General features: G+C 51.5%; 4 protein-coding genes across 7 annotated transcripts; all 4 read left to right on the forward strand.

Annotated features, from left to right (window-relative positions):
- The first annotated feature begins 14,384 nt into the window (after positions 1–14,384).
- LOC142860046 (keratin, type I cytoskeletal 42) lies at positions 14,385–21,587 on the forward strand. The gene is made up of 8 exons (XM_075990765.1): positions 14,385–15,084; positions 17,046–17,128; positions 17,237–17,393; positions 18,730–18,891; positions 19,432–19,557; positions 19,777–19,997; positions 21,143–21,192; positions 21,310–21,587. Exons 1-8 carry the CDS (start codon positions 14,623–14,625, stop codon positions 21,405–21,407), a joined length of 1,359 nt encoding a protein of 452 aa, XP_075846880.1. The 5' UTR covers positions 14,385–14,622; the 3' UTR covers positions 21,408–21,587.
- A 1,782-nt stretch (positions 21,588–23,369) lies between these two features.
- LOC142860047 (keratin, type I cytoskeletal 17) lies at positions 23,370–28,409 on the forward strand. The gene is made up of 8 exons (XM_075990766.1): positions 23,370–23,885; positions 24,867–24,949; positions 25,310–25,466; positions 26,078–26,239; positions 26,789–26,914; positions 27,029–27,249; positions 27,340–27,362; positions 28,173–28,409. Exons 1-8 carry the CDS (start codon positions 23,454–23,456, stop codon positions 28,265–28,267), a joined length of 1,299 nt encoding a protein of 432 aa, XP_075846881.1. The 5' UTR covers positions 23,370–23,453; the 3' UTR covers positions 28,268–28,409.
- Positions 28,410–35,408: 6,999 nt separating this feature from the next.
- On the forward strand, positions 35,409–38,104 carry LOC142860048 (keratin, type I cytoskeletal 16). 2 transcript variants are annotated; one of them, XM_075990768.1, is made up of 8 exons: positions 35,409–35,927; positions 36,386–36,468; positions 36,571–36,727; positions 36,814–36,975; positions 37,065–37,190; positions 37,483–37,703; positions 37,793–37,872; positions 38,013–38,104. In XM_075990768.1, exons 1-8 carry the CDS (start codon positions 35,409–35,411, stop codon positions 38,102–38,104), a joined length of 1,440 nt encoding a protein of 479 aa, XP_075846883.1. The 2 variants fall into 2 exon arrangements, with proteins under 2 accessions (XP_075846883.1, XP_075846882.1); XM_075990767.1 differs by having other exon boundaries at positions 37,796–37,872.
- Positions 38,105–58,472: 20,368 nt separating this feature from the next.
- Positions 58,473–62,651, forward strand: LOC142831795 (keratin, type I cytoskeletal 14). 3 transcript variants are annotated; one of them, XM_075942194.1, is made up of 9 exons: positions 58,473–58,641; positions 58,732–59,006; positions 60,206–60,288; positions 60,802–60,958; positions 61,115–61,276; positions 61,360–61,485; positions 61,581–61,801; positions 61,892–61,959; positions 62,448–62,651. In XM_075942194.1, exons 1-9 carry the CDS (start codon positions 58,476–58,478, stop codon positions 62,543–62,545), a joined length of 1,356 nt encoding a protein of 451 aa, XP_075798309.1. In that variant the 5' UTR covers positions 58,473–58,475; the 3' UTR covers positions 62,546–62,651. The 3 variants fall into 3 exon arrangements, with proteins under 3 accessions (XP_075798309.1, XP_075798307.1, XP_075798308.1); XM_075942192.1 differs by having other exon boundaries at positions 58,476–59,006; XM_075942193.1 differs by lacking the exon at positions 61,115–61,276 and having other exon boundaries at positions 58,476–59,006; positions 61,381–61,485.
- Positions 62,652–68,179: the final 5,528 nt, after the last annotated feature.

The raw sequence follows: 68,179 nt of genomic DNA on the forward strand, positions 1-68,179 counted from the left end.
TTGGAGGTTTCCTCGGAGGCCTGGAGACTTGTATATGCCATCAACACTTCTGGTCCGGATCCTGCCTGCTCTAGTCTGGCGGCGGCGGTGGTGGTGGTGATGGTGTGGGGGGGTGTTCTTCCTGGGAAGATTCTAGAGGCCTCTCCTGGAATCATGGACGATTCAGACTTGTTCAGGGGTAGCTGGCCATCACAACTTTGTGTGAGCATGCATGAATAAGTGTGCAACGTGAGAACAAGTGAGAGAGGCTATGGGACTGAAAGCATGGGCAGGCATCCCGTGCAAAAGTGTGCACAGGCGAGCCTAGTGGGAATGAGTGTTAGTGTGAGGCTGGGCGTGCGTGTACGGTTGTGCGTGACTGTATGAGTCCATGTCTGTAAGCCGCGAGTGTGACCGTGTGGACCCGAGGGGGTGTGACGGTGTGAGGGGTGTGTCTGTGTGTGAAGATGTGCATATAAATTTATGAGTACGTGCTAGTGCAAGGGCATGTGATTATATCTGGGAGAAGCTGAACGCATGAGCCCAAATGTAAGTGAGCCGTGAGCAAATGTGTGTGTGAGCTGTGCAAGTGTGTGGACATATGTAATCTGAATGCGTGAGCTGTGTGTACACTATGAGTGTGTAAGCTGAGTTTGTGAACAGGAGCTGTGTGAGCCAGCTGCTAACCTTGCAGAAGTGCTGAACCTGGACCCCCTCCTCCCTTCCAAGGTCACAGTCAACTTGAGTGAAACCCGGAGCCTTTCCATGAATTCTGGGGGATTTCTGGGAGCTGCAGGCTCAGTTCTGCTCCAGGGGAGTTTCCACAGTCTAGAGAGAGCTTGGAGGCCTTTCTTTCTTTCTTTCTTTCTTTCTTTCTTTCTTTCTTTCTTTCTTTTCTTTTCTTTTTTTTTTTTTAAAAAGCAATATGGAATAGAGCCAAAATAGCACTGACAAAATATGTGTAGGATTTAGGAATGAAGACATAGAATCTGCTATGTGACATTAGACACTCAACTTCAAAAATTAATATAACTTGAAATCACACGAATATGTGTGCGTGTGTCTATGTGGGGATGTGCAAATGGGGACAAGTACCCACAAGAGGATAGGGGAACTGGACCTCCAGGTGATTGTGAGCTGCCTAACGAGGGTTCTGGGAACTGAACTCGGCTCCTCCGGAAAGAAGACATACTATTAACTGCTGAGTCATCTCTGCGGGACCTTAGACTTGCATCTTTTGACATGAACCCGTCCCAAGCCTCTCAACCCTGGTGTCACCACAGCTCAGAGAGCAGAAGCCATTCCCAGGCCCAGGTGAAACAACTGGATGCCTGCCCAGGTCTCCCAGAGCAGCTCAGTGCTGCCATCTGCAGGCGCAGGGCCTGGACGTCCCGCCTCTCAGCCCCAGCCTGGGTGAGAAAGCCCACCTGGTTCCCTAGGTGAGATCCTCAGGAAAGCGGACTCCCTTGCCGTTCACCAACACAAGCGGGACATGCTTGGATTTTCAAATAGGATATCCTATGCGCACATAGGATATACAGGGGTGCACATGGCCTGTCGTTGGTCTGGATTGGGTCCCCAGTTGGGAGTTAAACCCTGTGTGGGATGCACACCACTAGCAGCTGCTGTTACTAAAGAGTTCTCAGCAGGAAGGGGTTGCTTCCCATGAAGAACAGTGATGAACTCAGGGACTCCCAAACTCAGGGCAGCAGGGAAGAAGCTGGTTTTGGGGTCAGCAGTTTCGTTGAGGAACCTAAAGGGTAGGTAAGGAGAAAGGAAATGTATGGGAGGCAGGGAAAGACTTTTTGGAGGTGATCAACTGGAGGCAGAGGTACAGGCGACCAGTCTTAGTGCACAGTCCAGTTTGGGAAGAAAATGTCCCACTATGGCCTGGAGGCAGGACAAAGGACACAGTGGCCTAGCTGGGCTTGGTGCAGTGGAAGAGTGGGGGACTCAGACAAGGAGGAATTTACTGAGCGAGGTGAGCTGATCCAGGCTCCAGGAGAAGGGGTGTGAAGGGGCAGTTGGCAGATGGGGTTCCAGCGTCCCCCTGAATTCCCTTCTCTTTCAGGCAGCTCTTCTCCCGTGTGCGCAGAGGTGCAGGGCCCAATGTGACCAGCAGAGGGTGCTATAGCCACAGGATTGAAAGCCGAGATTGACCCTTGTGGGTTCTTTGCATTCTTGGAAAGATGTTGGAGCCTAGACCTCATACAGGAATGCCAAATGGCTTCCTTCTGAGACAAGAGGACCTTGGGAGAAGAGGACCTCACTGAGGTGTGGTGTGACCCCATAAAGTTCCTTTTGTTTCCTGGTCAGGCTCCTGCCTGTTCACTTTTCATTCTTTGGTCTCCTGGTGACTTTGGAACGATCCCCAGGAATGTGAAGACCCCTTTGGCTACCCTGGAGGCTTTCCTCAGGGCTCCAGGGTCTGTGGAGAGTCAGTCAGTCTTTTCAGGAAGCTCTGGGGGCTAATGTCCAGGGCTCCTCCTGCACCTCTTGCTTCCCTGAACGGCCTGCAGGGGGAGGGCGGCCTTGTTCGCGTGTGTTCAGCCTAAAGCCTGACTTCTCAGCACCAGACTCAGCTCTTGCCTTCTGCCACAAAGGGCTTGACTTCCACAGGGCTGGCTGGTGGGCACAGCTCTCTTGCCAACTGAGCTTGGGGCTTGGGGGCTGTCTAGCCACTGCTGGCGGGCTCTTCGGTTGTGAATGCTTCCTTCCGCGCCTGCAGGAAGTGACTCCTCCAACTCTGGTGATTTTTCATTCATCCGATCATTTATTTGGCAGAGCATTGTTTGGTGTGACCATTTCTGGGGACAGAGAAGGAGGTGGTAGGGTGCCCTTGCTGGGCTGGTGAAGGCCGTGAACAAGTGAAGACACACAGGTGGTACGTGCTGTAAGAGGTGTCATGGCCCTTATGCCTGGAACCTGGAGCCACCACCATCATGGCTGTCCACCTGCTCAACCCAGAATGTCATCCCATTGCTTCCCGCCTGTCCAGGCCTGTGCCTCCACTAGCCACCCAGCTCCGTTTCCGTCTTCATGTCTGTCTCCTAGGTTGTCACTTTACCCTGGGTGGGTTCTGGCCTCTTCCTGGTGTTCCATTCCCACTAAGGGAAGCCTCTTTATCAAACTCCTGGGGTGGCACAGAAGAAACAATGAATAAATATGACCCAGAGGGACTGTCCACATGGAAAAGATCCACGGACAACCTGGGGAAACCGTTCACACAGTGTGTGTGCCGAGGCAGAGAGGAGTCTGTGAAATGCTCCACCCATTGGCAAGGGGAAAACGGCAAAGAGCAGGGAAGGCCAGCTCCCAAGGGGCAAATAGGAATCCAAAAAGAGATCTCGAAGGGCAAGTGTGCTGGCTGTTTTATGTCGGCTTTGCCCAAGCTGGAGTTATCTGAAAGGAGGAACCCTCAGCTGAGAAAATGCCTCCATAAGATCTGGCTATAGGCAAGCCCGTAAGACATTTTCTTAATTAGTGATCACCGAGAGAGGAAACAGCCCATTGTGGGTGAGGCCATCCCTGGGCTGGTGGTCCTGAGTTCTATAAGAAAGCAGGCTAGGGAAGTCCCGAGGAGCAAGTCAGTAAGCAGCACCCCTCCATGGCCTCTGCATCAGTTCCCGCCCTGTTTGAGTTCCTGTCCTGACTTTCTTCAGTGATGAACAGTGATATGGAAATGTTAGGCAAATAAACCCTTTCCTCCCAAGCTGCTGTGGTCATGGTGTTTCATCACAGCAATAGAAACCCTGACAAGCTCAGAACAGATGCTCTTTGTCACCCATAAGTTAGGGGGGAAAGCTGAGGTAACCGCGGAGCTTCTTTTTTTTTTTTTTGGATTTTTCGAGACAGGGTTTCTCCGTAGCTTTTTGGTTCCTGTCCTGGAACTAGCTCTTGTAGACCAGGCTGGCCTCGAACTCACAGAGATCCGCCTGCCTCTGCCTCCCGAGTGCTGGGATTAAAGGCGTGCACCACCACCGCCCGGCCTTTTTAACCATAGAGCCTGCAGCTGTGGGAATGGCTAGGTCTCACTGGTTTCCAGGGCTGGGAGAAGTTAGTGGGGGGCGCTCATTCTCATTTATAGTTGCGGGGAGGGTAGAGCCAGGGAAATCAGAAGTTCAAAGTCATCTTCCAGTATATAGCAAGTTTGAGGCCAGCCTGGGCTACAGTAGACCCTTTCCTTTCCTTTCCTTCCTTCCTTCCTTCCTTCCTTCCTTCCTTCCTTCCTTCCTTCCTTCCTTCCTTCCCTCCTTCTTTCTCTTCCCCCTTTCTCTCCCTCCCTCCCTCCCTCTCTCCTTTTCTCCCTCTCTTCCTTTCTTCTTTCCTTTTTTTCAAGACAGGGTTTCTCTGTGTAGCCTTGACTGTCCTCGAACTCACTCTGTAGACCAGGCTGGCCTCGAACTTGTAGAGATCCGCCTGCCTCTGCCTCCTGAGTGCTGGAATTAAAGGTGTGTGCCACCACCACCTGGGCTTCTGTCTTAAAGAATAAAAAAAAGTCACTGGGTATGGTGGCAGGTGCCTTTAATTCTAGCACTCCAGGCAGAGGCAGGAGGATCTCTGTGAGTTCCAGGACATTCTGGTATACACAGTGAGTTCCAGGATAGTACAGTGAGACTCTGTCTTAAAATAAAAATAAAAAAGAAAAAGTCTAGTGGGCTGGAGAGATGGCTCAGCAGTTAAGAGCACTCATTGCGCCTCGGGAGGACCTGGGCTTGCTCCCAACACTCACACTGGATGACTTACAACCTGTAACTCCAGCTCAAGAGCATCTGACACCCTCTGGTTTCTGTGGGCACATGCACACACACATATACACTCACATAAATACACTCACACAAGTGCATAAGTAAAATAACAATAAATAAAAAATGAAAAAAAAAGACAAAATGGATTTGCCAGTCATGTAAATGTCTATACTTCTTGGAGGCAGGTGGAACACATCAGGCATTCAAGGCTACCCTTGGCAGGACACTGACTCAACCAAAAAAAAATATTACCCTTTAACCCAGTAATCCTACTGCTAAAATGTCCCCTACGATTGTATTTGCAAAAGTTCATAATACAATATGTTCAGGGATGTAGATTATACCATTTTGTGCAAACAAAAAGCATTGGAGTCCAGGGACAGAATGGCTGGAAAGAATCCACTCCTTCAGAGGTAGTGCTGCCTGAGAGACAGGCCTGAGAGATGGACGGTGTTTCCTTCCATGGAATTAAAACCTGTAAGACCTGCAGATGTAGTAGAGTGCTTATTTAGCATAGATGAAACTCTGGCTTTGATTCCCAGCATTATATAAACCAGCGCTTGTAATCCCAGCACAGGGGAGGCAGGAGGATCAGAAGTTCAAGGCTGTTCTTCTATACACAGGAAGCTTGAAGCCCATCTGGGTTCTAGGTTTACCTGCCTTTAATAAACTGTCAATGCAATAGACATATTAAAAATAAGAAAAGACTGGGAACATGGCTAAGTAGGGGAACACAGACTTAGTATGTACCAGGCCCTGGGTTTGGTTCCCAACATTGCAAGTAAGGAACAGTGAGCAAGCAAGCGTGTGAACAAATGAATGAACAAACCCAAACACAGCAATGCCTTTTTTTTTTTTTTGGTTTTTTGAGACAGGGTTTCTCTGTGGCTTTGGAGCCTGTCCTGGAAGTAGCTCTGTAGACCAGGCTGGTCTCGAACTCCAGAGATCCGCCTGCCTCTGCCTCCCAAGTGCTGGGATTAAAGGCATGCGCCACCATCGCCTGGCTCACAGCAATGCCTTAAAGTAAAATCTAAGCATCCCTTCTTTGTGGGCTCCTTCTCAGCCCTTGTTCCAGCCGCTTCTCACATGCTCTGTGGGCCCAGAGATTCCCTAAAGGACTCCAGGAAGCTCTCCCTCCACAAAGCCTGTGTCCAAGTGAGCCTGGGAAGCTCTTCTTGACGTAGAGTCTCGTATACCTTCACATCTGTGGGAAGAGGAGCTGAAGTTGTCGGGAGATTCTGCTTTGCTTGGCCTAGCAGACTGTGGTTCTCAGACCTGACCCCTGCAAAGGCACCACCCTGCAAGGCCTAGGCCAGTGGCTCTCAACCTGTGGGTCCTGACCCCTTTAGGGCCTGCAAACCAGATATTGTGCATATCAGATATTCACATGACGATTCACAACAGTAGCAATTACAGTTAGGACGTAGCAACAAAAATAATTTTGTGGCTGGGGGTCACCACAACATGAGGAACTGTGTTAGAGGGATGCAGCATTAGGAAGGCTGAGAAGCATTGCTCTAGGGCACCAGGGACTCCAGCCTCTGGCTGGTGGCTCAACCTGACTTTCCCCTACTTCTTCCTCTCTGAAGAGGTGTCCAGCCCAAGGGCCTTTGCATCTGGAATGTTCTCCCCTGTGCATAACTGGCTTCTTCCTCAGGCCCCCTTAGCCGTGGAAGAGAGCTTCCTCGGCCTTGGAGAACACAATTTCTGGTTTGTTGATTGCCCAACCTTTCCACCAGACTGATTGCTCCATCAGGGCAGAGAAGCCGTCTTTTACGTCATGACTGTTTTCCCAGCATCAGGGAGAGAACGCAGCACAGAGCATGTGCTCAGCCAATAGAAGACAAGCTGCATCTCCTAATAAAGCTCAGTCCCCCAGCACTCTGGTTGCATCATTCTGAGATGCTGATCCAGCTTCCGGCCTTCAGGTATTCCCCAAACACAACGGGCATGTCCCCACCTCTGCCTGGATCATCGTTTCTGCCCGGGCTTTGAAACCTAGCCTCCCAGGCCCTCCCTCAGAAACTGCTCAGTGCCTCAGCATGAGTGACTGGCTCCTTCCTCATCCCGCCAAGGTGCTTGTTCACACAAACCTTTGTGAGGGCACAGTGCTATTGTGCTCAGATGAAACGCGAGTCTGTTTCTCGCTCCCTGCTGGCTCTTGCGCAGGGCAGGGCTGGGTTGACTCACGCTTGCTTTCTGAGCACCCAGCCCTTTGTCTGCCGCACAATGAGTGCGCTGAATGGGTGCTGACTGAAGTCTAACTTTGGGCTCTCACTGCCTGTATCCGTTCAGCTCCCAGGTCGGCACCAACTGGGCACTTAACCACGTGCAGAGTGCCGAGTTAGGTGGTGGGACCAGAAGCCGTGTTTTGGTTGTAACAGATTTCCAGCGTAGCAGAGGAACAGACCTCCTTAACAAATCTAGTGCCAGTGAGAACGGTTAGCCCCCAAGGACTAGAATGGGTTTGAGGAGTGTATTAGTTTCCTTTTGCTGTAAGTCAAGTAATCACCTCAGGGACTTAGAGACACGCAATTACTCCCTTTTGGAACTGGAAGATAGAAGCCCAAATCAAGGTGTCACAATGGCTGTCTTTCTCTGGGGGCCCTGGAAGAATCTGGTCCTTGTCTTTTCCAGCTTTAGTGGGCTGCTGGGGTCCTCCACTCAAGTCCCTGAATCACTGACATCTGCTTCTAGATTTGTGTTGCCTGACTCAACCTCCCAGGTCCTCCAGGACCCTAGTGATGACAGGGGAATCCCATTTGCAGAGTTCCTTTTGCTGGGTAATGTATAGACCCCCAGGTTCTGTTTGGGGTTCACAGACAAGGAGGCTTTCCTTCCACAGCTCCTGAGCCACAGAAACCTCATCCCTGCAATGTGCCTACTACCCCTTGCATGCCCATCACTCCCTGTGGTTAAAGGTCAGACCAGCCTGGCCTTCTTGTTCTGCACAGGAAGGGGACCGAGGTGAAGTGTGACTTGCCTGAGGCCACGCCGAGTCCAGCTTGGACATCAGGTTCTCAGACTTGGCCTTCAGAGCCCATTTCATACATAATACAGTCAGGATTATAGATCAGGAGATGTCTGGTCTGGGGCACGTGAGGATGGTGAGGGAACGGCTGGCTGTTCCTCAGAGCCTTGCTAGAGAAAGCACAGACCTGTGGCGCTGATGACAAGACCCGGAGCTTTGAACTGAAGAACTGGGGAAGGCAGCTGAGCTTCAGGCTTTGAGGGGTAGGAGTTGGGGGAGACAGAGGCAGTGTGTTACATGAGCCTCAGACGCTGCAGAAGGCTGTCTTGTCCTCACCAAAGTCTTAAAAGACTGGTTGAGGCAGTGGCCTGTGGCGCCAGGGCCAGGCAACTCTGAGCGCTAGCCTGGAAAGGTATAACTTCCCCCTTTCCTCTTTTTCTATCGCTCTCTTTTGGAGAGATACTGGCCAAAGCCCAAGTATGTTTATTTTTCTGGCACTTTGCGTTCTCTCATTGTTTCTCAGAAGTGACCCTGCTTTTGGCATATGGCTGCCTGCTCACCTCCGTTGTTGAACACAGCAGCCGAAGTCAAACAGGATGGCTTTCTTCCCTCCTCAGCTCCGTACCCCTCACTCCAGCACTGCCAAGATTTACGTCTTGCCTGTCCCCGGTCTTCCTGACTCATCTTCCCTGGTTCTCATCCTCTGTCTCCTGTCCCCAGGTCTTCCCTCAGAGTCCTCCTTAGGTCCTTGGGGTCATTCCAGCCTTCCCTGCCTGCTTTCCCTGTCAAGAAAGTTGGGGAGTCAGCAGTGGGTTGATGGCTACTACCCTGAGCTAGCCTCTACCTGGGGGTAGAAGCATCTGATACATCAGCCCTGGACAAAACCAAATCATGAGATCCCAGGAGCTGGCAACAGCGAAGAAACTCATCCATCAGCAAGGAAACTTCTCTTTGCAACAAATGAAGGTTGTTACAGAAACAACCAAGTAAAATGCCAAGTAAAATGCAGATCTATGGAGTTCAGTCCCAATGAATACATCTGCCATGTAAGTCCCGCACCTACGACTCAGGGAACATTGGGGAAGAGGGGGCAGAAAAACCCGTAGGAGCCAGAGGAACAGGGAGTTTGCCTGCGACTGTGTTTCCTAGGAATGTCAGAAGCTACACCCAGAAAGTCTCACTAACATTGCGGCCTAAACACGAACTGGAAAAGGATAACAATAAACACGCTAATACTTCTGGGGGCCTGGGGAGTCTAGGGAGGGGGGCCATGAAACCTTGGTCAGGGAGGGGGCGCCATGAAACCTCGGTCAGGGAGGGGGGCCTTGAAACCTCGGTCAGGGAAGGGAGGCCATGAAACCTCGGTCAGGGAGGGGGGCCATGAAACCTCGGTCAGGGAGGGGGGCCATGAAACCTCGGTCAGGGAGGGGGGCCATGAAACCTCGGTCAGGGAGGGGGGCCATGAAACCTCGGTCAGGGAGGGGGGCCTTGAAACCTCGGTCAGGGAAGGGAGGCCATGAAACCTCGGTCAGGGAGGGGGGCCATGAAACCTCGGTCAGGGAGGGGGGCCATGAAACCTCGGTCAGGGAGGGGGGCCATGAAACCTCGGTCAGGGAGGGGGGCCATGAAACCTCGGTCAGGGAGGGGGGCCTTGAAACCTCGGTCAGGGAAGGGAGGCCGTGAAGCCTCGGTCAGGGAGGGGGGGCCATGAAACCTCGGTCAGAGAGGGGGACCCATGAAACCTCGGTCCTACATGAAGAACTAGTTACAGGCAACTAATGAAGGTCGAGAGTGAGTGAAATAGTTTTCCCCAGGGACAAGCACACCAACTGGCTATCCAATACCTAATGGTCGGCCCTGAAGACATGCATACAAGTACCATACACAGACCAAGCAGGTAGTACTTAGATATTGAGGAGTATCCGTAAATACACATAAACATATATGCATGTAGCAACAGTTAATAAAAAGTAGAGGCTATGAATTTGAAAGAAACAAGAGGTAAATGGGAGGATTTGGAGGGAAGAAAGGGGAAGGGGGAAATGATGATGTAATGATAACCTCCAAAAATAAAAGTCCTATAGGTGTCCCTGGCGTCTGTGTCCTTTTGGGTCATCCAACATAATTCCTGGAAACTAGCTAGAGGGAGGTGGTGGCAGGGTGGGGCAGTGGGGAAGAGGTGGCATCGCCCCCCCCCCCCCCGGATCCCCCAGGGACTCTGGAGTGTTCAGAGGCACTAGGGGACCCAATATCCCTGCCTCTCCAAACTGGGAGGAGCCACATGGTGCATGGCGTGTTGTGGGCCCTAAGGAGGGTGGAGGGTGTGGTTGCCTCTGGAGCAGGAGACAAATCATTAGTAGGTGGACCTGGGTGGGGCTGGGCCTCAGTACCGAGCCTGGAAACAGAAGGGAGGAAGAAGAGGATTCCACTTGAGGGCGGGGCTGGCAGGTGCGGTTGCTGGCTGGAAGGATGTATTCTGAGGGGTGCCTGGCCAGGGGTGGGCGAGGGTGGGGAGCCTGTGAGTGCCTGGATGGCCCAGCCCTTCCAACACCTGGCAAGGTATCTCCAGGTGAGACCAGGGTCTCAGTGTCTGCGTTGGAAGGGGCAGGTGGACCCTAGTGAAGTGGTAACTTCTGGGTCATTTTCTCATCTTCCAAGCCATGGTTCCAGTAGGAGACAAACTAGATGGAACCTTTCTCACTCCCAACTACTGATCTGAACCTTTATCCTTGGTCAGGGGAGGTTCCTTCCACCCCATCCATGCCAACAATTCTCCAAGCTCTTATTATATACAAATCTTGATCTAATATAAGATGGACCTCATCCTAGGGGTTGATCTTGGGGCGGGGGGCTACAGGAGCCAAGGTCAGCTGGGCAGATGTGGCATGACCTCTGCCGACATCGATAGCCTTTGTTAAATGTCGAGTGTATCCAGAGCCTGCCATTGGTGGAGTGAAGGTGAGCAGGCCAGTGGAAGGAGTCAGCCTTGTCCTGACTCCTGCGCTGAAGACTGAGACAGGGCCTGCCACAGTTCTCTCTGGAGCCTGCTGGCCTTTCAGCTTGGGGTCGACTCGCAGGGTTCTGGGGAACATCCAGTGGTCTCCCATTTTCCCCAGGATATTCCTCTTGCCTCTGTCTCCACCTGAACTTGGCTTCAGCTACCCCAGTCTGGTGTGAAGGAACCCCTTGGATCTCATCCTCATTCCTGTTCAGCTTCAGTGTGGGCCCAGCTGTTGACAGCTGCGGGGGCAGCAGGGGCCTCTCCCTGCTGGGGCGGAAGGCAGGCCCAGGCAGGAGACTTGCTGGGCCACGGGACTTCTATGGTCTTTAGATGCCTGGACGGGCCTCCTCTCCTAGGAGGGAGGGTGGGAGATGCGGATGTTATGGCTAGGTTGATCCAACCTAGCCTCTCTGCTACCTCCGTGTTCTCTTAGTGTTTTTGTGAGGATCTGAGGAAGAAGTTCCAGGTTTTCTCACCTCTGGCCAGGGATGGCCTTGCCTTGCAGTGGGTTGTAGAGAACTCTCTGGGACCCACAGCCATCTTGTGCTGTGTTTATTTTTCCTTCTGTGGATCGGACCTAGGGCCTTATACATGGCAGACAAATATTCTTCTGAGCCACATCCCAAGCCCCTTTGGCATTTATTTTTAAGCTTTAGATTTAAAAAAATTTTTTATATACATGAATGCCTTCCCTGTCTGTATGTCTATGTGCCACGTATGTGGCTGGTCCTTTGGAGGTCAGAAGAGGGATCGAATCTCTGGAACTAGAGTTGCAGATGGCTGTGAGCCACTATGTAGGTCCTGGGGGTTGAACTCAGGCCCTCTGCAAAAGTAACAAGTTCTCTAAACTGCGGAGTCATCTCTCCAGCTCCTTATTTTATTTCTTAAAACCTAATCTAGGCCATGTGTGGTGGCACATTCCTTTACATGCGAGAACTTGAGAGGCAGAGACATGTGGATCTCTGTGAGTTTGAGGCCAGTCTGGTCTACAGAATGAGTTCCAGGACAGCCAGGACTATATAGAGAGACCCTGTCTCAAAAAAACAAAACAAATAAACAACTCAAAATAAAAATCTAAAAATAAACAATCATCACCAAAAACCCAAAATAAACCAAATAATCCATTTACTTTGTGTGTGTGTGTGTGTATGTGAGTGTGTGAGTGTGTATGTATGTGTATGTGAGTGTGTGTGTGTGTGTATGTGAGTGTATGTAAGTGTGTGTGAGAGGTTCAAGCCTACCCCAGTGCTTGGAGGTCAGAGGAAGGCCTGCAGGAGTTGGCGTTCTTCTACCTTGTAGGTCCTTGGAACTGAACTCAGGCCGTCTTGCTTGGTGATAAAGGCTTTGACCCAATGAGTCATCTTTCTAGCTTCCCAGTTTTTATTTTTTATTGTTAGATAGTCTCACTGAGTTGCCCAGACGGACCATGCTCACTCTGGAACCTAGGGGAGACCACACATTTGCTGTTCTTCTGCCCCTGCTTCTCAAGCAGCTCAAACAACAGGCCAGTGCTCCACATCTGGCCCGTGCTCCACACCTGGCCAGTGCTGTCTTGATTTTGCCCATTAGCTGGGTAGGACTGGCTAGCTAGCCTGTCCTTCAGTGTGTGAAGCCTCTCTGCACTGTGAAATTAGAACAAAAACCAAGAAACAGATGTGGCCTAGAAAAGAGTGGCCTGAAACCCGCTATTAGGGACAAGCGATGCAACGGGCCCAGTTGGTGTGGTGGTGGTGGTGGGTTTAAGTTGGGGCTTTTGAAGAGAAACAGAGGTCTAGCCGACAATGTTTCTCCAACTAGACCCTTGAAGCTGAGGTCTGGGGTCATCGGAGGTAGAAACTGGGGATCCTTCTTTCCTCCTAAGATCTTTGAAGGAATGTGGAGAGATGGTTTTAGCCAGGATTTGAGAAAGCTGAAGGCTGGGTGGGCTTGGGGCTGGAGTCCAGGTTGGAGGGACAGGGTGACCTCTCACCCACTGCCCGGCAGCTGAGAGAAAGCAGAGGAGCAGAAAGCCTGGGGAGGGGCTGCAGGGAGAGGTCTGACGGGCAAGGTCATCTGCAACTTGGCAGGCCAGTCCCCAGAGTAACCCAGAGAGTGGCCAGAACAGGGAAGTCAGACAGCCCATATTGGAAAGGGGGTTCTTGGGAGAGTGGTTCTGGCAGGGATGAGGGCGGGCCCCTACTGCAGGCCTTTCCCTGGGAGGGTGGTGGAAGTAGAACCTGTTTCTGGCCCACTCAGGTGAGTGTGGGTTTTGTGGGGTTCCTTTCCAAGACAGTCTAGATTGCCAGGAAGTCCTTCTTGATGTCTAACCTCGTGGCCACCTGACATTCCGCTCTAGTCTCGGTTCTGTGCCTCCCCTACCAATAGCTTCACAGGCCAGGCAGCGACAGGATGAAGCCAGTGCCCTAGCCCTCCCTCCCAGGGAGCTTTTACAGCTCTTCTCCTGGTGTCTCAGGGGAGGGGCATCTTCCCATGAGAGCCCACCACTTTAAAGCAAGCTAGCCTCTTCCCAAGGGTTCTGGGCCATATGGGAAACTCAGCCCCCTCCCTGTCCCTGAGTGTGGGCAGGGAGCCCAGGCCACCCGTGGGCCTCCCATCTCTGCCTCTGAGCCCGGGGCCTTGGCCACCCCTGGAGGCTCCACATTCAGACAGGCTCTGCACAGACGCCAGTGTCCTGGCAGCGCCTAAATCATTAGCGCCGGTGAGATTAGGCCGCTAATCTCCCTGTCGGGTGGAGTGGGTGCCAGGCTGTGGGACTGTACCACTCCCCTACAGGGGTGGCTGCTGACTCCCAGGACTGGGATGTGGCTCTTCCTTGGGGCATGACTCCCACTCAGGGTCACCCTGGCAACAGGCCTTCTTTTCTGTGGCTTACCCTCCCCTGGTGCTATCTCTGGGAACCCTCTGGGTCGGCATTCCTTAGTTGTGGGGACAAATGGGTGGGGGTGACACCTTCTCTCCAGTCTCAGGCTGTCTCCATCCACGATACCTACTTTCTATTTTGCCACGGCTTTGCCAATGCCAAAAGGCCTCTGGAGGTAGAGATGATGATGATGAATTATTACTGTGTGTGTGCACATGCCATGGTGGGCATGTAGAGGTCAGAGGGCAACTTTGTGGAGTCGGTTCTTCCTGCCTCGATGTGGGTTCTGGGGATTTGAACTCAGGTCATCAAGTACAGCAAGTGCCTGTATCCACGGAGCCATCTCATTGACCCTGATTCCCTTCTATAGATGAGGAAGCAGAGAAGCTTTTATTTGCGTCCAGGAAATCTGGGGTCTAAAGCTCCCCTTGGCCAGTGGCCATGTCTCTTCTTTCTTAGTCAGGGGTCCCCAAAAGTTTGAGGTTGTATCTTACTTTGAATAGTTTCAAGAAAGCTGGGGCTCCCTCCACTTAGAATGAGGGGCCCCACTAAGACTATCATGTACCGGGAGTGAATATCTACGTCTTTCTCCCTAAGATCCTGGAATGCCAGGTAGGGGGCCAGATCAGCTTCCTGGATCCTGGGCCTGTGGAGCCTTGTTTGAGGCCCTTCCCTGCTCCTGGGCTAGATTCTTTGGACTCCCCCCGCCCCCAAGAGTGAGCTCAGCTGCCTAATTGAGGCTGAGGATGGAGGATCACCCTGCCCCGGGGCTGCAGCTCGAATACCATCTTTGTTCTGAAACAGAACAATGGACCGCTAAGAGGTCACTGATGCCCAGGCTGGACAGACACAGGAGGGAGCCTCAGGATACGGGGTTGTGTTACACAGGTCAAGACCAAGCCTCAGGCCCTGGGTGGCTGACTAGGACAGAGACAAATTACAAGGCTGGGGTTTTGGCTTGGACTTCAAGGGCCAGGGGCTCAGTCTTCCTTCATCCTGGCTATAAAGAGTAGCCCACGGTCTCCATCCACTCCAGAACCCTGTTACCTGACCTGCAGATACCATGGCTACCACTACCAGCATCCGCCAATTTTCAACCTCCAGCTCCATTAAGGGCCTTTGTGCTCCTGGCGGGGGATTCTCCCGGATGTCCTCTGTCCGTGTTGGGGGCGCTTGCCGGGCTCCCAGCCTCTTGGGAGGTGGCAGCTGTGGCAATATGTCAATCACATCCTCCCGCTTCTCAGCAGGCTTGGGAAGCAGCTATGGTGGCGGCTACACCTGCAGCTTGGGTGGGGGCTTTGGCTCCAGCTTTGGTGTGTCGGATGCCCTTCTAGGGGGCGGTGAGAAGGAGACCATGCAGAACCTCAACGACCGCCTGGCCACCTACTTGGACCGGGTGCATGCCCTGGAGGAGGCCAACACTGACCTGGAGGTAAAGATTCGTGACTGGTACAAGAAGCAGGGCCCTGGACCTGCTCGTGACTACAGCTCCTACTTCAAGACCATAGAGGACCTACGGAACAAGGTGGGACCCCTACTTACCTTCTGCTCTCTACCCGAAGTCCTGACCAGACTCACTCCATCCCCATAGCGGAAGACACCGTCTCCGTCACAGACTTCCATCTGTTTCTCCCTCTCTCCCTCTCTCCCACCTCTGGTACTAACCCTGAGCCTGTGGGATGTCCTGGACTGTGTATCCTTTGGGAACTCTCCAAGGGGATGGAGGAGAACTATTCTCTTCCCAGGGATTTTGTCTGGAGTGGGTGATGGAGGAAGGATAGGGCAGCATCAGGACACTGAAGGCAGCTGAGGACATTACAGCTAGAGAGAATAGCCTGATAAAGGGTCTGGGAGGTGGGTGGCATCTGACATGGATGCTGAGACACGAGGCTAGGTATTATCTTTCCTCTGGAGCTCCTTTCTTGCCACCTCACCCTTCTCCAGGTAGCCCTCCCTGACGAATGACTTTCTTCTATCTCAGAATCTTGGTGTTCAGTCTATGCCCTGATTCTTAGGCTGACTTCAGAGTCTGGGTGTTCTCAAGGCTGTGTTAGTTGTAGGTCTCCTTCCCACTCTCTGCTGGCTACTTTGGGTTCTGTTTTTCCACTCAGACTGGAAGCTAACCTGACTGAAGAAGATCTCCTCTCTTCCCCTTACATTCTTTTTTTCTTGATCTCTAAGAAAATAACTTTGGCATTCTGCAAATGTGGCTGCTCAGGTCTTAATACAAACATGTTCTGGGAGGGTCTGGGTACCGAACCTTCGTGGAAGGCAGGGAACTGAGGGTTACCGAGAGTCAGGCTGGCCCCAGTCTGGTCCCAGGCAGCTGTGAGGCCAAGCCAGGCTCTGGGGTAGAAAACCAGCCCTACAGCAGCCCACTGAGGGGCTTTGTCTGCTCCTGCCCGGGTCCTCCACCTGGCAGGGGATTCTTGTAATCTCCCTTGGAAGCAGAGCTCCTGGCTGTGCCAGATCAGATACCAGGCTTTGTTGGGGCAGCGGGGAACCCAGGGGAGTCCTGGTGAGTCAGTGCTCTGCACTTTGGGGCTAGCTGGCATTCCATCACTATTCTCATAACAGAAGCCCCCTCCCTTGGGTTTCCTACCACACTCTCAGTGTTGTGGTTAGGCTCCTGGGTACACAGGTGGGACCAGGCCTCCGCAGGCGACAGGTGGTGAGGCAGGAGGATGGAAGAGACCTGACCTTTAGACTCAGCCCAGGTCTCTGCATGGAACTTTGAGCCTGGAGTGAGGTCTTGGAGGAGGCTGAGGTGGCCCTAGACATAGGATGGTTCTGGTGGGACATCTTCCTCCTAGGTCAGCCTTAAACCAGGACAATTTCCCCCTAGCTCCTGCCACCAGACGAGTTTTCCTTTGTACTCCTCTCTTCCTGCAACTCCATGACCCTTCCTTGGGACCAGCCTTGGGCATTTCCAGCAATACCCACGGCAGCAGTAATAACAAGAAATGAACTTCCTGTATCTTCTCAGGCTCTGCCCTGGCTTTGAGGAGGGGCTGGTCATAACCTCATCAGTCAATTAATTAGTCACATAATTAATTAGACAAATATACCCTGGGGGCTTACTCTGGGCCAGGCACCGTGCCCGGGTCTGGGGAGTCCAAAGAGAACCAGACAGGTATGGCCTTGTTCCCAGGCTGATCTGAGTCCGGTCAGGAGAATCTAATCAAGAATATAGTGGAAACTCGGATAAGGTTGTCTCAGAGATGGAGAAGTGCTGGGAGAGAGATGGGGGAGGGGAGATGGCCGGGCTGAGCCTGGAGGTGAAGGCATCTTAGACCCCATGATGGCAGATGAATGCCTGTTTCTCTATGTCATGGTGTCATGTCCCATCATTTGGGTGTCCAGAGAAGGAGGCCACAGGGACCCTTATTGTCCCTCCTATGCAAGACTGCATGCAGGTGGGGTACAGCAGAGCCTTCTGGGGCTCTGTGGTAGGTTCTTGCTCATGGGGCTCACCATCACTTCCAGATCCTGGCAGCCACAATTGACAACGCCAGCATCGTGCTGCAGATCGACAATGCTCGCCTGGCGGCCGATGACTTCCGCACCAAGTGAGTCTGTGCCCACTGGTTGTCCCCAGGGAGCTGGTGCTGGGTTCCTGCTCTGCACAGAGCACAGACAGGGTGTGTGGACCATGCCCCCTACCTTCAACCCTGCAGGTACGAGACAGAGCTGAACCTGCGCATGAGTGTGGAGGCCGATATCAACGGCCTGCGCCGGGTGCTGGACGAGCTGACCCTGGCCAGAGCCGACCTGGAGATGCAGATTGAAAGCCTCAAGGAGGAGCTGGCCTACCTGAGGAAGAACCATGAGGAGGTGAGGCCGGCTTTGGAGACATTAGAGAAGCCCGCTGTGGAGCTGGGGCCACAGAACTGCGATGGCTGGGTCTGTGAACTGGGTCCAGTCTTCATCATCAGTGTCCTTACCAGAGGTTCCTAGCCTGGTGCTGGCTCAATGAGTCTCCCTCCCAGGAGCCTTCCACTCATCCCTGCAGGCTTGGCTGACTGTGGGGGACAGTTAATTCACTAATGAGTGAATCAGGCTAACACATTGTGCTAATTATTATAATTAATTATAACAAGGTACATTTACCCAGCATTAAAAACTGAGCCACTGCAGTGACTGACAACATGGCTGGGAGACAGAGGCGCTTTGCCCTCCTCTTTTGGCAGCACGGAAGTGGAGGCCCAGAGAGGGTTAGAGACGTGCCCAGCTCTGCACAGTGTCCGGATTGTGTGTCTGTCTGATTTGTATCCATCTACCTGTAGGTTCGACCCCCACATCTCCGCTACTCCCCACACCCTGATTCCTTTTTCTCCAGACTTCTGAGCTTTATGTCCCCAGAGTGCAGTTCAAGAAAGGAAACCAAAGACCCCACTTGGGCTCAAGCAACCGACTGGTCCTGCCTTTGTGGTTTTCTTCCCAGTTCCACACTGCCGGTTCTGGATGGTGAGAGCCTGATTCCCAAGTGCAGGACACTCAGAAAGGACACCCTTAACTTTGGGGCCAAGTGCAAAATTGCTTTTTTTCATCAGACCAACATTGCTTAGCAGGGTCTGGCTTGGACTGATGCCACCGTAGGGTGGCTAACCCCTTGCTTATGTCATAGGTTTCATAGCTAAGGGACAAAGCCAGGGGCCAGGGAGTAGGACAAGGTTGCCTTCTCTTCCCTTCCCCCTCACTGGAGAAATACATTTCTCTCTCTCTCTTCTCTCTCTCTCTCTCTTTCTCTTTTAAAAAAAAGATTTATTTATTTATTATGTATACAATATTCTGCCTCCATGTATGCCCACACGCCAGAAAAGGGCGCCAGATCTCATTACAGATGGCTGTGAGCCACCATGTGGTTGCTGGGAATTGAACTCAGCACCTCTGGAAGAGCAGCCAGTGCTCTTAACCACTGAGCCATCTCTCCAGCCCCGAAATACATTTCTTTTATTTCACACAAACTGGAAAGCAGGTGCTAGGCACCCTTGTGTCATTGTGTGTGGTGGGAGACTGATGGAAGCCACAGCCCCCTGAGTACGAGGCAAGTTGTCTGTCTGTATCTTTATGTGGGAGCTGCTGGCCTGGCTATCTGCTTGTTTCCCTGAGGACCAGGGACTCTTCCCAGAATGGCCTTGGGTGACCCCCTGCTGTCCTCTCTGCCCAGGAAATGAATGCCCTTCGTGGCCAGGTGGGCGGGGACGTCAGCGTGGAGATGGACGCGGCACCCGGTGTGGACCTGAGCCGCATCCTGAATGAGATGCGTGACCAGTATGAGAAGATGGCGGAGAAGAACCGCAAGGATGCCGAGGACTGGTTCTTCACCAAGGTGGGTTGCTGTGTGGGGCAGGTGTGCTCATGTGTGGCTGCACACGTGACCTGCTGACATGGGCTGGGTCACTTCAGACTCTTTGGAAACCACTTGGACCAATGTTCAGGTTTCTAGGTAAACGTGAGTCCTGGAGAAGCTCAGACCCACAAGGTGCTCCCCTGTGGCTCCGGCTGTTGCCTGGGGGAACTGATCCAGGCCACCCAACCTGGCTCAGGCTCCACCCACCACAGGTGTTTGCTGCATGTGTGTTCTTGGATATGTAGGTCATGCCTTGGCTAAATACTGAATGAACATCTGTGGGTTCTGGGGACAGTCACTAGCACACCAATAATCTCCAGTGCCTGCTTTGGGGTATTGTGGTTCAGCAGGGTCCCTGGCAGGTGCTAGGTCCACAGCACGTGTCCCTTGTGGGCACAAAGGGGCTCTGGTCTGAGGCCAGGGAGGGGTGGTTCTGGGAGGATAAGATTTAGGAACAATTCCTATCCTCTGTCCCCTCTGAAAACCTTCTTTAGTCCCTATGCTCACCCTGCTTTCCAGACGGAGGAGCTGAACCGTGAGGTGGCCACTAACACGGAGGCCCTGCAGAGCAGCCGGACGGAGATCACAGAGCTCCGCCGCTCTGTGCAGAACCTGGAGATTGAGCTGCAGTCCCAGCTCAGCATGGTGGGCCACCATCCCTGTCCTGCCTGGTCCTTGTCACTTCTGTTGAGCCTTGCCACATAGAACACCCACTGGGAGAACCAGAAACAACCTGTTCAGTCCATCCCATGGGACCCTCTGCCCTAGTTACTGCATAACTGTCCTGGAAACACCTCGGGTGGGACCCCTCTCTAAGTGTCTTCTGAAGGGAAGGGTTCAGCTCTTGTCTCATTGGGGCCGCAGAAAGCATCACTGGAGAACAGCCTGGCAGAGACAGAGGCACGCTATGGAGCCCAGCTGGCGCAGCTGCAGGGCCTCATCAGCAGCGTGGAGCAGCAGCTGTGTGAGCTGCGCTGTGACATGGAGCGGCAGAACCACGAGTACCAGCAGCTGCTGGATGTGAAGACCCGGCTGGAGCAGGAGATCGCCACTTACCGCCGCCTACTGGAAGGAGAGGACACCCAGTGAGTGGGGCTCTAGGAGCCTACCAGGCTGGGCTGGACACGGCTTTGTCCAAGGGATGTCAACAGTTAGATGCGAATGTGGAGGTGTGCAGGGGTGAAATGGAAGGGACGTGGTTCTGACCGTGAGGGCTATTATCAGATACCTACAGTCAACGTATAGGCTAGGTCTTGTGGGCCATGGGGAGCCACGGAGTGACACTGAGCAGAACAATGGCCACCTAGATCTTTGGGAATATTTGCTTTGGCTGTAGAGGGAGACATGGGCCAGAGTGGAGGAGGAGCGACGTCAGGAGCCCGGGACAGGGAGTCTGGCCAGCTGACAGTCTTGAGAGCTAGGGGTGGGGGTTGTACAGATGGAAGAGAGGTCTCCTTCAAAACAGCATTATGGGATGCCCAAGTGTGTGTGAGCTCACAGTTTTTATCCAGTAAACGCTAAGGGAGTGTGTGGAAGAGTGGGAAGCTTTGACCCTGGGTTTCTGGTTTGGATGACTGGTCTGGTGTGGTTGGTGATGTCATTAGCCACGTCAAGGTGAGGTGCAGGGCAAGTGACACTTTGATTTAGAGTTGGGAATGCTGATCAAAGTCTCCGTGGGAAGCCAAGCACATCCTGGGGTCTCCGGGCTTAGTACACATCCTAGCTTTTCTTTCCCAATGATGGTGAATTTTGTCTACTGTCTAATCAGTCTCTCTTGCTGTAAATGGAGTCTTTGGAACCTGTCCTGGAACTAGCTCTTATAGACCAGGCTGGCCTCGAACTCACAGAGATCCGCCTGCCTCTGCCTCCCGAGTGCTGGGATTAAAGGCATGAGCCACCACGGCCCAGGTTTAAATGGAGTCTTATTGGGCCCTTCAGGATATGGAAAATCCAGTGGTTCAGCGTCTCCTTGTAAATCCTGGTTTAGTGGCCACAATATAGCCACAAAGTGCCCTTGGCTACTTCTTTTCTCCTTCCTGTTTTGAAGAACCTGTGGCATTTGGTCCTTGGTTTGTGCTGCTCTCTGTGAACATCTAGCTATGCTTTCTCAATTTGTGGGATACCTCTCACCCTCCTGGGGCCTCCCCAACTACTGATGCCTCCCAGCAGTGCTCCCAGAGCCCTTCTGGCTTGTGGCACCTCCAGACTCACAGGTTTTTTCTCCTTGCAGCTTGGCTACTCAGTACTCCTCATCCATGGCCTCGCAGCCCTCCCGAGAAGGTAAAAGTCCTGTGTATGGGACACTGGGGGAGATTAAGGGTGTTACAGGCCAGGAGGCAGGTTTGGTATGGGGGTCTTGCCTGAGGCTCCCTATGCCCCCTCTTCTGCCATCTGTAGGCATGGTGACCAGCCGCCAGGTACGCACTATTGTGGAAGAAGTCCAGGATGGCAAGGTGGTCTCCTCCCGCGAGCAGGTGCACCGCTCGACCCACTGAGGAGCCTTTCTGCATGTGACAGCCCGGCCTCAGGGGCGGAGGCTGCAGCTCCTTGCATCTACTGCCTTGCCTGAGCTCCCACGAGCTAGATGTTGCCCTCTGTGTTTACTTTGTGCTCCCCTTACAGAGGGGCCCCGGGGTTAACCCCAGGAACCGCTAATAAAGCTTTGAAGAAGCCTGATCCTAGAACTCGTCACTTGTCTCGTCACTGGCTCAGGCAGTGTGGGCTGAGGGGCTGAGGCAGGTTCACTAAGCGTCTGGTATTGCTTATCCTCTGCCTACTTTGCTATGCCCACTTCATCCAGGCCTGGGGTGCCTTGGAAGTCAAGAAGGGAGGAGGTGGGAGGATTGGGGGTGGAGGTATGGAACATCCTGTTTCTAAGAATCTGCCTCTAGGGCTGTTTCCTGCTGCCGGTCCCTTGGAGGGCCTACAGACTTTCTGGGTACCACACCTGTTAGAGGACACCTGCATCAAAACAAAGGGGACAGGGTCTGGGTGGGAAAGGTGACTTTCCCAGAGTGGTCGAGGGCCTTGATGGATGAGGGGGTGGCCAGTCTGGCAGTCTCAAAGCCAGCCCAAGAAGCCAGACCGGCTCTACCTGGCTCCCTGGGGGTGTGTGTGGGGTGGGGCAGTCGAGTTGTGTGAGTGTGGGGGGCATCTTGTTTGCTTTGGTGGCTTGGCAGCTTCTGGGCTATTGGGGAAATCCCTCCCAGCTGCTGATGGGGGCTGTCTAGACCTGTCTGGGAGGAGGGACCCATTGGCAGCCTGAAACAAGACCACGTTCCGCCCAGCAGGCCTCCCAGGACCCTGGGACCTAGGGCTGGGCTTAGGATGGTAGGTGGGGCTAGGTGGAGCCTTGGGTGGGTCCTGTGGCCCACCCTGGGGAATCATGTTATGGTCTTTATTGTTGGGGACCTGCCTAGGGTGGGGTGGGATAAGAGCATTGAGTAGGGATATCGTTTAGTTTTTCTCCTGTCTGGGACCTCAGTTGTCCCATCCTCCTAGACCTCTCAGGAGACAGGAAGGTAAGGAATATGAAAGGAGACAACCCCTTCATGGTTCCACAGACTCCCTTTAATAAGGTCCCATCCCCACACATAGCTCTGTTTTCTCCTGAACTCTTTAGCAGAGATCTCTTCTGCCCACCTGGTCCTGGAAGTTGTCCTGTAGGAAGGAAGTGGGGAAAGGTTCAGAAGAGAGGTCTGGGCTTTCTAGGGGACCCAGGGATGGGGACCATTTCAGAAAACTAGTCAGGGGAGGCCTCATCCCAGGATGTGTCCCTGGGTGTTGGGGCTGCTTAGAGGCGTAGTTTGGGTTGGGGGTGCTGGAGCTGAATGAAGAGCAAGGAAGCCAGCCCACTGCTTGAATGAGCTGGGCCTGTTTGGACACTGCATTCCTTGCTAAGCTCCAGTTTCCTGCCTGGCTTGGCTACTAGAGTCTTGAAGTTGTTTGTGTGTTGTGTGGTCGGCCTGGTGGGCTTAGATCTCGAGTCAGGAGGGGTAACCGGTCTTTCTGACTCTCCAGTTCCTGGACCCAGGCATTTCACATATGTGGGGTGGCACGTTGAGAAGGGAAGCCACCTTCGGTGTGTGTGTGTGGGGGTGCCAACTCCCCACCTCATTTTCCCATCAAGCTGGGGTGGCAGCTGCCTGGGAGGGCTGAGGGGAGGTGACGTCGTCAGCTCCTCTTGTCCGTATTAGGTCATGGGAAAGCGTAGCTGGAGGGCCTGCCTGAATCACAGGTGACAGGCCCGAGACCAGAGACAGATACACACGCATGGGATCACGACAACCCAGCACAGGGTTTGGTGAAATGAGGCAGAGCCCCAGTGGTGGGAGGGGAGGGGGCCCGTAGCCACCTGGGAGCTGGCGGGTGGCCAGTGGTGATGAAAGCCCAGGGGAATGGAAACAGCAGAGAGCCTGTTGTAATCGCTACGCCCACTGGCTGCCCTATAAAGGAAGCGGGCGAGCCCCAGCGCAGCACGCACCTTGGCGCCTCTCTTCCTCCCAAGCCCTCCAGCTCCACATCCGTTGCCTGCTGCCACCATGACCACCACCATCCGCCAGTTCACCTCCTCCAGTTCCATCAAGGGCTCCTCTGGCCTGGGTGGCGGCTCATCCCGCGCCTCCTGCCGATTGTCTGGCAGCCTGGGTGCAGGCTCCTGCAGGCTGGGGTCAGCTAGTGGCCTGGCCAGTGCCCTTGGGAGCAACAGTTACTCCAGCTGCTACAGCTTCGGCACTGGCAGTGGCTATGGGGGCAGCTTTGGGGGTGTCGACGGGCTGCTTGCTGGAGGGGAGAAGGCCACCATGCAGAACCTCAACGACAGGCTGGCCTCTTACCTGGACAAGGTGCGCGCCCTGGAGGAGGCCAACACGGAGCTGGAGGTGAAGATCCGCGACTGGTACCAGAAGCAGGCCCCAGGGCCAGCCCGCGACTACAGCTCCTATTACCACACTATCGAGGATCTGAAGAACAAGGTAGGGTTGCAGGCAGAAGGGGCATAAACCACCCGCCTCCTGCCCTCATTAAGGCCTGGAGTCCATAAGGGCTGCCATAGGGCCGCTAGACTCTGGTTTGGCATCTAGGAGCTTGTGTGACCGACGTCCTCCCTTGTGGGGACAGTTGACTGGGCCAGGAGCAAGCTGGCTCATGGGTTTCTTTTGGGGTGTCTGTTTCCTCCTCGGGCAGTCCTGAGGCCTCGTGTCAGTGATGTCTAGGCCACGAGGGCATAGGGGGAGGGCTGGTTCCATAGAGTGGAGCTGGATTTGTGAGTGTCCCCGTGACTAGGGGTTTGGATGTGGGGGCGGTCTGAGAATGTGCTCCACAGCAATCCTAAGGGAGGAAGCAGGAGGGGGCGGGGCACGAGACTCTCATGGGAAATGTTTCAGGGGATTTTTCTTTGCTGGCGTCCTTGGCTTTCCTTTGTCCTTTTGTCCCTCAAGATGATGGCTCAGCAATTTCTAAAGTGGGGCTGAGAACCTGAGCTCAGATTTACCAGGGTTAGTGATTTCTGGTGGGGGTTCCTGCTGGCTAGGGAGGGCTAGCTCCTCTAGCCACCTTTTTAGGGACGCTCCCAGTGATGCTTTCTGGGGTGCAGAAAAAATAGGGGGTTCCTTACAGTCACACCATGCTTTCTGGAGTTCAGGGACAGCTTTTGCCCTGAGGCTGTTCCAACACTCTTCAGCTCTGTTCACCTCCAGCCTGAGGCCTCTTCAGGTGTCAGGCTGGGATAGAGGAGGGTCTGCATGCGCGGGCAAGCGCTAGGGTCAGGTTTCATGTTTCAGCTCACTGGACTCCCTGCCAACAAGGGCAAGCCTGCGTAGGAAGGGGGTGGCAGGGAGAGGGGTTTTCTCTGAAGGCAGTGAATCCCAGCCTCCAGTCAGGAAGCCTGGCTCAGAAAGCGGGCCTGGGTTGAGCCACTCTAAACTCAATGACCTAATGGTTCGCCATCTCCTCAGATCCTTGTGGCCACTGTGGACAATGCCAGCATCCTGCTGCAGATTGACAATGCCCGTCTGGCAGCTGATGACTTCCGCACCAAGTGAGTCCCAACCAGAGGGTTACAAGCTGATGGGGGAAATCTGGGGTACCTTTCCTCATCCTGACTTCCCAGGAGACAGGGGTGAGAGGTCCTGGGAGCTGGGAGCTGACCCCTTAGTTGGATGAGCAGAGACAGCAACTTGGGTTGGGAGAGGATGGGGAGGAGAGTTAGGAAGCCAGTAGAGGTCTTGCCTTGTGGTGGTCCCTAGCTCAGGGTTACAACTTGCTTCCTTCCGTTCCAGTCTTGGATTCCCCCTCATGTGTCCTTCCAGTTCTGGCACAGGGAAGGCAGGGGATGACACGAGGTGTCATACCTGTGTGTTAGAGTAGCCTGGCCTGAAGTCTCTGGTTCTCACTGCAGGTTTGAGACGGAGCAGGCCCTGCGCATGAGTGTGGAGGCCGACATCAATGGCCTGCGCCGGGTGCTGGACGAGCTGACCCTGGCCAGAGCCGACCTGGAGATGCAGATCGAGAATCTCAAGGAGGAGCTGGCCTACCTGAAGAAGAACCACGAGGAGGTGAGGGGGCAGGGTCAGCAGGTCAGAGAAGATGAGGAGTAGGTGGCAGAGCCTGGGGCTCGGCTGCGGTTGAGGGCGTGGGAGAGAGGTCTTGTCAGGCTTAGTCATCCTATAGGGTTGCCCTTTCTGTGGAACCCTGGTCTCTGTGGTCCAGAGCTTCCATGCATCCCTGCATCTTAGGGACCTCCTGGGCCTCATAGAGGCCTCTTCGCCTGTCCTTGTCTCGCTCGCAATGGCATTGGAGGAGGAAGATGCGCAAATGCTGGTTTTAGTTTCCACTGTTAAACCTGGGCTCCACATAGGCGTTTGGATTTCAGAAGGAAAGTTTTGGGGGGACAAAGACCTCAAATCAGACGTCCCTGGAGAGCCCTAGTTTAACGAGGGAGGCATAGTCTGATGGTAGGGGTAGCGTCCATGCAGAATACACACACACACACACACACACACACACACACACACACACACACACACACACACAGGCATATCCATAGGAAAGTCAGAGGGAAGAGGCTGGGCAGATCAAAAGGTCTTGGAGAAGGGACCCAGACCTAGGTATGGGCTAGGAAGGCTTGGGAACGTAGGACCAACACCTTCATCCCCTCCTCTCCTAGGAGATGAACTCTCTGAGAGGCCAGGTGGGCGGTGAAATCAACGTGGAGATGGACGCAGCTCCTGGTGTGGACCTGAGCCGCATCCTGTCAGAGATGCGTGATCAGTACGAGAAGATGGCGGAGAAGAACCGTAAAGATGCTGAAGACTGGTTCTTCAGCAAGGTGAGAGCTGTTGCAGTCCAGACAGATCACAGGGGCCTGTGCCCCAACAGTAGCATTCCATCTTAGGGGTTCCCTACCATGGTCAGACTGTATGAACTCTACAGAGTCAGGAGCGCTCATTGCATCAGCAGAGCTGGTGTAATCTAGTCATCCACCTGGGGGATGAGTGGGAGGTGCTTCGTGGAATCAAGGGATAAGGGTAAAGGCCTTGGGAATTTCCACCTTCACTTAAGAAGCCCGGAATCAGCACCAGAGGCTGGGCTACATGTCCTGGCTGGTTCTTAAATGTCCTATTCTATTGCCTCCTGCTTGTAGAGATTAAGCATAATGTTTCAATGACATGTTTCAGGGCTTGGGATGAGAGGAGCTTGGGGACAAGACCGATACAGACTCAGGGGAGGTCAGGAAGGTGTTCACAGCTAAGGGGTGGGATGTGAATAGATCCAGGGTGCTTGTCTGGGCTCTGGGTTGAGCATATTGGGGGGTAGGGAACATCTGACTAGGGGAAGGGTCCAGGCTCATCCTTCTAGTCCTGTGTCTCATTTGCAGACCGAGGAGCTGAACCGCGAAGTGGCCACCAACAGCGAGCTGGTACAGAGCGGCAAGAGCGAAATCTCTGAGCTCCGACGCACCATGCAGGCCCTGGAGATCGAGCTGCAGTCCCAGCTCAGCATGGTAGGGTTGTGGCTGCTATACACCGGGATGGGTCCAGCCCCTGGGACAGGGATGGGTCCAGCTCCTGGGAGGCAGTTCTGCTGATCACACTGACCATCACCGGCTCTCCTGCAGAAAGCATCCCTGGAGGGCAGCCTGGCTGAGACAGAGAACCGCTACTGCGTGCAGCTGTCCCAGATCCAGGGACTAATCAGCAGCGTGGAGGAGCAGCTGGGTCAGCTGCGCTGCGAGATGGAGCAGCAGAATCAGGAGTACAAGATCCTGCTGGACGTGAAGACGCGTCTGGAGCAGGAGATCGCCACTTACCGTCGCCTGCTGGAGGGCGAGGATGCCCAGTGAGTAGAGGCCACGGGGTTAGGGTCTTAGGGATGAGGAAGGGACTCTCCGACTTCATCTGATCTCTTTCTCATGTTTTCTTTTTTCAGCCTTTCGTACAAGCCGAAAGAACGTAAGGATCCTGGTGACCGAAAGCTGGGGTGGGGGGACGCACGGGGCAGGAAAGCTGCTTATGCATCGCTGAGCCAGGGTCCCTAAGGGGTTTCAGGGAATGATGGCTAATCCCCAGTAGGCACAGGAGGAACGAACCTCCTGGGGCTCAGAATTGATGCTCAGGGGAAAGATCAAGGAAGAAAGACTGGTCCCATGAGAGCATGGAGAGAGGACCGGTTACCCTGGAGATGACAATGACCAGTAGACCTCATCTGATGGATGGAGAGAACCTCTTTGTTCCTGGTACCCTATAGATGGGCCAGGGCAGTTTTGTCTCTGTGATGGGAGGTAGAGCTATGTTCCATGACCTGTAGATCTCAGTCTCCTGGAAGGAATAGCATCTTAATTTTGGGGGCTTCTAGTCTGACAGAGATGATGAGCCCCTGGATTTTTTTTTCTTGGGCATCTCCATGCGGTGGAGGAGACGGGAACATAGTCCAAGCACTGGAGACTATGAAGGAGTGGATAGAGGACTCATTTCACGCAGCACCCAGTCTACCTAGCTGCTCCCTTAAAGGACAAAGTGGTTCAGAACCAAATAGCCTGTCCAGGCAAGCACAGCTCACACAGGGACCCCGGCGGAGTGCAGGGTGCAAAGGAAGCAAGTGAGAGCAGGAGGGGTGCATGCAGTATGGTGCTGAGAGGTGAACAGAGACTTTGCAGTATCTAGGAGAGGACTGGGATAGGATGCTGGCTTCCGTGCAGGGGACCGAGGGCCAAGAGTGGTTTTCTTCCCTGCCCACGGCCCGAATGTCTGTTTCTCTTGTAGCCGTGACCACCCGCCAGGTGCGTACCATTGTGGAAGAGGTCCAGGATGGCAAGGTCATCTCATCCCGGGAGCAGGTCCACCAGACCACCCGCTAAATACTCAGCTCTGTCTGGACAGCTCCGCGGCCAGAGAGAGACAGCTTCCCTCTCTGCTTGGTAGCCTGTAGCCTCCTCCAGCCTCAGTCTCCTGCTTCAGCCTCATGCCCCTGCTTGATGCCATTAAAGCTCATTGATCTGATGTGAACCGTGCCCTTTTGTTCTGAGCACTGAAATGACCATGGTGACACTGGTGTGTGTGCATGTGATATAAAGGTCATTATTATTCTTGCAGATGAAGGTCATGGGTCAGCTTAGACTGGAAAAGGAATGCTTAGCCTGCTTTGCACTCCATGAGGTCATCTCCCCCTGGTGGGATGGATAGTTCAGGTCAAGTCAGCCCTGGAGTAGAGGCAGCGCATCACGGGTGGCTCCAGGTAGTCTTTTGTTCTGTAAGCAGTCTCATGACCTCGGGCACTCACACAGTTCCGTCCTTCCGAGCAGTCTCGTTTCTCACCCATAAATGGACCAGAAGATCTCAGGTGCAGGAGCCTGATTCCCCAGGGATGACTCATCCAATCTGGCTCCTCCCTGAGAGAGGAGGTGGGCCAGGATGGGGAGAGGCACACCTACCCATGTGGGTAGGGTAGGTGGGTTGAGGGCTAGGGTCCTGTGGGAGTTTCATGAACCCACAAGAGGAGCTTTCACGGCCTTACTTTGGGGATGAGTGGGAGGCCTCTGCTTCTTGGAAAAGACAGGTTCCTGCAGGGATGGAAGGAAGAACAGGCTCTTTCAGTGTCTCCTTGCGTGAGCAGTCAGTCAAGGACAGGGCGAGCGGGGGCCCTGTGTAGGGCTATGACAGAGAGCATTAACACTCTCCCTGGGGTTGGTAGCCTTGATTCCTCACCTGGTGTGAAGGTGAGGGAGGGAATCTGAGTCCTGGGATACGAGGAAGGACAGTTCCTCTGCCACACCTGCACTTAGGAGCCCCTGAGTGTGTCAGACCAGATTCATTCTGGTGGCAGTTGTAAGCAGCAGACTTAGGCATATCCTTGGTCCCTAGATGTCTTCTTTGGAATAAAATCTGGAAGCCACTGAGCAAGGCAGCTGCTTTCCTGGTTTTCTTCAAGGACTGCGGGTGGCAGAAGAAGGGGGATCCTGTCTAAATTCAATACAGAGATTTGGGAGCGGGGAATCTTGAACCAGAACCAGAGATACCTTCTCTCTTCCAGAGCCAGGCGGTGAGAGTGGAACCTAAGGGCAAAGGCACTGGAGGGGTCAAAGTGCCAGAGGTCTGATGAGGTGGGAGCTTGAGGTCAGAGGAGGCTGGCATGCAACAGCTGGGGGCAGTGGCAAGAGCGCCAGCTGCTGGAGTGTGAGGACGTTGGGGAGGTCACAGGCCCTTCCTAGATCTCGGAGGTCAGGGAGTGGTGCTGATGCTAATGATGTGGGAATGACGAGAGGATGTTGCACCAGCATCCGGGAGACTCAACGCTGCCCAGACTCTGTGCCCTCAAGCTGGCACTTCTCAGCTGCCTGCCAGCAGGGACAGTTTGGATGGAGGGCAGGAGAGAAGCATGTTGCCCCAGTCCCTGCTGTACATCCGGCCATAACCAGGAGAACCAGCCTGAGCCAGGATGGCTCACTCCGGAGGAGTCTCAGAAAGCAGGGAGAATTTGGGGAGAGGCGCCCCACTGTGTGGATAGGGACTCCAAGGCTCTGACAAGCCGTGACTCAGCTATTCTGGAGACTGACTTACCAGGAGAGGACACGGGGAGGGCGGAGAGGATCCCACTCTGTTCCAGGAAGAGAGCATGGCTCCACCTCCTACCTTCCCTCAGCTGTGAAGCACGAAGGGTTTTCCCCTTCTGGAGACTCTGGGGATTTGCTCTCGCTGGTATGAGGAGGAGTCAGTGTGGGGAGGACATAAGACAGTCCTGGGCCGTGGTCCTCCCCAGGGAGAGCAAGCAGTTGTTCCATGGGGATCCCCATGGAATAGCTGTGTCTACGTCAGATGACCATACTGAGTGGCTCACTAGGGGACTATGTAGAGAACGGTAGTGGCTCTGTCCCAGGGCATCTCAAACAGCTGCAGGCTACTGGGGATGAGTGCCGGAGCCTGGATTGGGGACCGAGTGGTGAGAGGGTTCACTGTCTGTCCACCCTCCGTTCTGGTGGAGGCTACAGGCACGTGACTGCCCTGGTTCCCCTTTCCTGTGATAGACACAGTCCCATGTCACTGGTAGCCACACTAATGCCTGCTAGGCTTCTGCAGAGAGATGGATGTGGTGAGCGGCACTGTTCACAGAGCGGCATGTGCCTAGTTCTGCACTCGGTCTAGGAGAAGCAGGGGCAGCATTTGGTCTGCAGGGACTCAAGACATTTTAAAGGCACTCTTTCCTGTGGACTGCTGAACAGGGCATGGGGTGGGCCTGACAATACACTCCACCCCATGTAGTCTGGGTCTCATGAGGAGTTGAGGAAACAGAGGTACCAGAACCAGGGTGGTTCGCCTGCTAGGCCACACATCCTAGAGCCTTGGGCTCCCTCAGGGGCTCCTTGTGTATGATTGGTGGGAGGACCTTTGGCAGCCTTGCTATCTGCAGCAGATATCGGTCACACAGGAGGGAGAGGTGTATAGAAACAGCCTGACCCCTGTAAATTCCTTCTGACCCTGGACTAGTCACAGAACCGGGGTCTGAGGGACATCTGTTTGTCCTCGAGGACCTTGCTCTGTCTCCTGCCAAGACACAAACTCACAGCACTAGAACTGTCCTTATCAAAATTTTTCACCAGCTTGTACATTTGAAGGGCTTCCTCTGTCTTGTTCTTCGAGTCAGTGCCTAGCATATAGTGGGTGCTCTGAGACCCTAGTGAATTGCTGCGGCGGTGCTTAGCAGTCTAGCAGGCACTTGCTTTATTTCGTCTCTACTCGAACATGCCTGAGAGACAGCAATGTTATTCCCACATCTCAGAGAAGAAAGCCGAGGCTCCCCAAGGTTGAGCAGCTTGCCCTGACTCCAGGCTGCTCTCTTGTGGCTAACTATGTGTCTATCAGTTGCTGGGGGCTCTGCAACGGACCCTCTGTCTTGTCAGACTCCTTGGACCCCCTCACCTTGCAGCTCTCAGAGCTGCCTCTTCCTTCTCCAGCCTGGGAATCCCTTGGGGAGCTTGTAAAAGAGTCCCAAGACCAGGCTTGTCCTGGGCGATGCTGAAGCAGGGGTTGGGGCAGAGAAGGAGTCTGTGTAAGGCTCTGTTGGGTTTGGGAACCACTGCGCATTGAGGTGTGGCATTGGCCAATGGTGTTTCCTGGCCAATTCAAGCGGGACATGACTTCATACCTGAGAAGGGGTGGGGCGAAGGGTAGAGACGGGGGAGGAGTTCATTGCCTTGGAAGGGTGCCAGCTTGACTGGACTCGGTGCCTGCCACCTGTAGCTTAGTGATCCTGGTTCTGACAAATTTGGTATGAATATGGGTCCCTTTCACAGAGGAAGTATCCCGCCCGCTCCTCTGCTATCTCTGACTGCCGGAGGACCAGTCACAGTCTTGCCCTGCCAAGACCAACCCTTCAGAGGGTCAGAAGCAACAGGGCAGCCTTGTTCTTTATAGTTATATAGTGATATTTTATTTATGTATTAATAAATAAAGCTTGCCTGAAGATCAGAAAAACAAAACAGCCAAGCCACCAGAGAAATCTTACCTCTACCAAGGCTGGACGACTGCAGACTGAGCCCCGAGCCTCTGTCTCCTCCTGTTTTAGTCCCCTTTAGTGCTGGGATTAAAGGAGTGTGACTCCCTGGTACTGGGATTAAACGTGTGAGCTGCTACCACCTGGATCTGTTTCTGCATTAATTTTGTGTAGCCCATGGTGGCCTTGAAGTTACAGAGATCTATCTGCCTCTTTCTCCCAAATTCTGGGATTAAAGGTGTGTGACATCATGGCCTGACCTCCAATGACTTAGTTTTACCCTCTGATCTTCAGGCAAGCTTTATTTATTAAAACATAAATAAAATATCACTATAAATTGAGTCCCAGTGCTGAGAGGGGGGTCACACCTCTCCCGATGTCTCCTGTGGTGGGTATGTTCTGGGAGACAAGCATCGTAGGACTTTATATCACAAGAGTTCTGTTTCTCTCTCTCTCTCTCTCTCTCTCTCTCTCTCTCTCTCTCTCTCTCTCTCTCTGTGTGTGTGTGTGTGAGAGAGAGAGAGAGAGAGAGAGAGTTGGTATGAACCTTAGCTTGTCAGTTGATGCTGGGTTTGAGGCCCTGTCTCCTTTAATGCTGCTAACATAAATGTTCAAACATTTTTCCTCTGTAGTTGGAGCTCAGTGACCTTCGGTGACCATGACACCCAGTTACAATCTCAAGGGAGATGGGTCTGTGGTTGGACATGAAATCCAAGCCTATCCAGACATCAACAGACTGGTTCCCCCACGATTTTGAGATTTTTGTTTTTTGCCAATTGTATTTGGAGCTGGAGTAGTTATTCAGTTCCCCCTTCCAGGTCTTCTCCCCTAAGTAGATATTTCAGCTTTGCTCTTATCAGGCAAGAAGTTTGCTTCAGAAGGGTCTGGCTAAACCGGCTTCCCAAAGACAGAACAGAGGGAACATGGGTGGGCCAGATCAAGGCCCTGAAACAGAGTGTAAAGATAATGGTGGTATCTGACTCCAGACGGGCTAGTTCAGGGCCCCCGAAACAGATATAAGAGATAATGGGTGGCCGGGCGGTGGTGGGAGGCAGAGGCAGGCAGATCTCTGTGAGTTCGAGATCAGCCTGGTCTATAAGAGCTAGTTCTAGGACAGTCAGGGTTACACAGAGAAACCTTGTCTCGAAAAACCAATTAAAAAAAAAAAGAAGATTATGGGTGATAGTGGGCCCTGCCAGTCAGATTATGTTAAAGCAACTTCGAGAGTTGGTTGCCAGGGGAGCCTGTGCTGAGGTTTGTTCCTCTTTACCCTAGTAAACTTTTCACTTTAGAGGTGCTTAAACCCTTAAGTGTATTTTTGCATATTATACATAGACTTACACTAAATTCTGGTCAAAGTGGGCTTCTGAGAAAAGCACACCCCTTTCCTAGAAGTGTGCACTCTGGGAGCTAGCATCTAACCCATGACAGAGTGGAGGAGAAAACATGAGCCCCGTGCCTTCCAGGGTGGAGACCGTTGCTGCTCAGTCCAGTCCCCTCTTGTCTACTTTCTTCCTTACTTGTTCTGACCAAACTCGTTACTGCTTGATCTACCAATGTGTCCCATTTGGATTCTTCTCTTCCTGAAGCCCAAGACTGGAGACTATATCTGGGGTCAAGACCAAAGAAGAGGGAGACCCGTAGAATATTTTAGCCTCTGATTGAGTGGTCAATAGATCACAATGAGTTATGGTAACAAAACCCAAAATTTCCTGCCCTAGCAGAGCTCAGCCTCAGTCAAGCCCCTTGGGTTCTTGTCCCTTCAAGAGAGAAATGACAGGGCAAGGACAGAGTTCAGTGTCATGGGCCTTGACTCATGGTACCCAAAAGACTGTCTTTGGGTCAAGACTACATTCTTCTTCTCAGGCCAAGACTGTGCCTGCAGTGGCCAAAACGCCTACTAAACACTGTAGGGAGGTAGGTGACACTTAGATTTACTTGCTCCTTGCCTGAAAAGTTCATGGGAGCCTGCAGAGTTCTGACTTTGTGGCTATAAACCTAGTGGCAATGGTTGGCTTCCACCTCTTTCTTGTTCTTCCGTAGTCCTACAAGGTCAACTTAAGGATCAACAAAAAGATCTGAATTGAGAGGTGCCAAGAGAGAGGTTTGGGATGGTGGAGTCTTCAGGGGCTGATGTGCTGGGGGCCCCCTGAGCTTCCTGTGTTCTCACGCCTTCATCCGTCGATCGACGGTGGGGATGACACCCACCTCGGACCTGCTTCTCAGAACTGTGTGGCAAGTGTGGCAGTATCCCTGAGCAGTACAAGGAACAAGACAATGGCGCCCACTAGGTGAACAAAGCCACCAACCCAGCCTGGAACTGTAGCCACCAGAAAGATGCTGGGCAGCTAGCTCCTGGGCAAGATGGTTTGGTTTCCGCATGGGGACTCTGAGGTCCATGGTGGGGTGGGGTGGAGTGGAGGTAGGGGTGGGGAGACACAAACAATATTAGGAACAGGATGGGATTTCCTCCTACTGTAGCCCACTACAGATCACAGTGCGGACCCTGAGTAGGTGAGGGCAGGAGGTGGCGTGGAGGCGCTGTGTGCTGGGAATGAATGTTCTCTAGGTGCAGGGTCTTACGTTAGGGACTAGGGTATGGAGGTGGGTGTGGAAGGCAGCTAGGATCGGAAGAAGAGTGAAGAGACTGGGACACTGGGGTAGGGTCCTCCAGGCACGCTTCTTTGTGATTGTTGTGTGTCCTGCAGCTCCTCTGGACAAGATCTTCCCGTACGGGGCAGTGAGGGAGAGGCAGGATGGGTGTGTGGCTGCATAGGGCATGGTTGCCATGGTGTACGTCGCTGTGAACCTTCTGGTGTCTAAAAGACAACATTCAAAACTAAATTAGACCCCATGGGGAAGGGAACCCTTTGATTTTTAGAACGAGGAAGAACTGTGATACCCAGCCCCGATTTGTCCTTGTGGGGGGAAAGCCGGCAGAGAGAGGGGAGGTGTCGGGCTCCACAGTGAGGAACTGAGCTCTAAAGCATGGCGGGTAGGAATCCCACGACAGCATCCCAGGACAGTCTGGGATAGCATCCATGGGGCTCCTGCCACCTGAGGTTCTCACTGTAGGGCAGGGAGGCTTGAGCGTTGACTCACTGCCTGAGGACGCAGCTGCTGCGACTGCCTGCATCAAGGCCTCACTGTTGCTGTCCCCTCGGGCTCCAGGAACAGAAGCCGATTCCTGGCCACACAGCCTGAGTCAGGACTAACTCTGAATTGTGTGTTTTTCTCCCGGCCCCACACCCCCAGAACTGGGTGGGAACTCTGAGCCAGCACATGGAGGGGAGGGAGAGTCCACCCTGGGCTGAATAATCCAGAGTGGGGAGTTGGACGGGACTGAGTGACGAAATCTAGAGGGGAACCCAGAGTCAGCAGTCGCGGGGCCCCGCCTTCCCCAGGCGCATATAAAAGAACCTGGTGTCTGAGGCTCACACAGCATCCACATCCTTCCTGAGCTCTTCTCTCTTCCTGCTCGCTGACTTGCACACGTTCTCACCTTCCTCAACATGACCACCTGCAGCCGCCAGTTCACCTCCTCCAGCTCCATGAAGGGCTCCTGTGGCATCGGTGGTGGCTCTAGCCGCATCTCCTCCGTCCTGACTGGAGGATCCTGCCGGGCTCCCAGCACCTATGGAGGCCTGACAGTCAGCTCCTCTCGCTTCTCCTCTGGGGGAGCCTGTGGCATGGGAAGCAGCTATGGTGGGGGCTTCAGCAGCAGCAGCAGCTTTGGGGGAGGCCTTGGTAGTGGTTTTGGTGGTGGTTTCGGTGGTGGCTTTGGTGGTGGCTTCGGTGGTGGCCTTGGTGGTGGTTTTGGCGGTGGTGATGGTCTCCTGGTGGGCAGTGAGAAAGTGACCATGCAGAACCTCAATGACCGTCTGGCCAGCTACCTGGACAAGGTGCGTGCCCTGGAGGAGGCCAACACTGACCTGGAGGTGAAGATCCGTGACTGGTACCAGAGGCAGCGGCCCAGCGAGATCAAAGACTACAGCTCCTACTTCCACACCATCGAGGACCTGAGGAGCAAGGTGGGTGGCTCTAGCGGATGCAGCGTTGAGAGACTAGAATTGCTGTGGTCTTTAGGAAGCCACTTCTAGAGAATCTGATACATAAACAAGAAGACTAAAGACTTTGGAGGCTAATGGGCAGAGCTAGCCAGAGAAGTGGCGGAGGGTCTCTCTTGAACATTCCAGCTTCAGCTGGAACTGAGACCCTGACTCTTAGTGCTCTTGAAGCTACTTTGTGTTGAATGCTCAGCTCTTTAACTTTGGGCCCCGGATGGAGGTGGTGGTAGATCTTAGTGCACCCTGCATGTCCAGAGTTGGGTGAAGTAACCAGTTGTTTGAGGAAGATGTAGGAGCTGACCTGCCAGGCGGGTGATCACTGGGTTTGGGGAAACTCCTTTACCCCCCTCTGCCCATCTCCCTTGAGCAGGGAGTGCCTGGCTGGCTGCTCAGACCTCCTATCCCTTGCATTCCTGCTCTAGATCGTTGCGGCCACTCTGGCGAATGCACATCCCATTTTGCAGATCGACAATGCCAGGCTGGCAGCTGATGACTTCAGGACCAAGTGAGCAGCCATCATGCTGGCCAGAGGGCAGAGGGCAGAGGGCAGAGGGCAGGGGAAAAGAGTTGGGCTGTCCATCTGCAACTCTGATCTCTGTCCTCCCAGGTATGAGCATGAGCTGGCTCTGCGCCAGAGTGTGGAGGCCGACATCAATGGCCTGCGCCGGGTGCTGGACGAGCTGACCCTGGCCAGGACCGACCTGGAGATGCAGATTGAGAGCCTCAAGGAGGAGCTGGCCTACCTGAAGAAGAACCATGAGGAGGTGAGGCTGCTACTGGGTTTGGGGATGAAAGGCTTGTTTGTTGAGGTTCCTAGGAGAGCTGACCACCCCCTTGTGATCTTTCCTAGGAGATGCTTGCCTTGAGGGGTCAGACTGGTGGGGACGTCAACGTGGAGATGGACGCAGCACCCGGTGTGGACCTGAGCCGCATCCTGAATGAGATGCGAGACCAGTATGAGCAGATGGCGGAGAAGAACCGCAGAGATGCTGAGGCCTGGTTCCTGAGCAAGGTGGGACTTACCTTCCCCATATCCTCCCGGACTCCTGGACAGGGAGGCTTGGGAGAGAGCCTCACACCTCTTCCTTTCTTCTGTCTCAGACTGAGGAACTGAACAGAGAAGTGGCCTCTAACAGTGAGCTGATACAGAGCGGCCGCAGTGAGGTGTCTGAGCTCCGCAGAGTGTTCCAGGGCCTGGAGATCGAACTGCAGTCCCAGCTCAGCATGGTATGAGGGATCCCACCCCAGGCGGATCCTAGTCACCATCTCCCAAGAGGGCCGCCATCCACCTCCCCTTTCCTTTTCATGGGAACGAGACGGGGACAGTCGTGGTACCCATGATAGAGATGGAGAAATTGAAGCCAGGATGTTGGGAAAGCATCTCTCCAACTTGTCTCTTCCAATTACCCCGGCTGGGGTCAAGATCCATGTGCCTGTCAAAAAAAAAAATGTGCCCAGACAGTAGGGCAGAGACACAGTGACCATCGCCACCGACCTTTCCGCTTTCCTTCACTCACAGAAAGCATCCTTGGAGAACAGCCTAGAAGAGACCAAGGGCAGATACTGCATGCAGCTGTCCCAGATCCAGGGTCTGATCGGCGGCGTGGAGGAGCAGCTGGCTCAGCTGCGCTGCGAGATGGAGCAACAGAGCCAGGAGTACAATATCTTGTTGGATGTGAAGACAAGACTGGAGCAGGAGATCGCCACTTACCGCCGTCTGCTGGACGGCGAGGGTGTCCAGTGAGTTGGCTCTTCGTCCCTGTTCGCAGCACCTCTGCCCCTGTGACTCCTAGCATATCTAACGCTCTCATTTCTTCTCCCCATCCCAGCAGCTCCTCCTCCCAGCACTCCTCTGGACAGTCCTATTCTTCCCAGCACTCCTCTGGCCAGTCCTATTCTTCCCGAGAAGGTAAGGCTCCTGGAGTCCACAGCCCTACTCTGTGGTATAAGGGCCAAGCTGCTCATCCCAGAGCCCTGGGCCTCCCTTTCCCTACCCAGCAGCTTGCTTAGCTCCCAGAGCCCACCTCACTTTCTGTTTCTCTTTTGCAGGCTTCTCCTCCTCTCACCAGCCCCGGTCCATCCTTAAGGAGCAAGGGTCATCCAGCTTCAGCCAGAGCCAAAGCCAGAGTTCCAGGAACTAGCTTGCTTCACTCAGAGCCTCCTGGCCCATGCCAGCCTCACATCCTAGAGGCCTGAGCAAGGACCCTGTTTTCTTAGCGCAGACCCCAGCTGTCTCCCCTCCCCTCTGCTGGTAATGGGCTAATAAAGCTGACTTTCTGGTTGATGCAAACTTGTGTGATCTCTTTGTCTAAGCCAATGGGAGAGGGATTAAAGGGGGCTCCCAGGAACTCCTCTGGGGTCCACACACTTAAAGAGATGCAGAGAACTGATTGTGTTTAGAAGATCTTCCAGGAGGCTTCCAGAGGTTCTCCGTGGCATCAGGGGTGGTGCTGGTGGATGAGGGGGCATACAAGGTGGGAAGATATTCACGAGTGTGGATGGCCACGGTGTGAGGCCTTCCACAGAGGATCTTTAACTATCTTCTTCTAGGGCCCCTGTCAGACAGGTCTAGTTAGGGACATTTTAGGGTTAAATACTCCTGGGATTTGGGGAAGTTCGTGTGTGTGCATTAAAGATAACAGCACATGGCATCTGGAGGTCCACTCCAGGTCTTCGGTCTGGCTACAGCTCATGTCTTTCTATGAGCCCCATCCCACCTGTTCAGGTAGTTTTCCCCAAAGATTCCTAAGTCCTGAACTCCAGGGTTGTGCTTCAGAGAGACACATAAATGAATACTACAAGTGTGCTTCTGAGCTCACACTCATGTGAGCATACACACACACACACACACACACACACACACACACACTGATTTTGGTATTGAAGGGAAGGCAGAGCCTTGGGATGGCGTCACAGCCAGGAACAAAATCTCTCTTCTCCTAGCCTGTCCTCTCTCCTCACTTTTTCGTCCCTTCATCTGAATGTTGTTGAATTCCTGGGAAACATCTGCTGCCCATGCCTTCCTCTCCATCATCTTCTCTCATCTCCAAAGCTAACACCATTTCCATAGCTTTTCCCCTCTCTCCCAGGAACTGGGTGTAGGTGTCTCTTTCCATCCGTCCACTCCCAGTTTCTACCAGGGATCCCTTTGTACAAGAACCTGCTCAAAGTCAGGAAAACGGAGCTCAGCACTCCCTTACTCAAGGGCCCATGATGGTTCTTTCGTGTACTTAGCCCTTCCCTTGCCACTCCCATGAGTCAAGTCTTCCTGACTAATTGCATGGTCCACACCTCTCAGGCACTGTTCCTTTTGCCTGGCTGTCTTCCAGAATTAGAAGGAAAAAAGTTAAGTATGTATAATAGCATAATGTGTATGTGTGCCCATATGTGTGTATATGAGTGTGTGTGTGTTCCACTTGTGTGTAGAAGAGCCAGTCCCCAGCTGGCTCCTAACACCTTTCCAACCTCCCACTTTCAACCTCGGCCTCTTTCTTTTTGGTATTTTCTTCCTTATTTTAAAATGCCAATCTCCTACTTCATTTCTCGATTAATCAGCTTCATCTTTTAACCAGATGCTTTCTCGTCTGTCTGAAGGATGAAGATGTTCTTCTTATATGGCATGGACCTTCTCCATTTTCTGAACAGAATCAAAGTTTCAGTTAGAGAAACGTTTACATTATTGTGACTATATGTTATTCAAAGTCAAATCCCGTTTTTATAGTATATTAAGTTTCCTTGGATTAAACATTTTTTTAACCCAATTTGTTTAGATTTTCTATGTACATATCATTCACTTTCCCCCTGATTTACTGTTGAATATACGTATCCTCTTAATGAGTCAACACTGTGGGATTTCTATCAATGTCATATTGAAGATATCTTTCCAGGGGTCTTCTGTCCTGTTCCAGTCTGCTATGTGAGCTCTCCCACCCTCCTTCTCTCTCTCTCTCTCTCTCTCTCTCTCTCTCTCTCTCTCTCTCCCTCAACTATTTTAGGGAATCACATATTCTGGCTATTTTCTAAGAAGCGATTCATATGGGTTAGCGTCTTTGTTGTTGTTGAATGTCTCACGTCTGGACAGATCTTTTGTCTACTCTCATTCTTGACAGATAGTTTGGTTGGGTGTAGAATTCTAGGTTGGACACTGTTTGTCCTCAGTGTCTGAGGCTCTTGGTGTTGTTACTAAAAAGTCTCGTTCTGCTTTGGCTGTGGATCCTTTGCCCTGTTTTGTTCCCAGTCTCTCTACTGGAACTTTGTAGTTCTTTTCTTCCTAGTGGAATGGGCTCTCTCATGTGCCTCGATACAGCTGTGTCTTCTGCCGTTGGATTGGGCATGAGTTCATACTTCTAGCATAGAAACTTAAGTTCTGGAAAATTCTCTTACTTTTATAGTTTTCTTTCTCTACTTCCTCTCTTTTCTGTAACTCTTTTCTCTTCATGTGTATCTCATACGATTTTCAATTTTATTTGTCTTTTCCCTGTTATTTTTTGAAAAAAAATTCTTAATTTTGTCAACAAAATGTGTTATTTAAAGTTTAAAAAAAACTGCGATGATTTTGATATTCCCTAGCTCTGGATATTTTGTCAGTAGGTTCATTATTATTATTTTTAAATATTTGGTCTTTTCAAGATAAGGTTTATCTGTGTAGCCCTGGCTGTTCTGGAACTTGCTTTGTAGACCAGGCTGACCTTAAACTCAGAGATCTGCCCGGCCCTGTGCTGGGATTAAAGGTGTGTGCCACCTAGGCCAGCTGGCCTGGGTCTGAAAAAGCATGGGATAAAACCGGACTAGCTGAACATAGCAGACAATGAGGACTACTGAGAACTCAAGAACAATGGCAGTGGGTTTTTGATCCTACTGCACGTACTGGCTTTGGGGGAGCCTAGGCAGTTTGGATGCTCACCTTACTAGACCTGGATAGAGGTGGGCAGTCCTTGGGCTTCCCACAGGTCAGGGAACCCTGATTGCTCTTCGAGCTGATGAGGGAGGGGGACTTGATCGGGGGAGGGGGAGGGAAATGGGAGGCGGTGGCGGGGAGGAGGCAGAAATCCTTAAATAAATAAATTAATTTTTAAAAAAAGGTGTGTGCCAACACCACCCGCTGTCTATAGCCTTTAGTTCTTGACTTAAGATACTTTGTCCCTTTGGCCTGTTGTGGCTGAGATAATTTCATTTCTTTTATTTTCTTCTTCTAAGTGCCTCTTTTTTGTTTTTGTTTTTTGACTCCATCTTTCATAATAGAAACTCTTCTCAGATTCCTTCTGGTCCTTGGTAGCCAATCACATTTAAGAGGAAGGTATAAAGGATCTGTTTGGAGTGTGTGTTCAGTACAGGGCTGGTCTTTTTTTTTTTTTTTCTTTTTTCTTTTTTTTTTGGTTTTTCGAGACAGGGTTTCTCTGTGGCTTTGGAGCCTGTCCTGGAACTAGCTCTGTAGAGCAGGCTGGCCTCGAACTCACAGAGATCCGCCTGCCTCTGCCTCCCGAGTGCTGGGATTAAAGGCATGCGCCACCACCGCCCGGCCAGGGCTGGTCTTTTAGGCCTTTTTTTACTGCGGATTGATTTGGTGGGGAATAAGCCACTTCACTTAAGTGCCCCAGATGTTGTATCTGGAGACAAGGTCCCCTGAGACAGGTCTTATTCGGAACGGATGTCTCTAACTTTTTGTGTGCGTTGTAAACACTACCTACCAGCTTCCTGGGAGCTGGGGGACAAGAAGGTCCCAGTCTGTTAACCTATAAAGCTTTAACTGACCATTTCAGTGTGTTACCTGGGTTCTTGGCCCTGGTTGTTGTTTTCGGTTCTGATCCACTGTGGTGTATTTCTTTCAGAGTTAATGTCCAGATTCTTCTGGTCCAAAGAGAGAGTTGTTGGTTGTTATCAGGCGCACTGAGGGAAAGAGGAACTATGGAGATCTCTAACCCAGGGCTGAAGAGGTGGCTCAGTAGTTAGGAGCACTGGCTGCTCTTCCAGAGGACCGGGGTTCAATTACTAACACCCACATGGTAGCTCAGAACTGTCTGTAACTCCAGTTTCAGGGGATCTGACACCTTCACACCAGTGCACATAGGATAAATTTAAATAAATTAAAAAACAAAGACTTTTTACCCATCTTCCTGTTTTCTTGAGATAGGGTCTCACCATGTAGCCTAGGCTGGTTTGAAGTGCTGCTGGCTACCAGGCTCCTGTTTCCAGCTCAGCCTTACCTTATTCTCAGGGGTGTCTTGGGTCTTTGCTGGCAGTGACGCTTTGGGGTCTGATGTGGATCTGCTTCATCCTTGCCCTCTGCCTGGGCAAGCCCTCCGTTTTCTTTGTCCAGATTCTGACACGTCACTGCTGTAAGCCCCTTTGTCCTTTGGATTGGACTCTTCCTCTTTGTCCTCATGGATTTTATCCAATTGCAGTCAGCCTAGTGGGGCTTAGAAGGAGAAACTAAACCATGCATTCAGCTTGTCATTTTAATCTGAAACTCCTGCTTTGCGAAGTGAAACTATATTCATCATTCAAAGTTGCTGAGCTCGATTCATTATTTTACAATAAATAATTTTTGCTAATTGTTCAGCAAACATATCTCCCTCTTTATGGTCACCAACCCTGTCCTTCAGATTATAGGGTGAACCTATGAGTCATACTCAAACCTAAGCCCCAATACCCCAAAGCAAATACTGGTAACAAGTTTCTTATTTTAACACGCATATGAAAACACTTACATATATTATAATTACAGCTACAATACATTGAATTCATTTTGTGTTCAGCTTTTTCCCATGGTGCTGTGTATCTACTCCGAGAGCCTCAAGAATGCTAAGCAAGCGGTCTACAACATAGTGACATCCACTGTCAATTTGTATGAATATTATAAACAAAACACGTTCCTGTGTTACTAAAAGCTTTATCCGTTTTTGGTGTTCTTCCCACCATGTGTGCCTGCTCTTACCCCAGAGAGAGCACAGCAGAGAACATCCTTCTACATAACACTTTCATAAGTAAACATTTTTGGATTATTGTTCCCTTAGGCTAGTTCTGGGAAATGTAATTACCAAATGAGCAGATAGAAATGTTTCAAGGTGCTTGATTTGAATTGTCAGATGGATTTCAAGAGGCATCATGCCAGTCTGCCTGTTTGCCGGCAGGGAACCGGGGTGGGGTGCGCATTTCAAGGCATGCCTGCGCCAACTTTGAGCAGCGCCTTCAGAGCACTTCCTTGATCAAGTGATTTGTTAGAGCTGATGTCATTCGGGGACCCTTATGCAGAGACACTGGTGCTCATGCTCAGGGATCGCTCAGAATGAGATGTCAGAACACTGGCTGTGGATCACACTTTTCTTCTATAGCCGCCAAGACTCAATAATGACCTTATTTAAACCTGAATGTTGTGCAAAGACGACCCCCTGCAAATACTGTAGTTAAGTGTCTGGTTTCCTAATACCATTGACATAAAACTGCAGGAGTCGAGTTCCTCAGGGAGAGAGGTGGCCCGGACAGAATTCAAATGACAACAAGGCCTAACATAATCAAGAAGAAGTACTCTTGGGGCTTGGCAGTTAATAAAACCCCTTGAAGAGCTGGAACGGCAATTTTTCCGGTCCATTGCTGAATTTCGCAGACATGAAACAGTTGCCTTTTAAAGGTCAATATTGGGCTGGGGGTGCAGCCTAGTTGGTAAGGTGCTTGCTTAGCATGCACAGAACTCTGGGTTTGATCCCACAGTACGACATAAATCAGGGCTCACCCCTGTAATCTCAGCACTCAAGAGGTGGAGGCAAGAGGAAGTTCAAGGTTATTTTTGGTTATGTGATTTGAGGCCAGCCTGTAAATCACGAGACCCTGCCTCAATGAGCAAACCACAGACACACGTACCCCGCAATTTTAAGACGGGAATGGGGCCTTGATTCTAGAAGCTTCCCTTAGACAAGGGAACCTGCTTTTCCGCCTGGAAATGCCTGCTGATCCAAGTCCCAAACCAACCGTAGTTGCTTCTTGAGCTCCTGGGCCAGGATGAGGAGACGAAGTACTCATGATGTGCACTGTTGCTTGTCTGTTTGAACACACCCTCAGATTCCTCATGCCTGAGTTAGTGTCAAAGTTTGTGAAACACCCTTTTAGATAATTGCTAAGACAATGACTAGCGTAAGAGTTAATGATAGCCTGCGCCTCGCCTCTGCTGATGCAAATTAACGAGTTGTGAGCCTGTGAGGTTTACTTTCTTTGGGTCTTTTGTTTCCAAGAGCTATAAAAAGCCTGGTGTTTCTTCCCAGTGTCTGAGAGAAGCCATTTCTTACGCTAGATCGCCCACTGCTGTGGCTTAAGACCTCTGACGCTCTCTAAAGACAAACAGATGAAGCTTGGTGTTTTGCTAGTCAACAGCTGCCTTAGACTGTGTCTAGCAAGTAAGAATGGCTTAGTGATGATGGGTGGGGTAAAGCCATGGGGCTGTGGTTCAGAAGTCTTTTCTCCCAGGCTTTCAGGGAATCTTCTCAGGGGAGTTTCTGGAGGGCACACTTATCACGTGGACACAGGGCAGCCTCTGTGGGGAGATACTCATGTTGTAGAAGACAAGTACTCTTTTTGAGTGGTGGTGGTGGAGGTTCTTGACCTGGCCTTTCCTCTAATGTATATCCGGGCTGCTATGAAGACAGATGTAGGTCTGTGTCCCTTCCCCCAATAGTAGAAGGTCCCTGATGGGGATTTTGTGCAGAAGGAGGTAGGTAACTATGGCAGATGCTCTGCAGACTTCCTTTCTGATTCTACCTGTTGTTATCACACCTGGTCTCAAGAGTCCATCTTCTTCCTCCAACTATAACATTATCACACACAAAGTGAAATTCCCTTCCCTTTCCCGCTTTTCTCTATGACAAAACAGAAAATATAAGAAAGAAAATCACGTATCCATCATTTGATGCCCAGAGTTTTAAATCCCCCAGACTATTTTCCAGTCTCATTATCTATGAATATGCACAGAAGATGATCTCCAGGTTTCTCAAGGGCTTCATTTAATGTCACATTAATAGAAACAAGAATCAGCGAGACAGGACTGACCAGCCTGGAGCCCGGGAACACCTGCTGAGGCAGCTGCTCAGGAGGCCGAGACAGGAGGATCACTCCAGCCCAAAGTTATTTATTTATTTTTCTGTAGTTCCTGGGGATTGAAGCGAGAGCCTCATGCACACTAAGCAAGCATTATATCCAGACTTTGGTTTTTTGAACTGGTCATAAACTCAAGATTCTCCCACTCTTCTGCCTCCTAAATGCTGTAATTACAGGTATGAGCCACCACAGCTCGCCTCGCAGTCTTATCTAAAGTAGGAAATTGATGGGGTATTCAAGAAATCAGTGCCTTTTTTCTTTCTATTTTTAGTATTTTTGGAGACAGGATGTCATGCAGCTGAGGCTAGCCTCACACTCGACTCAGTTGAGCATGACCTTGTACTGATGCTCCGGCCTCCACCTCTTAAAGTGCTGAGGTTCTAGAACGCAGCATTCTGCTTTATCAGCTGTCGGGGACCAGCCTCGACAAAAATACCTCTTGCCAGGGTAAGGGCATGAGGATCAGAAAAAATAGTAAAGAGTATGAAGATGCGAATAAAATAATAAAACAGAAAACGAAGGCTAGTACCGGGAGGGAGTTCCAGTGAGTCCTGAAATCACCCGCATTTAATTTTTCCATACACTTTTGTACCCCAGTACAAAAGGGGGAAGAATCAACAGAAGACTCCTTTAACATGAAACAAAGGACAACTGGAACAGCTAATTGCTTTAACACTTTAAGACATCAAACCATTAAGATTTTGTTGTTTAGGCAGTGAAGCCACTCTAGACCAAGTATCCTGAAGGCATCCACTCCCCAGCTAACCTCCTATTACAAAAGAAGGAACAGACGTACGGTTGCACATCCTGACCTTTTGTCAGGAGGAGTGGATCTACCTGTATGGGCCATCTTAATGTCAAAAGAACCCAGTAACCACATCCTGGGTCAGGATGTGTAGCCCTGATTGTTGTCATCAAATCTGAGCAAACTCCAAACTCTCTGACCATCAGACAAGGTGGAAATAGGCTCACATTTTTGGGCCTCTGCAATCAGCTGATTCTTTAGTTTTCAATTCTTTTCATTTAATTTCTTTTTTTATGGTGTGTGTGTGTGTGTGTGTGTGTGTGTGTGTGTGTGTGATAGAACCTAGCTAGAGCCTTGACCATGCTGGATTCTATACTGAGCTCCATTCCAGGCCCTGTTACATTTCTGTACCCTATATTCACACACACACACGATTTTATGCAGATGGAAAAAATGTGTTTGCTTTCCTGTTTCACTTGGACCACTTCTCCTCTCTCCCGGCCCTCTCCACTCACATCAACCTCCGATCCTGTTCCCATGTTAATCTGCACTAATCGCCTCTGTGTGTCCTTTCGTTCTTCAGTTGTTCATATATCACAAACATACGGTATGCAGCTATATAAATGAGGGGTCAGTTATTGTTCATTTCACACAGGTAAAGGCAACACACTGCAGGTGCTTTTCAAAGAGTGTATCTCTCTCCACAGCACTCAGGGGGGATTCTCTCTTTGCCATCTGACATCCATTTAGGGCTATCTGGCTGCCTAATACTGCATACTAAATATCTCCCCACTCCCTTACCTCCCCCCTTCCCACCTCTTTGTGTGTATGTGTTTATTAGTGAGGCTTGTTAGCCAGTTTGAGCTATGCAATGAGACTTTGGTTCTAAAAACCAATCAAGCACTGAAGAGCTTGCTTGCTTCACATACCAAGGCTCTTGGTTCTATCCCTAGCTCCTCAGAACAAACAAAACAAAACACCAAACCAAACCAATTATCCAACTAAACAAAAACCCGACCAAAACCCAGACCAAAAAAATGTTTGCCTGAATTAACGTTCTGGCTTGCCAGTTTAAAACTGTTTATTTTTTTAATCTATGCTTATGCACGTGTGTGTCCCTGAGTCTGTGCGTGTGCCAGGAGAGGACACAGGAGGGTGTCAAATCCCTCGGGACTCTAGTCACAGGCAGTCGGGAGCTGTCGAGTGGGTGCTGGGAACTGATCTTGGGTCTTCACAAGGGCCACAAGGGCTCATAACTGCTGAGCCACCTCTCTAGCCCCTTCCTTGTCAAGAGAGTAGATTTGTAATTTGTCTTGTGCTCAGTATGCTATTCAACCTAAAAATGACAGCCCAAAGAAGAAAATAAAGCTGAGTCATGAATGTAGACCTTGCAGGAGCTGGTTGGAGCGGGGGAGGGGGTTGTGGGAGTGTGGTGTGTGAGTGTGTGTGTCTGAGACAAGGATGAATGGTAGGCCCTGCACCTGTCTGAGTTTGTCTTCTCCCCTGTGCATTTAGGTATTATAACTTAAAAGGGTTCACGTGAGGATTCAAGGCTGCAGGAGGTGGGCAAAGCACACACTTTACTAACCCCTTTCCCTCTCCTTTTTGACGGTTTCTCAGATGGCCCAACCTGTTATTGCCTCATATGATTCTTGCAGCAAAGCTGTAGATAGACATCTGTGTCCTGCCGTCTAACCTCAAATCAGATCAAGCACCTCCTCCCTGCTGCCACTGTCAAGCCTTCTTGCCGACTCACCAGCCTGATTCATCCCTTTTTACAGGTGGGGAAACTGAGGCTCCAAGAGGCTAAGAAGCTTGCCCTAGAATCCATGATTGGCAGGCAAAGTAACCTCTGGCCTTGTTTGATTTGACTAGGTTTGTAGAGAAGTTCTGTTTATAGAAGCAGACCCGTGGATCGGGCCCGAGTTCTCTTCAGGTTGTGCCCGGCAGGTGGTGTGCCGGGCTAGGACAGGTCTAGAGCGGGGTTGCAGTGATAAATCAGGTGTCACCCTGGCCTGAAGGAGGTATTTCCTGACAGCATCACACAGGTAAGGTGCTCTTTGTCCTCCTGCTTCAGGTGGCTCCGTGTGTGGGGGTGGGCAGTGCCCGAGGTGGCTGAACTCTTTCTCAACCGTCTGGCTTTGGTTGATCGTCTCTTACCCACTCTTCCTCTAGGCAAAGTGGTGGAGGCCGGGCCCTGGAACGCACAAAAGACTAACTGATGGCTACTGTTCGCCTGTCTGCTCGGATGGTCCCAGGAAGGCTTGCAAGCTTAGTTGGTTCAAGGTGCTGGGAATAAAAGCCTCCTATAAGCTGATCTTACTGGGCTGGGTTCCTCCTACCTGCCTTCTGGTGTGACTCCGAGGAAGGGAAGGGTGAGGAAGTTGAAATGTGGTGTGGTAAAGCCTTGTGAGTGCTAGGTTTTTGGAGAGAGACCCCAAGAGAGTAGTTTTATCTCTAAGCTAGTCTGAAGGAGAGTTGTTTAAATTGGGGTTCGCTTTGCCCATCAAAAATTGATAAATAGTTGTTAGTTTTATACTTCCCTTGCCCACCACCTCTGCCATCACCACCATTCCCATCAATACTTGTCTGACTCTAGTACCTGGTCACCATCACCACCGTCGTCACCACCGCCACCATCATTACCATCACTACCTTTCCCAGCCCCACCAACACCACTGTTCCTATCCCCACCCCACCCCCACCATCATTACCATCATCACTAATACCACCATCACCACCATTCCCACCATCACCAGCACCACTACCAACACCCCACATACCATCACTACCATCACCACCATCACCCCCACCCTACTCCACCATCACTACCATCCCCCCACACCATCACCCCACCATCACCACCATCACCCCGTTATCACTATCATCACCACCATCACTCCACACCATCACCTCACCATCCTACCTTCACTACCATCACCATCATCACCCCCACACTATCACCCCACCATCACCATCATCACCATCATCACCCCCACACTATCACCCCACCATCACCACCATCACCACCATCACCATCATCACCATCATCACCCCCACACTATCACCCCACCATCACCACCATCACCACCATCACCATCATCACCATCATCACCCCCACACTATCACCCCACCATCACCACCATCACTACCATCACCACTACCCTCTCCACCCTCACCGTCACCTCTAGCCCTATCAATATGATCAGTACCACTATCTCATTTTTCTTTATGGGTTAACTAAAGATGTAAACAAAGTGATGACACCAAGCTGTCACCCACACTAGGACAGCTGAAGGACAGATGCATCATGGGTGTGACAGAAGAGGAATCATCAGTGCACAATGGCAGAGACAACAGCTAATAGAACACAAAGGTCAGAGCCCTTTGAGAAAGACCAGCTAATACAGAAGTATAAGGGAGGAGCCCCCATCTCCTACAGGTCTCCCTGGGGGCAGACGGTGCTTGGTGCTTCTGGTGAAGGCTGGGTGACAGCTATTTCCTTTCACCTAGATTATCTTATTACTAAGGCCACCAACTCTTCTCCCTGCCTTCACCTGCACCTTCCCATCCTTCCTTAGGGCCAGAGTTGTTTTGTTTGTGATTTGTTTCCCTCCTAGTCTGTTTATAGCCTGAACTCAAGGCTCCTTGGCACACTGGAGCCTACTTATACCTACTCTTCAGAGCCAGGGTTAAGTCTTGAGGAATTTTGGGAACCGATTGTTAAATGTGGTCAATACTAACAATTAAATTAGGTAAACGTAATTTAAGTAAAATATACTAAAACAAAGGTAGAAAATTCTTGAAACATTTATTTGACTAATATCTGTGCTCCCAAAGGGTACTTAGAACTATTTTATCTGCATAGCAGACATGTTATATAATGGCATGCTACCGTACATCTCTGCCAACTTTACCTAGGTTACTTCAAATTATCCATATTGGACATATTTACACAGCGAAAACAACAAATAGTACACATTGGGGCTCTAGTTATTGTTCCGTCCCCCCCCCACCCCGAGACAGGGTTTCTCTGTGAGCAGCCCTAGCTGTCCTGGAACTAGCTCTCATAGACCAGGTTGACCTCGAATTCACAGAGATCAGCCTGCCTCTGCCTCCCAAGTGCTGGGATTAAAGGCGTGTGCCACCACCACCCAGCCCCGTTTTGTTGTTTTAGAGGTCTCCTGCAGCCCAGACTGAATTGGAACTCACTATATAGCTGAGGATAACTTTTACTTCCTAATCGCTATGCCTCTACCTCCCAAGTGCTAGGGGTACGGTCATGAGCCATCATGCCTGGCTTATTGAAAACTGGTCTTAGAAGTGTGCCGTGTCTGTTGTCACTAAGTTGGAAACAATAAAAACACCAGAAACTGTTGTTTTTTTGTATTCAAGCTTTTCAGAAGTCATTTAGGGTCTTTTTCTTTATATGTGCATGTGTGTTTTTCTGCACACATGCTGCCTGCAGAGGCCAGGAAGGGCATCTGACTCCCTGGGACCGGAGTTCCGTCTGCTTGTGATCTGCCACATGAATGCTGGGAATCGAACCCGTGTTTTTTGGGAGAGCAGTCAGGGCTCTCAAGCTCTGAGCCAGCTCTGCTCACTCAGATTCTTGACAATAGACGTCAACCGGTATTCAGGTCAGAATTACGTTTGGTAACCACAATCCTAAATTGCAGGAGTTGGGGAAGGAATGACACATGAGCTGGTGGAAAAACAGCAATAGCATCCACCCACCTCTTCTGTTCACACAATTTACAATAAACGTATGATCAAAGTTTAGACTCCTGTCTTTCCTGGGTAACTGACTGTTAAATATTTTTCTGACACACAACCGACTTTATTAAAATTCAAGGATTCAGGTACCTTGCTTTGGGCTTCCCCAAAACTGACCGTCAGTACCCAGCCTTGAACCCCAGTCTTTCTGACTGTAGAAACTCTACTCCTCCCACAATGACAAGCAACCTCCCTCAGTCTAGGGGAGCAGATAGACTGGAAGATGTTGGATCTGCTCTCAAATCCCCGTCTGGTGAAAAAGACTCCTTTTCTTCCCTCCCTTGAGGTAGAACCTACTGGGATGGTTTCTGCTCTCAGTCCTGGTGGCTCAGGACTCCTGACACAGCCATTCTAACCCTGGTGCTGACTCTCTAGCAATTCAGCTTGTGCTGCTGGAGTTCCCACAGCCCCACCCCTGGCTGGAAATGCCCTCCCTGCTCCACCCTCCAGAGTTCTTCCTGCTTTTCGATCCTGAGTCAAAGTTCTCTTTTCAAGAAGCCTTCTGTGTGCCACCTACCCCGCCTGGCAGCCTCTCGACTCTGGCCTCCCTTCAGCCTGGGGAATAAAGCTTGTTCATCCTCCACCGAGAGTCAGCTTCAATGGCAAAGAATGGGGCTCCCCCATCAGACCAGAGTAAGCACAGTGAATTAGCTTGTTGAGCATTTACGCGGTGAAGCATTTTGCAGCTCTCTGAGGCATGGGAGTGAACCGTAGGAGGACTCAGGTCATAGAGACAATGGCAAGGCTGGGGAAATGCCAGGTGACCTGAACTGATAGGGTGAGCCCTCTTGGAGTGGAGAGATCTGAGCCAACACCATTCCTTGTCCAGATAACAGCAAGCCTTCTTTACATTTTCCTTTCTGTCTGTCCCTCCAGGGATGTTCCATGAGAAACATGGCGGCCTTTGCCAACAGCCCAATGCACCACTTCTGAGAGCCCCTGAAAGGGTCCCAGTGCTGTCAGGATGGAGTCTGAGAGCCTCATGGCCTTCTTCATCCCCAGTCTCTGCTGTCGGCACCATCAGGCGGGTCCAGCTTTGAGCTGAGAGATGCAGCCAGGCTTAGCTGCTTGTAGTTTCCATTGGATGGGTTTCTTGTTTCCTCTTCTCTGCCCAGGTGCTTCCCTGAGCAAATGGGATGTCATTCTTCATGTCCTCTGCTGGTTTGGTATCCCACTGATCCTCAAGCATCAGCGAAGACCTGCACTTCCTCTGCCCTGGGCTGGGCAGCTGCCCTTCCTTCACTCACCTGCTCATCCGCCATTCATGTATCTCCTGCCAGCTTGTCTGTCCGTCCGTCCATCCCTCCCTCCCCCACTGCGTCCCTCCATTTTAGTTTCATTTGTTGACACATTCTTGTGCTCTCTTCCTCACCTGTTCAAATCCAGAGCCTTACACATACTATGTAAGCGTTATAACAACGAGCCAATCACCTGGATCCCCCATCTCACCCTTCCATTTTTGCTTCTGTCCATTTAGGCAACCATCTGCCCACTTCCATCCATCCGTCTATCTGACCGTCCATCCATCCATCCATCCATCCATCCATCCATCCAACCACTTAGTTATCATCTGTCTTATCTATCTACCTTTCTACACTCCCGTTTCCTCTCTTCCTCCTTGGTACCCCACCCTCCATGCCTCTCTCCTTCTGCCCTTTATTGGTCATCTGCTCAATGCTTCAGTGTCTAGTAGAACACATATCTTAAAGCCGTGTGGAGCAAAGGTTCGGTCCTAAGGAGTGTGAGGGATTTAGAAAGGGAGAGATGAGGTGTAGAAATTAAGGCAGAGGCTGTGAGGTGGACGGGGATGTAGGTGCTTGCGATGAGCCTGGCCTGTTGGAGGCTTGGCTCACCGTGGAGCATCAGGGGTGTTGGGCTGGAGAGTGAAAGCTGTATGTTCCCTGGGATGGAAGCCAGTGGTTGGTTGGTAACCAGACCTAGTAACTGACCACCCATGTTCATAACCTGGATATGATCCTGCGGCGCAGACAGGGCACCCTGTTTTTATTCTTACCCTACCTCTCCCAGACCCTGGTGGTGTTGTTAAATGTTTTCACATTTGAAGTGGGATCTTCTGTGTGTCTTTGGACATGTCCCTTTAGCCCTCAGCCTTACATTCCTATCTGTAAACTTAAGAGGTTGGTCTAGAGCCTAGGTTGAGCTTGTGTCTCTTGGGGACCTTCTAGCAGAAGGGAACCTGTCCTTGACAAATGAGGCTTGAATCCAGGCTAAGCAGCGGTTGGACCTTATGAAGCAGCTCTCTTGCTGCAGAAGTTGAGAAGTTTCCTACTCCCCAATCTCCATTCGTAGTGTGGGACTCATTCTCTGTCTCATAGGCTTTGCAGCATAGTTAGGCAACCTGGTCAGACTTCAGGTGCTAACTTACTTGGCTCAACCCATTTACTGAGTCAGACCAAACTCTTACAAGGACACATGACTCAGATGGCCAGGGTGGCCAGGGAGACCAGCAACCAGTCACATGGCAGAGCTCTCTAGAGAAAAAGTGGATTCTAGGCTTTGTGTAGTACGCTAGGCTTCTGATTGGCTCCCTGCCTACATCCTTGCCTTCTGATTGGCTTCCTGCCTACATCCCTGCCTACATCCCTGCCTTCTGATTGGCTCCCTGCCTACAACCTTGCCTTCTGATTGGCTCCCTGCCTACATCCTTTCTTTCTGATTGGCTCCCTGCCTACATCCTTGCCTTCTGATTGGCTCTCTGCCTACATCCCTGTTCAGGACCACACGTTTTAGTCATCCTTGTTCTCTGCAGTAGAGGCTGTTTGGGTCCCAGCTGCCCTGCATATCATAGCGTGAGTGCTAGGAGACCTCTCTCTGAGGCTTGGCAGGGAGGGAGATGGTGGTGTTTAGGGGTTTGAAAGAGAAGAAAGATCCTTTTATCAGGAAAATTAGGGAAGTCCAGCCTTGGCACTGGGATCGTGTTTCCTACCTGTGCCTGGGAGGACCTAACTGTCTATTTCTGTCCCATAGGGCTGGAAGGGCCAAGAAAAGACTCAAGGAAACAGTAAGAGGGAAATGTCTGGACTAGCATGAGGGCATATCTATAATCCCAGAGCAAAGGAAAAATTGAGACTGGAGGATCACTGTGACTTCTAAGCTAGCCTGGTTACATAGTTAGAACCTGTCACAAGCAAGCAATCAAGTAGTCAAACAAAATCCTCAGTACTGACCAGTGCCGATGCCTCTGTACCACCCCTCCCTGCCCCACCTTCCACACGACTAAAGAGAAATATGTAGCATTTCTCTAAAGGAAGCCAGAATGGGAATGTTCTAGACTGGGCAGTGAGATGGGTCCAGGACACTCAGTCTGACGTGAGGTAGAGCAGGGAGCCAAAGAATCTTTTCTCTAAGTGTGGACTCTTGTCCTCCTCCAGGCCTCTCCTGGAGCTACAGCTCTTTAGGGAGTCTAGAGCAAGTCAGACGGGTGATAGGAGTTCTTTCCCGCCAGTAGGGCCAAAGATGAAGGGGAAATCAGACTTATGTGTAGCCTCCAGGTCTTTCCTTCCCAATGTTTACTAAGTCAAAATAGAGATTTTTCCAGGTGGAGAATTCTAACCCAGGGCTGTCTTAGCCCGTGTATACCATCAACTCGGTGGCAACAAGACACAACAATGTGTCTACCTATTGTCCTCTGACCTAATACGATGCTTGAAAGGATGTAGCATCATTTGCGAGGGTTTCTTGGCAAATGCAACTGTCTAGAAAGCAGGGAAACTGGAACAGATATATTTTACTAGAGAGTCAATCAATACCGCTCAAAGGTGTCAAGGTCACGGAAGACAGGGGAGGTAGAAGAGCATCCCTGGACCCAAGGAGGCTCAGGGGACTGGACGAGTGAGTGTAGCATGAAATCCACAACTATAGTCTGTAGCAGAGAGGGAACACTGTCGGAAAATCCAGCAAAATTCCAGGAACATTTGCGGTTGACTAATCACATTGTTTGTGCCAGTGTTAATTCACTGTTTTGAAAACTATACCATGCTTATGTGATGTGTGTTCACACTAAGGGAAACTCGCTGAAGGGTACGAATGCATTCTCTGGATTCTTTTTTTGCAATTTTAAAATTTATTATTATTGTTGTTAAGGAGACAGTGTCTTATATAACCCAGGCTGGCCTCAAATTTGCCGTGTGGCTGACCTTGAGGATGAATCCCTTGCCTCCACCGCCCAAGAATTAGAACTACAGGCGTGCACCACCAAGCCTGACCAATTTTTCTTTTTTTTGAAAACTTCTAAGAATCTAAAATTATTTTACACTAAAAAAATTAAAAATAGCCAGGCATGGAGACAAGGGATTATAATACCAGTACTGGCATGTAAGCAGTAGAGGCAGAAATGACAAATTTGGGGTCAACCTGGCCTACATAGCGAGTGTCTCAAATAAAGCAAAAACAAGAGAAAAACAATGAACAAACAACAAAGAAAGCCAACTCAAAAACAAAATTAAAAATAAAAGCAAAGCCAGAAACAAAATAAAAACTGCTCTGAGGGCTGAAGGGTGGGGGGCAGGTGGTGGAAGCCTCTAGGAGTGCTGAGAAGCCTGGTCTCCCTGCTGGCCTGGCCCCAGCACTCTAACAACACTAACAAAGCTGCTTTCTCCAGAAACCTCCAGACTGGCTCCACCCACCTCTCATAATTATCTCCCCAAGTTTCCCCTGCCTCCTCCACAGCTGGCTACCAGCACCCAGTCTGCTAACACGGTGGAGAGGGTTTACGTAGTGTCCTTCCAAAGTCAAGGCTACTTCCAAAGTAGGATCTCTGAGGGACAGATAAGGTAAGGACCGAGATGACGTCACACTGGACGAGGGGGGCGCTAGATCCAATAAGCACACTATGAGAGACAGATCAAGATGATCAGGTGCGCAGTAAAGCTGTGGGGAGAAAAAAGGAGAGATTGGAGTTTTGTTGCCGCAAACCCAGGGACTCCAGGAGAAGCCAGAAGCTGGTGGAGGACTGACTGGAAGGATCCTTCCCTAGATCATAGAGGTAGTGTGGCCCCTCCATCTTCTCTGGGGTTACTTGGCTTCCAGACCTGGGGGAATAGGCTTGCATTGTTGAAGCTGCTGAAACTGTGAGGACTTGGGACAGGCACTCGTGAGAGGCAGGCAGTCCTTAGTTCTCTCAGGCTTGCACCTTGAAAGGCCTTTTCTCTTTCTTACAGGCCAAAGACTTCCAAGGGCAGGGACAGTCTCTTCCCGTATCTCTCTCTGTGGGCTCCTGGGGCAAGGCTTATGCCTCTCTCCACAGCCCCGACTCCTCCTCCCTGAAGATGCAACCCCTTAGCTCCACCCTGGCCTCAGCACACAATGAGGCAGTGTGGGGGTTGCCTGGCCCAGTCCTTTCACCTGTTTAGATTGGCATGGGTCTCCCCACCTCAGGGAAGTGTAGGAGACTCACTAACCACATAGTGCTGACTGCCCAGGCCCCTCCTTTCTTCCCTGTTCCCGGGGCAGACTGGAGGGAGGGGCAGATATGGTGCTCACACAGAACATGCTTCTAGGAGGTAGGGGTCCGCCAGGTCTCAGGAGGCAGAGGTGCCTATCTGATACCCATTCCAACTCATTGACCTTCGATGCCGCAGAGAATGCATGTCCTGAAAATGTTACCATCAGCACCATGGGGATGGGAGAGTGCTGTCATCTTCCTGTTCCCCAGCTGGCTGGGCCTTAGTCAGCTCCTTGGCTGTGGGGTCTGTGTCTGTTGACCTTGGTGCACTTTACCTGGGGGACCAGAGTCGGCGCGGGGATGGGGTGGGGAGGCCTAGCAAGGGTCTTCCCTTAGACTGTGTGTGTTTATCTGACATTTATTCCCTTGTATCTTTATGTTTGTGTTCCCCTTGTATAAGATGGAGGAGCAGGGTGGGAGGGGAGGAAGTGCAGGGTAAAGATGAAGATCAGAGGAGGAGGAACCGGAGGAGTAGAGGGGCAGAGGAAGAAGAGGAGGGGGAGAGGTAGGGTGGTGGCAGAGAAGCACTGGGAGGGAGGCTCCTTGGGGTCCCACCAACTGACAGGGGACACAGGGCTTTTCTTGGTGGAGGGTGTTAGGTCACTAACGAAGCTGGGGTTGGACTCCGCACCCAGCTCTTCTTCATGGATCTCCCTAAATTCTGCCTTTTTCTCCAGGAAGGAGACCCCCTACCTCTTACCCCACTCGACAGCAATAGTTTCTAATAGAAGTATCTGTTCCTTGGTCCAAATCCCCTCTGCCTCATGCTGGGGAAATTGAAGGGCTGGGTCAGGCTTGTGGAGAATATTCTCTGGAAGGAGATTAGAAGTGTCTGTCAGGGGTGGGTGGAGCCGGGTGGGGCCGCAGGTTACTCATATCCTCGCTAGTCCTTAGAGCGGCAGATTTGGGGGAGCCCTCAGCCTCAATAGCCTGCCTTAGCATTGTCTCCTGAGCTCTTAAGCCCTGTGGTGGGGAGGGTGTTGACTTCTGCTTTGGTGGTGGGCAGGGTCAGGTGGGGTTGGCTGTCTGAGGCGCTGCTTCCCTTCTGGGAGTAGATGATATTAACATGAGTGTAAGAGCCTCAGCAGGGGCTGTTGGGGCCTGTCTGGGAAGATAGGACATGCCAGGCAGTCTCAGACACGACCACATTCCTCCCAACATGCCTGCTGGGGTCCATGGGACTGAGGGGCTGGCAGGAGGGTGTGGGGGCAGGAAGTGGGTGTTCTGGGAGTTTCTCAAGTATGTTCGATACGGGATAACTGAAGCTGGATATACAAACCTCTGAAGCAGAACTAGCTGATGTCTGCTGGCCCTCAGGAACTCAGGAGTCAGGGAACCCTCATGTCCACTTTGGCCATGCCCTTGGCTCAGTCCGGCCTCATTTCCAGGTGCCTGAATTCCTCCTTGACACATGTCTTGGGTGAACTCCATGGGGGAGCAAGTGCGGGCGACTGAGTCGATTGTCTGTCTCCCACCTCAGCTATCCTGGCATCTGAGGGGATATCTGGTGCTGGAAACAAAAAAGTTTGGCTTCCCCCAGGCATGTATATAGCCTCACATACTTTGAGACCAAAATACGCTCTAGCCCTCCGGCCCGACTCCATGCCATACAAAGGTGACAAAAGTCTTCAACATCATTGTCCCGTTGGACTTCTAGAGCTGCCTGTAGTAGAAGCAGTGGGTGGGTGTCTTTTGCTCCCATTTTTCAGAAGAGCAAACTGAGGCTCCGAGAAGCATCATGTCCGGGCTCTTTCTCAATGTCTTTGGCTGTGTCTGTGAGACCTTTGGTGACTAAGTAGCTAATGTCACAGGTCTTTGTGCAGGTGTGCGGTGGATATTAGGGTCTGAGGGGAACTGTCTCGAGTCTGAGCCACCTGGATGGCTGAGGCTGTGAGAACCTCTTACGGATGACTAGTCCTTAGCAGGTAGTGCCGAGGGTGGCCATGCTGGAGTACCTGCAGCTAAATCCCCACTTCCGGCTATGGTGGGCTTCCTCCACATGTAGTAAAGGACCCCCACCCCATTTAATGGGAACTGACAGGTCAGCAGGTTTACCGTGTGGTAAGGCCCTACTCTGTCATCCTACCTGAGCCCAGAGTGTGGGTTCCTGAGTGCTGTGACTCCCAGGGCCTCATGGGAAAGTATAGCCTGCAGGCCCACCCCTCCCCTGATGAATCATGCCTGGCGGGACGAGAAAGCCCAAAACACTTCAAACAATGAGTTTCCAGTAAAATATGACAGGCGTGATGAGGTGGAGGAGAGGAGGGATCTGATGGGGAGTTGGCGCTGGCCCGTGAGTGATGAAAGCCAAGGGGAATGGAAAACGCCAGGCCCGCCCCCTACTCATGACTATAAAGCCCTGTCATCCATTTCTAACGTACCTGAGCAGTATTCTCCTCTCTCCGCTCGCTGACTTGCTCGCTCTCTCGCCTTCCTCGACAACATGACCACCTGCAGCCGCCAGTTCACCTCCTCCAGCTCCATGAAGGGCTCCTGTGGCATTGGTGGTGGCTCTAGCCGCATCTCCTCCGTCCTGACTGGAGGATCCTGCCGGGCTCCCAGCACCTATGGGGGCCTGACAGTCAGCTCCTCTCGCTTCTCCTCTGGGGGAGCCTATGGCATGGGAAGCAGCTATGGTGGGGGCTTCAGCAGCAGCAGCAGCTTTGGGGGAGGCCTTGGTAGTGGTTTTGGTGGTGGTTTCGGTGGTGGCTTTGGTGGTGGCTTCGGTGGTGGCCTTGGTGGTGGCCTTGGTGGTGGTTTTGGCGGTGGTGATGGTCTCCTGGTGGGCAGTGAGAAAGTGACCATGCAGAACCTCAATGACCGTCTGGCCAGCTACCTAGACAAGGTGCGTGCCCTGGAGGAGGCCAACACTGACCTGGAGGTGAAGATCCGTGACTGGTACCAGAGGCAGCGGCCCAGCGAGATCAAAGACTACAGCCCCTTCTTCAAGACCATCGAGGACCTGAAGAGCAAGGTGGGTCAACTGGGCAGCAGGACCTGCCATTCAAGTTTCCTCCAATGCTTCAGATCATCTTTAGACTCCTAGACAGGACAGCTTCCAGTCCCTGATCCCTTTCTGAGGTCCTGAACATCCCCGTTAGTGTGGTCAGTGAGAAGATGGTGTCCCTTCCTGCCTTTTCCAACGTTTTTCTAAGCTCTCATTTTTAGCTCCCATGAGACCAATGGTTCCAGCCTTTAACATTTTGCAGAGGAAGAAGTTGGACCGTTGAGAGGGCTGTGACTTGCTAAAGATCACACAGAGGAGGGACAGAGCAGAGACTAGAGCGCCAGGGGCCCGCCTTCTACTATAGAAGGCGGTTATCTCTCCAGCAGAAGGGAGGAGGGAGGCTGTAACGGGACCCACCAAGCTAGACACCCAAACCACTCATTAGCTCGTTAATCTGGGCTGAGGTTGCCGCCACCCATGAACACCAGCTGGTCTTTATAGCCAGGCAGACATAGAAAACCCACAGCCACAGCTAATCGTGACCCATATATTTACCCTGGAACTAGAGAGATCCTGGTGGGGTTGTGCTTCAGAACCCTTCTTCCCCCTCCTGTTAAACTTGGCTCTAGTGTCTCACATAAATTCCGGAAATTAGACAAGTCTCTGGCAGGAACCCTGGCCAGACTTATGGATCCATCTGTCTTCTTTTCTTCTCTGGTTTCCTTTTTTCCTAATCCCCTGGGCAAGTTGGGTTTTGTCTCTTGGGAAAGTACCACCTGAGGTTCATGCCCCTTGGGCTTAGAAAGGAATGTGTGTGTGTGTGTGTGTGTGTGTGTGTGTGTGTGTGTGTGTGTGTGTATGTGTGTGTGTGCGCGTGCAGACGGCTGATAGGGCTGCTCTGTATGGAGAGGAGGCTCTGGAAGATGGAGGGTGTTTAGTGAGCCCTAGGGGGGCTTTGGAACGCCAAGACCCATCTTAGGTTTTATAGGCGAGTGATAGCAATAAGACCTGAACTTTCCAGCTTTTGAGTCTGTTGACCAGGAGTTGAAGTCCTGGGTTGAAAATGACTATGCAGGGCTGTCTCTCAGGCTGCTGAGGTGAAGAAAAACTCATGGGGTGAGAAGAACAGAACTCAAGCAAGGGCAAGAGAGAAGGGCCAGCGCAGGCTGCAGTGACATCTGCCTACATCTGTTTAACAATTGACCCATGGCCTTTCCATTCTACAGATCCTTGCAGCCACTGTGGACAATGCCAATGTCCTCCTGCAGATCGACAATGCCCGGCTGGCTGCTGATGACTTCCGCACCAAGTGAGTTTTTAGTGTGGTGGCTCAGAGCTTCCAGTGTCTGTAGGGTGGGGCATTTTGGAGCCGTGCTTTCTACCAGCATTGAATTGTGCCAGGAGAACCCCTTGGGGTGCTTGTAAAAATACAACACTGTTGGGCTCCACCCTGGGAGTTCAGTTATTTGTAACCTAGGTGATTCTGATCCACAGCCAGGTTTAAGAGCTATCATTTTAGGGAGAGGTGCTCCACACCCCCTTCACCTGCCCTTAAAATGCAGTAGGCTGTCATATTTGGAGGCCTCGGGTCTTATTGACTGCAGCTGGAAGTGCCTCTTTCAGATGAATGCCTCCTGGTGATTTTTATTCCCTGGACCCTAGGAATGTTCAGACCTAAGCAATCAATGGGCACTGTGTCTAATACTGGCTCTCCACAACAGCCCTGGGTGCCAACCCTGGGAATAATACCCACAGGAAGAGAACAAAGCTTTCAGTGTGGCTGGGATGGATAGCTCATTCCTTTTATCTCGGATCATTCTAGGTATGAGACAGAGCTGAACCTGCGCATGAGTGTGGAGGCCGATATCAATGGCCTGCGCCGAGTGCTGGATGAGCTGACCCTGGCCAGAGCCGACCTGGAGATGCAGATTGAGAGTCTCAAGGAAGAGCTGGCCTACCTGAAGAAGAACCACGAGGAGGTGAGAGCCAAACAGAAAAGCCAGCCTAAAAGGGTGAATGGAGAGAAGCAATAGAATGGCAGATGGGGAAGCAGTGTTCAGGACAGGACCACCTCTCGTTAGAAAGCCCTGTCAGCTGTTAGGCTTCTGACTATGGGACCTTTTCTGCCTCTGCAGGAGATGGCCTCCATGAGAGGCCAGGTGGGTGGAGACGTCAACGTGGAGATGGACGCGGCACCCGGTGTGGACCTGAGCCGCATCCTGAATGAGATGCGTGACCAGTACGAGAAGATGGCTGAGAAGAACCGAAAGGATGCCGAGGAATGGTTCTTCACCAAGGTGGGTGCCAGTTGGAGAGGAAGGTGTATAGACCATATGCCTTCCAGGATTTTCTGGTGTGAACGGTGTTCTCTTTTTCACAGACAGAGGAACTGAACCGTGAGGTGGCCACCAACAGCGAGCTGGTGCAGAGCGGCAAGAGCGAGATCTCTGAGCTCCGACGCACCATGCAGAACCTGGAGATTGAGCTGCAGTCCCAGCTCAGCATGGTAGGGATGCAGCTGCGTGCATTGGTTGGCCTTGGACTTCCTGAAGGGGCATGGCCATTCTCAATGATCCACCACCCCATTTCTCTCTTTCACAGAAAGCATCCCTGGAGAATAACCTGGAGGAGACCAAAGGCCGTTACTGCATGCAACTGTCCCAGATTCAGGAAATGATCAGCAGCGTGGAGGAGCAGCTGGCTCAGCTGCGCTGCGAGATGGAGCAGCAGAATCAGGAGTACAAGATCCTGCTGGATGTGAAGACACGCCTGGAGCAGGAGATCGCCACTTACCGTCGCCTGCTGGAGGGCGAGGATGCCCAGTGAGTCTCTGGTCACCCTCTAGTCCATGCCCCTTCTCTTCACAAATGTCCCCCGTATGTCTAACGCCGTGCCCTATTCTGTCTTTGCAGCCTCTCCTCATCCACCCAGTTCTCCTCATCCTCCCAGTTCTCCTCTGGTTCTCAGTCATCCAGAGACGGTAAGACTTTCCTTCCCGTCATGCCTGAGCTCTCAAATACCTTCAGATCTTCCAGCAGATCTAGGACCTAGATTAAGACCTTCTTGGGGGTTAAGCTAAGTGTTCTTACTCAGTATCTCCCATGAGTCTCTTCAGATAGAAACAGCCATTTCAGGGCGAGGACTGGTGACCTTCAACTTGTTCCTCGAGTGGGTGTCTGGGTAGACGACAGTAATAAAAATCAGCACCACGGACAGCGCCCTACATAGCCCATCTAATGCGTTTGGGTTTAGTTGGACCTTCTAATGTGTTTGGGTTTAGTTGAACAGCACCAGTTGCGTGCTCCAGTCTGAGGACACAGACTGTCCATGACAACAAGGTGCCCTAGCAGCAGTGTGTGAGGTGGCAATCAGGACAGAGGGCATCAGGAGACAGTTCACTCCTCAGCTTCTTGGCTTCAGAACACTCCTGTCCACCTCCACTAACGCCTTCTCTCTCGCATTCCCCAGTGACCTCCACCAACCGCCAGATCCGCACCAAGGTCATGGATGTGCACGATGGCAAGGTGGTCTCCAGCCACGAGCAGGTCCTGCGTACCAAGAACTAAGGCTGCTAAGCACAACTCAGGCGTAGGAGGCTCCTGTGTGGACGCAGATACTGCTGAAAGAGCCCCTCTACTGTCCCCACGCACTTCGCCCTTTACTTGACCCGCGTCCCTGCTGGCAATCAATAAAGTTTCTTTCTCTGAGTTGCACAATCACTGTCTCCCTGGTCATTGTCAGAAGTGGGGGTGGGAGAAATGTGGGAAGCATTGCCTTGGAGCTCAGGCGAGCACCTGGCTCTGGCCTCTGGGACTGGGAGAAAGGGCCCTGGGGGCGGGCTTGGCTCAGGTCCCAGGCTGGCTCTCACCATCAGAAGATATAGATGGCTGTGTGTGCCAGGTCATGAGATCTCTTAGGGCAGAGGCGTATTTCCCCATTCATTCAATTGTCCATGCATTTACCAGATGTGGAATACCTTTAGGTGCCAGACAGTACACTAGGTGAAGGGTCTTTACAATAAAATGATAAGCTTATTATTGTCACCATCATCACTGTGTGGTCATGGTATGTGTGCGAGGGCAGGTGCGCAGTGTAGTATGTGTTTGAGGAGGCTGGAGGAAAACTTTGTGGAGTTGACTCTCTCTTTCCATGGTGGGTTCGGGGATTGAACTCAGGCTTATGTAGTACTTCTCCCTTGCTGAGCCATCTTACTGGCCTTAGGTTAAGGATTCTTAATGATTTTGTGATCCTTTAAAATAACACTGTATTGTAACCTACAACTTTTCTTTGTATATCCTGTCTCCAAATAAGTAGACATTTTTGTGTGCAATACTAAGGCGTTCGCCAGTCCCCTAAAACTCTAAATCCAAGATAAGGGCTCATGCTTTGTTAGTGGTCTTAGCTCCCTGATCTGAGACTGTCTAGAATTGAGTCTATTCTTATTTAATTTAGAGAGGTGGTTCTCAGCCTTCCTAATGCTGCGACTCTTTCAGGTAGTTCCTTATGGTGAGGTGACCCCCAACCATAAAGTTATTCTCATAATTATAATTTTGCTACTGTTATGAATTGCAGATATCTGATATGTGACCCTTGTGGAAGGGTCAGTTAACCCCCGTAGAAGACTTGACTCACAGGTTGAGAACTACTGATTTAGAGGAAATTGATGACCCTCTCCAAGCCTCAGTTTCTATATCTGTAAAATGGGGATGATGATAGTCCTGTCTCCTGGTTTTGGGGATGCACAACCGGTAAAAACATTGTTCAGCATACTGCCTAGAGTGCGTGGGCTCAAGGCACAGCTGTGTTAGCATGCTGGGTACCATTCATGACAAGGGCATTTCCAGAGGCTTCCAGAATAGGTCAGCTGGTTTCTAACCTTAGCCCTGCTCTGGATTAGTGACTTTGGAGAGCCTGGATTTCAGTTTCCTCAATGTACAATAAGAATGATGGACCCTGTATCTTGTGGTTGACATACAAATCTAAGGAGTAAGTACACTTTAAGCTCCAGCTGACTTGAGTCTGATGAGTCACACATGTAACCCGACACAGGAAGGTGGGTCCAGAAGGACCACTGTGAGTTTAAGACCAGGCGCGGCTCCGGCTCCGTAGTGAGGAGCCTCCCCTTGGTGGATGGGAGTTTTGCTTTCTTTTATGGCTGACTGAGGAGTAGGAGAGGGAGGAGCATCATCTGGGTACGTGACCGAGATGCCAGGGGTGGGGAGGGCTCACTGCTCCCGGCTAGGGAAAGAGTCACCAGCTCTATATCCATTTCAGTAGCTTGTTCATCTGGCTGGGTAGAGTTGAACGTGGGGGTGGGGCTGACAAAAGACATCATGGACGAGGGAGCGAAAACCTTAGACCTGATAATCCTATGCTTGAATTCTGGGTTCCCACCAGCATGGAAGAATCGGGTCAGGATACTGAATCTGCATTGCTTTTCCGTAAGATGGAGAACAAAAACCTTCACTACACAGTGATACACAGTGCTAATGAATTAAATGTTTTCATGGAGCCAATGAGCTAAGCATGGTGTATAGTGTTCTGCCTGTGGTAGTTCAAGAGGAGGCATTATTAAGAAAAGGAATGAAGGGTTGTTGGCGTCTGTTGTCCTTACCTACAAATACCAGGCAAGTCACGATTGGCCTGTGACTGAAGCTTCTGATAACTTTTGGATCCCTGCAGGGCTGAGCTGGGGTGTGTCTCATCTGAAAGTGTGCGTCCTGGAGCTGCAGGATTGGTACCTTAGGGAGGAGGAAAGGCGAGAGAGCTGTTTCAGATTTGGGGAAAGGACGGTTCTCAGGCCCTTGGATGGTGGGAACCACGTGGAAAGGGGCTTCATGAGATCTAAATGGATGTTGAGCCCCAGATATCAGGACACCCTTCAGGACAATGAGTTTCCTGTCAAGTGTGACACAGAATAGAGGGGGTGGTTCACCCTTGAAGGGTCATGTGGGCTGGGCAGAGAACAAAACACACACACACATTCACTAGTGGAGATAGAAGCCCAGAATGCTATGGATGGCTTGTGGGTCTCTAGTCATTACCCTACCTGTGATATTTGAGTTTATCCTCCGAAGGAACCCGCTTTACAGGAATATGGATGTATGAGTTCCTTAGGTTCTACCGTGCGGTGTGAAACCCTTTGTCCTTGTTTGGATTGCTGCTACTGATGTTCGGAAGGAACACAGGGAAAAGGCAGACTTGCTTGAGGCCACTTGGCTATAAGCAATGCAAGCTCAGATTGGGAATTGGGGGATGGTTAAGCAGTGGGCAGGTATCAGACCCCAGTACTTCCGGGGTCTCACACGGACACCCTCCTCTCCCGATTTCCACCACCACATTCAGTAGAGCTGACAAATGATTTCTACTGGTGACTAGCTCTTATTCACAGGGCTAAAAGGCTCCAGCACCCACTGGAGACCTGGGCTCTGTTCCCACCAGTGAAGCCGACCAGAAAAGTGACTCGATAGCACCGCCTAGTGGAAGCAAGAAAGTTGCTTCTCAGAGTCCTGGGGCTAGCCGGATATGGGCTGTAGTGCCACGCCCCTCTAACGTAATTTGGGAGGGGCTACTTTCTCCGCCTACTCTGAACACAGAATGGAGCTTTGCTAGGCAGATGGAGATCATCTCTCCTATCCTCTCTTCTAAGGGAGATCACCTGGCTCCAAGCCATATAGTTTGAACCTGGCTACATCCAGCCTTCAGGTTCCTGAGGGAGGGACTATGTGTCCTCAGCAACACCTACTTGACACAGGCTCTTGATCTGAAGTGGTGACCCGGTAGACCGAAAGGATGACCTGATGATCGAGACCCAAGCCATCCAGATGGTCCAAGGGGAAGGGCAGAAGTATGCCCATTGTCACTGGGAGTCAGGATAACATCTTAAGAGTGTGTTGGGCCCATCCCAGTAGCTCATCTAAGCCTCAAATGAAGTTGTAATCAGTTTCCTCTTCCAAAATCCTTTCCTTGACGAAGCTTATGCCCTTTAGCCACGCTGAGTTGCGATCTCTTTACCACACTAGGGCATTTGGTCCCTCTCTCAGGGTGACTTTCATCTCTTCTTCTTGTTTGGTCTCTGTTTACCCCTCACTCAGGCGACTCTCAGATAACTGCCCCTGATCTCTCTGACCATGTGGCAGGCTTTACTGTATGCTTCCCAGTTGGCTACCAATAACATTTGCTTCACCTGTGAGTTTTATATTTACTGGGGGAGTCTGCTTTGTCCCATGGCTGCTCAAGGAGATAAAGCTTGCTTATCACTGGTGTGTGTGTGTGTGTGTGTTGTATGTGTTCACATGTATGTACACATGTGTGTGAGGGTGCACCTGCATGTGTATGGATGTGTAGGCCAGAGGCCAAGGTTGGGCTTCTTCCTCAGTGGCTCCCCACTCACTTTTAAAAACAATGTCTCTCTCAAGTCTAGCCCGTTTGGCTAAGAATCCCCTTGCCTCTGCATCCCCAACACTGGAGACACATGTACACTGCCAAATGTAGCTTTTTTTTCTTTTTGCCTGGGATTTGAACTCAGATTCTTGTGTTTGTGGGACAGGTGCCTTACTGCTAGAGGCTTCTTCATCATTTTATCCTCAGCTCTTAGTGCAATGTGTAGAACCTGGTAGGTGCTCAAGGAAAGATACAGCCAAAACTTACCATGGGGAAGCTGATTTAGGGGTGAGGGGAAGCAATGTTCCTTAAATAGATGGAAGACTCCAGGTTTAGACTCTGGGCACCTCAGTCTGGCGGGGTCTGAGTAGGTGGGGTGATGGCAGGTGACTATTCAGCAAAAACGAATCTTTGTTGACAGATACATGCAGGCACCTCCAGCTGTGTATCATCCCAAGTGCCCACATACATAGGTGGTTCATGGAGGGGTAGACCTGTGAGCCAGGACAGCAGCCGTGAGTCACGCTTATGTTCCTTCAGCCAGCATCCAGCCTCATGATGACTCAGGACCTTCTGGCCCCACCTGAGCTCGGGGACACACAGTGGTGGGGAGCAAGTGGGACCAGAAGGTCTGGGTGGCTGGATACAGACAAGCAGGAGGCGCCTATAGCCAGAGCCAGGCTGACCTTGTCTCCTCTTAAGTCCCCATACCCTTAGGAGGGACCTGCTTCCCTGAGACCTGCAGGTAGAATCCATTCAGGGTTCCTTTCTCTGTCTCTTTGGTCTTCCAAGTCCTTTTATTCAGCTCCATCTGTGCTCTGAGGGCAGGAACTGTATTTGGGAGGCTGGTGTGGGGCCCAATGGACTAAAGGGATGAACAAATTGTAAGCAAGAGGGTTGAATGCAGGTTATCCAGATGGTCCAGGAGCAAGGAAAAGAAAAGCATACTTAGAGCCATTCAACTGTCAGGACAATGTCCCAAGATGTGTTTGAATTTTCCAATATTAGCTGCAGTCTGGACATGAACTATAGAGACAGACTTTTTTTTTTAATGGCTACCTGGAGTAGGGTATCCTGAGCTACATGAGATCTAGTCCTTGTTCATTGCCAGGAGGAGTGGGAAGTAGGATCCAGAGGGCAGACCCTGAGCCCCAAGAGGGTAAAAGAATGAGTCATATTGCACAGCCAGGAAGAGGTCTCTCACTCGGTCCAGGATGGTTAACTTCCTCATCCTTGGGACAACCTTTCCCGTGCCAGGCAGATGGTGCAAAAATGTAGTACCAATGTATGTCTGGTTCACAGGAGTTACCCAGCATGGTTGGCTCCTCTTTGGGTTGGAAGCAGATCCAGATGTGAGGGGAAGGAGAGCAGGAAGGAGATAGGATAGGAAAGGAGGATGTGGGGAGGAGGTAGATGGGGGTAGGCAGTGGGAGGAGGGAGAATAGGAAGGAGAGAGAATGAGGGGAGGTGGGTGAAGGGAGAGAATGCATACACACATGGACAACTGGGTTTTCATACTGGGATTCCTCCATCTCGCAATGTATGTGTGTTCCTGGCAACTCAGCAAGAGAGGACTTCGCATGGGGACACTGAGGTCGAGGCCACAAGGGTAAGGAGGGTGAGACTGATGGTGGCCCAGCCTTGCGTCACTGTGCTGTCCCAGGAGGCTCAGTGGGGAGGACCCCATCTCAGGGGTAGCGACACTGGAGCCACATACAGAGATGATCCAGGTGCTGCGGAAACTCAGATTGGAGGGGATGCTTAGGGATTCTAGATTCAGGCAGAGGATGGTCCAGATAGGTGTAACCTTCAGGGCA

Source organism: Microtus pennsylvanicus, chromosome 11 (assembly GCF_037038515.1).
Source record: "Microtus pennsylvanicus isolate mMicPen1 chromosome 11, mMicPen1.hap1, whole genome shotgun sequence".
Taxonomy (NCBI): domain Eukaryota; kingdom Metazoa; phylum Chordata; class Mammalia; order Rodentia; family Cricetidae; genus Microtus; species Microtus pennsylvanicus.

Excerpts from the sequence above, each read along its gene's own strand:
- LOC142860048 (XM_075990768.1), top strand. The coding sequence starts at position 35,409 with ATGACCACCTGCAGCCGCCAGTTCACCTCCTCCAGCTCCATGAAGGGC. Across the intron at positions 35,928-36,385 it reads TCGAGGACCTGAGGAGCAAG|ATCGTTGCGGCCACTCTGGC; the intron begins GTGGGTGGCTCT and ends TTCCTGCTCTAG. Across the intron at positions 36,976-37,064 it reads AGGCCTGGTTCCTGAGCAAG|ACTGAGGAACTGAACAGAGA; the intron begins GTGGGACTTACC and ends CTTCTGTCTCAG.
- LOC142860047 (XM_075990766.1), top strand. The coding sequence starts at position 23,454 with ATGACCACCACCATCCGCCAGTTCACCTCCTCCAGTTCCATCAAGGGC. Across the intron at positions 25,467-26,077 it reads TGAAGAAGAACCACGAGGAG|GAGATGAACTCTCTGAGAGG; the intron begins GTGAGGGGGCAG and ends CTCCTCTCCTAG. Across the intron at positions 27,250-27,339 it reads CTGGAGGGCGAGGATGCCCA|CCTTTCGTACAAGCCGAAAG; the intron begins GTGAGTAGAGGC and ends TTCTTTTTTCAG.
- LOC142860046 (XM_075990765.1), top strand. The coding sequence starts at position 14,623 with ATGGCTACCACTACCAGCATCCGCCAATTTTCAACCTCCAGCTCCATT. Across the intron at positions 18,892-19,431 it reads AGGACTGGTTCTTCACCAAG|ACGGAGGAGCTGAACCGTGA; the intron begins GTGGGTTGCTGT and ends CCTGCTTTCCAG. Across the intron at positions 21,193-21,309 it reads CTCGCAGCCCTCCCGAGAAG|GCATGGTGACCAGCCGCCAG; the intron begins GTAAAAGTCCTG and ends TGCCATCTGTAG.
- LOC142831795 (XM_075942192.1), top strand. The coding sequence starts at position 58,476 with ATGACCACCTGCAGCCGCCAGTTCACCTCCTCCAGCTCCATGAAGGGC. Across the intron at positions 60,959-61,114 it reads TGAAGAAGAACCACGAGGAG|GAGATGGCCTCCATGAGAGG; the intron begins GTGAGAGCCAAA and ends CTGCCTCTGCAG. Across the intron at positions 61,486-61,580 it reads TGCAGTCCCAGCTCAGCATG|AAAGCATCCCTGGAGAATAA; the intron begins GTAGGGATGCAG and ends TCTCTTTCACAG.